This window comes from Salvelinus sp. IW2-2015, linkage group LG18 (assembly GCF_002910315.2).
Source record: "Salvelinus sp. IW2-2015 linkage group LG18, ASM291031v2, whole genome shotgun sequence".
Classification (NCBI taxonomy): domain Eukaryota; kingdom Metazoa; phylum Chordata; class Actinopteri; order Salmoniformes; family Salmonidae; genus Salvelinus; species Salvelinus sp. IW2-2015.
In genome coordinates, this window is record NC_036858.1 from 57,857,066 (window position 1) to 57,929,154 (window position 72,089).

Consider the following 72,089-nt stretch of genomic DNA (forward strand, 5'->3'; position numbering starts at 1 on the left):
CTCCAGGTTCCCTTGGAGAGTTCATCAATGAGCTTGACGCCCTGATAAGTTCCTTTCCTGAGGATGGCTCACCTCTCACAGTTCTGGGTGACTTTAACCTCCCCACGTCTACCTTTGACTCATTCCTCTCTGCCTCCTTCTTTCCACTCCTCTCTCTTTTGACTCACCCTCTCACCTTCCCCCCTACTCACAAGGCAGGCAATACGCTTGACCTCATCTTTACTAGATGCTGTTCTTTCCACTAATCTCATTCGCATCCCCTCCAAGTCCCGACCACTACCTTGTATCCTTTTCCTCTCCGCTCTCATCCAACACTTCCACACTGCCCCTACTCGGATGGTATCGCGCCCGTCCCAACCTTCGCTCTCTCTCCCGCTACTCTCTCTCTTCCATCCTATCATCTCTTCCCTCTGCTCAAACCTTCTCCAACCTATCTCCTGATTCTGCCTTCAACCCTCCTCTCCTCCTTTCTGCATCCTTTGACTCTCATGCCCCTATCCTCCAGGCCGGCTCGGTCCTCCCCTCCTGCTCCGTGGCTCGACGACTCATTGCGAGCTCACAGAACAGGGCTCCGGGCAGCCGAGCGGAAATGGAGGAAAACTCGCCTCCCTGCGGACCTGGCATCCTTTCACTCCTCCTCTCTACATTCTCCTCTTCTGTCTCTGCTGCTAAAGCCAATTTCTACCACTCTAAATTCCAAGCATCTGCTTCTAACCCTAGGAAGCTCTTTGCCACCTTCTCCTCCCTCCTGAATCCTCTCCCCCTCCTCCCCCCTCCTCATGACTTGTCAACCATTTTGAAAAGAAGGTCGACGACATCCGATCCTCGTTTGCTAAGTCAAACGACACCGCTGGTTTCTGCTCACACTGCCCTACCCTGTGCTTTGACCTCTTTCTCCCCTCTCTCTCCAGATGAAATCTCGCGTCTTGTGACGGCCGGCCGCCCAACAACCTGCCCGCTTGACCCTATCCCCTCCTCTCTTCTCCAGACCATTTCCGGAGACCTTCTCCTTACCTCACCTCGCTCATCAACTCATCCTTGACCGCTGGCTACGTCCCTTCCGTCTTCAAGAGAGCGCGAGTTGCACCCCTTCTGAAAAACCTACACTCGATCCTCCGATGTCAACAAATACAGACCAGTATCCCTTCTTTCTTTTCTCTCCAAAATCTTTGAACGTGCGTCCTTGGCCAGCTCTCCTGCTTCTCTCTCAGAATGACTTCTTGATCCAAATCAGTCAGGTTTCAAGACTAGTCATTCACTGAGACTGCTCTTCTCTTGTGTCACGGAGGCGCTCCGCACTGCTAAAGCTAACTCTCTCTCCTCTGCTCTCATCCTTCTAGACCTATCGGCTGCCTTTGATACTGTGAACCATCAGATCCTCCTCTCCACCTCTCGGAGCTGGGCATCTCCGGCGCGGCCCATGCTTGGATTGCGTCCTACTGACAGGTCGCTCCTACCAGGTGGCGTGGCGAGAATCTGTCTCCGCACACGTGCTCTCACCACTGGTGTCCCCCAGGGCTTTGTTCTAGGTCTCCTATTTCGCTATACACCAAGTCACTTGGCTCTGTCATATCCTCACATGGTCTCTCCTATCATTGCTATGCAGACGACACACAATTAATCTTCTCCTTTCCCCCTCTGATAACCAGGTGGTGAATCGCATCTCTGCATGTCTGGCAGACATATCAGTGTGGATGACGGATCACCACCTCAAGCTGAACCTCGGCAAGACGGAGCTGCTCTTCTCCCGGGGAAGGACTGCCCGTTCCATGATCTCGCCATCACGGTTGACAACTCCATTGTGTCCTCCTCCCAGAGTGCTAAGAACCTTGACGTGATCCTGGACACACCCTGTCGTTCTCAACTAACATCAAGGCGGTGACCCGTTCCTGTAGGTTCATGCTCTACAACATTCGCAGAGTCCGACCCTGCCTCACGCAGGAAGCGGCGCAGGTCCTAATCCAGGCACTTGTCATCTCCCGTCTGGATTACTGCAACTCGCTGTTGGCTGGGCTCCCTGCCTGTGCCATTAAACCCCTACAACTCATCCAGAACGCGCAGGCCCGTCTGGTGTTCAACTTTCCCAAGTTCTCTCACGACACCCGCTCCTTCCGCTCTCTCCACTGGCTTCCAGTTGAAGCTCGCATCCGTTACAAGACCATGGTGCTTGCCTACGGAGCTGTGAGGGAACGGCACCTCCGTCCTTTCAGGCTCTGATCAGGCCCTACACCCAAACAAGGGCACTGCGTTCATCCACCTCTGGCCTGCTCGCCTCCCTACTCTGAGGAAGTACAGTTCCGCTCAGCCAGTCAAAACTGTTCGCTGCTCTGGCACCCAATGGTGGAACAAACCTCCTCACGACGCCAGGTCAGCGGAGTCAATCACCACCTTCCGGAGACACCTGAAACCCCACCTCTTTAAGGAATACCTAGGATAGGATAAAGTAATCCTTCTAACCCCCCCCCCCCTTAAGAGTTAGATGCACTATTGTAAAGTGGTTGTTCCACTGGATATCATAAGGTGAATGCACCAATTTGTAAGTCGCTCTGGTCGCTCTGGATAAGAGCGTCTGCTAAATGACTTAAATGTAAATGTAAATGTTATCTTTATGGCTATTTTATCATATTAATACGTTATCTTGACTTTATGGCTAAAATTATATCAATTTTAAAATATGCATTTGAAAACCAGTAAGTAAAACCAAAGCTACACTGAACAAAAATATAAATGCAACATGTAAAGTGTTGGTCCCATGTTTCATGAGCTGAAAAAAAATAATTTCTGAAATGTTCCATACACACAAAAAAGCTTATTTCTCTCCAATTTCATGCACATACTTACATACCTGTTAGTGAGCATTTCTCCTTTGCCAAGATAATCCATCCACTTGACAGGTGTGGCATATCAAGAAACTGATTAAACAGCATGATCATTACACAGGTGCTTCTTGCGCACACTAAAATGTGCAGTTTTGGCACACAACACTATGCCACAGATGTCCCAAGTTGAGGGAGTGTGCCAAGTTTATGACTTGTTTGGGTGAGCGGTTTGCTGATGTCAAGGTTGTGAACAGAGTGCCCCATGGTGGCAGTGGGGTTATGTTATGAGCTGGTATAAGCTACATACAACCACAATTTTATTTTTCTGATGGCAATTTGAATGCAGAGATACCGTGACAAGATCCTAAGGCCCATTGTCATGCCATTAATTCGCTGCCCTCACCTCATGTTTCAGCATAATTCATGGCCCCATGTCTCAAGGATCTATACACAATTCCCGGAAGCTGAAAATGGCCCAGCTCTTCCATGGCCTGCATGCTCAACTGGTGACATGTCTGGTGAGTTTTTTTCCCGGCAGGCTCTGGATCGACGTGTACGACAGTGTATTCCAGTTCCCGCAAGCATCTAGCAACTACGCACAGCCATTGAAGAGTGGGACAACATTCCACAAGCTACAATCAATAGCCTGATCAACTCTTTGGGAAAGAAAATGGTCACACCAAATACTGGTTCTCTGATCCACAACCCTACCTTTTTCTTACGGTATCTGTATTCCCAGTCATGTGCAATCCATAGATATGGCACTAATTAATTTATTTCAATTGGCTGATTTCCTTATATGAATTGTTACTCAGTAAAATCTTTAAAATTGTTGCATATTGCGTTTATATTTTTGTTCAGTATCATTTGTATATCACCAGTAAAGTGTTTTTAGTACCACCAGATATGCCTATAGCATCAAAGAAAATAACAAATACAGGGACCAGTTGAGAACAAAATAACACAAATCAGAAAAAAACCAATTTGTAAAGACTTCAAAAGAAGCCAGAGCTCCACCAAAAGCAAATATGGGGAAAGAGTTTTTTTATTTAACTAGGCAAGTCAGTTAATAAGAATAAATTCTTATTTACAGTGACGGCCTAGGAACAGTGGGTTAACTGCCTTGTTCAGGGGAAGAACGACAGATTTTTACCTTGTCAGCTTGGGGACTCGATCTTGCAACCTTTCGGTTACAAGTCCAACGCTCTAACCACTAGGCTACCTGCCACAATGACAGCCTACCACGGCCAAACCCGGACGATGCTGGGCCAATTGTGCGCCACCCTATGGGACTCCCAATCACGGCTGGATGTGATACAGCCTGGATTCGAACTGAGATGCAGTGCCTTAGATCACTGCGCCACTCGGGAGCAATGGTGGCACACTGTGCTTCAGAGTACACATGCATTCTGAGGCCACGCACCATATGGCCTTTTAAATAGGCCCCAACCTTAAAACCACTGTGCTAAGAGGGCAAAATTAACTGTAAAGTACAGTTATGAAGAAACCATATCAGGTTTTCTTTAGGATGAAACAAAATAAAACGCTGCTCCACTGATAGGAATTATTTTTATTGTTTTACTGGTATTTTTGATATTGAAAATTTAAATCCAGGTGTACAGTATCATATAACTTTCTTTCCGAGTCCAATTCTTCAGCTCTGAGCGGGAAGTTGGGACTTTTGTAGCTCTGGTTCAGGGCATTAAGTGCGGCTTCATCAGCAAGCCATATGTAACCCCCTGTACCAGAGCTAGGACATGTGTTATGTACTGTTCGTCAATCCGTTAGCATGGCATCAGCAGATCTTCTTTTGCAAGAACTCAGAGGGAAAGGGATAGAAACAGGCAAAAATAACCTTAAAGCATTCTCAAATTAATCTACAAACAAAAAATATATACTCACTTCAATGAAAATTACTTCTAAGCTCTTATAAAAAAAAATCTTTATAAATAGCATAATTTGAAAGCTATGACTGCCAACCCCCTCCTTTTAACTTAAAATGACAATTTCCTGATAGCAGCCCCAAAATGGATGAAAAATTCAAGTGACAGGCCCAACCTCTTGGACACTCGCTACGTATTTTGAATAAAGCCCCTCTTCAGGAAATACTTGAAGGCTGGAAAATGTTGAGGTATCTGTTGGACTAAATCTGACTTCTACAATGTCAAATTAGAGTAAAATCAAACCAAAAAAGAAAATCAAACCAATGACTTAGTTTAATGCCATCAAAATAGCAGTGTAAAGGTTTGAGCACTTTATTTCAAGCATATAAAGCTGAATACCTTGAATCAGCGATATATGTGAAGTAACACACAACCCCCCAGTGTTGACACAGAGCTCTTGTGGAATAAGTGCTCATGTGGAAGGTCAATGATACCCGCTAACCCATTCATATTCTCATTATAGACATTATAGTATACCTGGATCACTGTAATCTGTATCTCAAAAAGGGGGCATGAGAAGGGGAAACATTCCCTACTGAATTGATTGTGCGGTGGACATCAGTTATTTGACATCCAATTACTACCGATGGAATGAGTTCAGTTTTTCAGCTTTTAGTGGAGGGAAATATTAGTTCTATGTAAAAGAAGCACACACACCCAGCGCGCAACACTGCCTGCCCTCTCCCCCCTTCTTGGCAATCTTTCTTCCTCTCCATCCCAGGTGCACAGCACATTGGCCTGCTGGAAGGCATGGACCATTAAGGTATCTTTCTCTCTCACTACGTTGACCTGTGACCTATGGAGTCTTTGAAGGCAGAGTGATGGAGAACAAAGGGGGCCCGTCAGAGAAGATATTACCCATTCTCTACGCCCTGGCCCCTCTGGACTGGCACCAGTCGAAAGAGGACAACAGAGGCAAGAAAAAGCTAAGGCGAGAAAGAGGGAGAGATACAGTGTCGGTAGCTAACCCAGTAAGTAAGCATCTCAAAGCTGCCATCAAAACAGGCATGGTCTACTATACAGTATAAGCTTCAACTGGAGATATAACAAATACTGAGCATGTACGATAGTTCCAATTCAAATGAGAAATATAACCCAAAAGGCCATCTCCCAAACTTACTCCTGAGGGCAGGGCATCAACCAAGGGGAAAAGCCTAAGCAACCGAGAACAAACATCACTCCTGCAATAGAAAACACTAAATAAAGAGGTTAGACTTATGAGACTGTGTATGATAGATAAATTTAACGTCTCTAAGCTTGGGCCAATGAAGAGATCTTATAGATAGACCGTCACTGTCTTATAACTGTAAGGGAGGATGAGTTCTACAAGAACTGTAGCATCTGACGGCGCAAAACTGACCCAAACTGATTCAAAAGTCCAGATATATACTGTAGCTACAACCAGGAATGAAATGTAATTAAATAAACAGCATCAATCATTCCTCAAATAATGTATATTATTTACACAACAGAATTTCCAGAATAAGTCATAACAGCAAGAGGGGAGGGCACTGGTCAGTGTGAGTGAGATATAACATCCAAATTCTAGAGTCTTTCTTTTGCCGTTGTCCTGAAGCACAGAATTTTTTGGGGGAGCCAGGTCATGGAAGAATATCAGGGGCCATAGGGAGAAATAGGGAAGAAGACTTGATGCCAAAGTGCTTTTACCTAAACATGTCCCAGCCGGTCTCAGTCAGAGGCCACGGCGGAGAGAGAGAAAGAGAGAGGATTGAGAGCACACAGTCAACCTTTGTTACATAATTTCATTTGCTGTAAACGAGTGCCTTCATTTTGCGCTTATCATTCCTTAGCAGTCTGAGATGGGAGGGACTGGGGGCCAGGGGGAGGGGCCAAGAGGAGGAGACATCCAATCACACAGCTGCTTGCAGCATCCAATCCTGGTGCAATGATGTCGTTGGTGCATAAGGAAGCGGGGAGGTGGGCAGGGCTGCACATAGCGTAGTAAAGGTGGGGTTTGAGAAGTAGGGCAGGGGGCCACGGGAGGGATGGGGTTTAACCCCTCGGCAGACTGCACATCTCACAGAGCTCTGTGCCTGGTTGGTTCATGAAGGTGCAGTGGAGGCAGGACCACATGGCTGATGAGGAAGCTGGGGTAGAGGGACCCCCACCCATGGCACCAAACTCCTGAGGGCCAGATGACTGCCCACCCTCCGTGCCTGAGGAGAGAAGAGAGAGCGGTCAGGGGTAAGGGAAAACAGAAAGGTGACTCTTACCAGTGATTACTTTTCAGACTTATTTTTGTATGTAGGAATGATACATGTAATGAGCTGATTCCAAATTGGTCTTTGTGGTCAATAAAGGTCTACTGAAATTAATGCAAGACAAGTTCAACTCATCCATCACTTTAGCTGTTGAGAAGAGATGGATTGGCTTTTATAGAAATTTAATAATTTCAACTAAGGCATGTCAGCGCACTCCTTGATGGCCAGTGGTACTTACTGCACAGCTGCTCGATGGTGGCCCACTGCTCAGACTTCTTCCAAGTCTGAGCCAGCTCCTCGTCTTTTGTCTTCACCGCGTCCAGCAGCAGACTAATGCTGTCCTATGAACAGATTATTATAACTCTGTTGTGCACATTCAGAAAGTATTCACACCCCTTTACTTTCGACATTCCGTGATGTTAACCTGAATTTAAAATGTATTACAATACCCCATAATGTCAGTGAAAATATGTTTTTAGAAATGTTTTCATATTAAAAACAAATGAAAACATGAAATGTCAAGAGTCAATAAGTATTCAACCCCTTTGTTATGACAAGCCTAAAGTTTAGGACTAAATATTAGCTTAACAAGTCACAAGTAGCATGGACTCACTGTGTGCAATAACAGTGTTGAACATGAATTACAGTTGACTTTAAAAAAATTCTCTCGAAAATATACTGTACCAGTCAAAAGTTTGAACAAGCTTCAAGGGTTTTTCTTTATTTTTACTATTTTCTACACCGTAGAAGAATAGTGAAGACATCCAAACTATGAAATAACACATATGGAATCATGTAATAATATATATATATTTTTAAAGGTTAAACAAATCTAAATATATTTTGAAATTCTTCAAAGTAGCCACCCTTTGCCTTGATGACAGCTTTGCACACTCTTGGCATTCTCTCAACCAGCTTCACCTGGAATGCTTTTTCCAACAGTCTTGAAGGAGTTCCCACATAAGCTGAGCACTTGTTGAATGCTTTTTCTTCCCACTGTGGTCCAACTCATCCTAAACAGGTTGAGGTCGGGTGATTGTGGAGGCCAGGTCATCTGATGGAGCACTCCATCACGCTCCTTCTTGGTCAATTATCCCTTACACAGCCTGGAGGTGTGTTGGGTCATTGTCCTGTTGAAAAACAAATGATAGTCCCACTAAGCACAAACCAGTTGGGATGGTGTATCACTGCAGAATGGCGTGGTAACCATGCTGGTCAAGTTTGCCTTGAATTCTAAATAAATCACAGACAGTGTCACCAGCAAAGCACCCCACACCATCACCTCCATGCTTCACGGTGGGAACCACACATGCAGAGATCATCCGTTCACCTACCCTGCGTCTCACAAAGACACAGCGTTAGAACCAAAAATCTCAAATTTGGACTCATCAGACCAAAGACATATTTCCACCGGTCTAATGTCCATTGCTCATGTTTCTTGGTCTCTTCTTATTGGGGTCCTTTAGAAGTTATTTCTTTGCAGCAATTTGACCATGAAGACCTGATTCACGCAGTCTCCTCTGAACAGTTGATGTTGAGATGTGTCTGTTACTTGAACTCTGAAGAATTTATTTGGGCTGCAATCTGAGGTGCAGTTAATCTAATGAATGTATCCTCTGCAGCAGAGGCAACTCCGGGTCTTCCTTTCCTGTGGCGGTCCTCATGAGAGCCAGCTTTATCATAGCGCTTGATCGTTTATAAGACTGCACTTGAAAAAAACTTTCAACGTTCTTGAACTTTTCCAGATTGACAGACCTTCAGGTCTCAAAGTAATGGACTGTCATTTCTCTTTTCTTATTTGAGCTGTTCTTGCCATAATATGGACTTGGTCTTTTACCAAATAGGGCTATCTTCTGTATACCACCCCTACCATGTCACAACATAACTGATTGGCTCAAACGCATTAAGGAAATAAATTCCACATATGACCTTTTAACAAGGCACACCTGCTAATTGAAATGCATTCCAGGTGACTACCTCATGAAGCTGGTTGAGAGAATGCCAAGAGTGTGCAAAGCTGTCATCAAGGCAAAGGGTGGCTACTTCGAAGAATCTCAAATATATTTCAATTTGTGTAACACTTTTTTGGTTACTGCATGATTCCATGTGAGTTACTTCCTAGTTTTAATGTCTTCGCTATTATTCTACAATTTAGAAAAAAGTAAAAATAAAGAAAAACCCTGGAATGAGCAGGTGTCCAAACTTTTGACTGGTACTGTATGTCAAGACTTGGAAATGGCTGTCAAGCAATGATCAACAACCAACTTGACAGAGCTTGAAGAATATTAAAAAGAACAGTGTGCAAATATTGTACAATCCAGGTGTGCAAAGCTCTTTAGAGACTTACCCAGAAAGACTCAAAGCTGTAATCGCTGCCAAAAGTGATTCAAACATGTATTGACTCAGGGGTGTGAATACTTATGTAAGTTAGATATTTCTGTATTTAATTTTCTATAAATTAGCAAACAATTATAAACACTTGTTTTTACTTTGGGGGGTATTGGGGGTATTGTGAGTAGATTGGATGAAATATATGTTTTTATCACCAACCTGAATTCAGGCTGTAACAACAAAATGTGGAATAAGTCAAGGGATATGAATACTTTGGAAGGCACTGTATTTTAAAGTGCGTAAAGGTACACTACACTACATGACCAAAAGTATGTGAATGCCTGCTCGTCGAACATTTCATTCCAAAATCATAGGCATTAAAATGAAGCTAGTCCCCCCTTTGCTGCTATAACATCCTCCACTCTTCTGGGAAGGCTTTCCACTAGATGTTGGAACATTGCTGCGGGGACTTGCTCTATGGACCTCACTTTGTGCACGAGGGCATTGTCATGCTGAAACAGGATAAGGCCATCCCCAAAATGTTGCCACAAAGTTGGAAGCACAGAATCGTCTAGAATGTCAGTGTATGCTGTAGTGTTAAGATTTCCCTTCACTGGATTTAAGGGGCCTAGCCCGAACCATAAAAAAAACAGCCTCACACTATTATTCCTCCTCCACCAAAATGTACCGTTGGCACTATGCATTGGGGCAGGTGGCATCCGCCAAACCCAGATTCATCCGTCAGACTGCCAGATGGAGAAGCGTGATTATATAAAGCGTGTAATGTATTTAACCACCATCAAAGACATTCTCAGGAAAAACATCCTGACGACTACGACACTAACCACTTCCACATTGGACAAACGTGGTGATAATCTGAACCTTTTGTAGCGTGACAACAAACCAAAACATTGTACTTGAAAGTGTTTGGTGTGCGCGCGAATCTGTATGAGAGTGTTTGTGTGTGGAAAAGAGTGAGTGGCATTACAGTACTTACTCTGAGAGGCATGACCTCGTTGGTGACCAGAAAGATGAGTAGGTGAAAATCCGACACAATGTCCAGGAATACAGTGGAGGTGCACTGGGACAGGTACGTAGCTAAACTGTGGAAGTCCTGTTACACACACAGAAAGGGGAAAACATGGAATATGATCGAGAGTAATCATTTCCTATAACCCCCCCATAGCTCAGGGACTCTAAACATGAGCATTCATTTTCATTGGCAGACAGTTATATGTGATCAGGTCAGGTTGAAACATAGCAGAAATTATGGCTGTTGCCAAAGAGGGTTATAGGGTCACGGGGGGAAATGACAGAGCCTTCTGAAAGCTCTGAGACAGAGAGAAGTATGTAGGTCACTATTTGGCTACTGAAGCAAACAAAATATAACATTTTATTTGTTATTGTGGGTGTGTTATTGAGCAAGTCTCTCCCAGGATGTGTCTGTTCTCTATGGGGAAACGTTGTGTGGAGGAGAATGGTGTGTGTGTGATAATGTTTACCTGCGTCTCTCCCAGGATGTCTCTGTTCTCAATGGGGAAGCGTTGTGTGGAGCAGAAGGTGTACTGGGGGTCCTTGGGGAACGTGGTGGTTATCTGGATGGAGAGCGAAGAAGAAGAGTTGACTGACTGGAAACGAGTTAGATCTTTGAGAGCACGCGCCTTCCCTCTGACATCAGTGAGATGTAGAGCCAAGAAAACAGATGTCAATATGAAAACAGAATACAAGAAGGAATTAAGTGCTCTCAGATGGTAATAAATATTTGGCAAGTCTATCTAGTTCTCTTTATTTTCTCTGGCTCATCATTGGCTAGCACCACCCCAGGGTGAGGTGGTAGATGTATGGCTGCATGGCATGGAGATGCCAACATTTTACGACATTATTGTGGAAAGAGGAACACATCATCCTGACATCATTGGGCAAAGTTTCGGTTTGACCATTTAGTTGTTCGTAAACATACACAGCAACCAAAATGTTCTGAAAACAACATGTGTATATGAACTTGCTAGTTGGAAGGCATGTAAATGGAATAATATTGATTGACAGAGGCTTATTTCAGTTGACTGACCCTGCTAGGTATGCTAAACTCTAAAACCTGCCCTACCGCTACTCATCTCAACATGTCATTGATGAATTACCTACAGTGCCTTCAGAAAGTATTAATAACCTTCGACTTATTTCACATTTTGTTGAGTTACTGCGGGGGGAAAAATAATGAAAGTGAAAACATGTTTTTAGAAATATTTCCACATTTATTGAAAATTAAATACAGAAATACCTAATTTACATAAGTATTCAAACCCTTGAGGTAATACATGTTTGAATCACGTTTGGCAGCGATTACAGCTGTGAGTGTTTCTGGGTAAGTCTCTAAGAGCGCTCCACACCTGGATTGTGCAACACTTGCCAAATGTTATTTTGGAAATTCTTCAAGCGTTCATATTGGTTGATCATTGCCAGACAACCTTTTTCAGTTTTTGCCATAGATTTAAGAAAATTTAAGTCAAAACTGTAACATGGCAACTCAGGAATGGTTACTGTCTTCAGGGTAAGCAACTCCAATGATTTGGCCTGATGTTTTAGGTTATTGCCCTGCTGAAAGGTGAATTAATCTCCCAGTGTCTGGTGAAAAGCAGACTGAACCAGGTTTCCTCTAGGATTTTGCCTGTGCTTCGCTCCATTACGTTTATTTTTTATTCTGAAAAACTTCCCAGTCCTTAACTTCAAGAATATCCATAAAACGATGCAGCCACCACTATGCTTGAAAATATGGAGAGAGGTATTCAGTAATGTGTTGTATTTGCCCCAAACGTAACACTGTATTCAGGACAAAAAGTGAATTGCTTTGCCACATTTTTTTCAGTATTACTTTAGAGCATTGTTTTGGAATATTTATACTCTTTACAGGCTTCCTTTTCACTGTCAATTAGTTTAGCATTGTAGATTAACTTCTCTAGGGTAGGTGAGACGCTAACGTCCCACCAGGCCAACATCCGGTGAAACTGCAGAGAGCTAACACTTTAAATACACCATTCGTTGTATTAAACATTCTTGTAAATGCATGTATCTTACATCATTTAAAAGATGAACGTCCTATTAATCCAGCCACTGTGTCAGATTTCCAAAAGGTTTACTGCAAAAGCAAACATGCGATTTTCTGAGGACGGCGCCCCACACACACAAGTATTACTAGCATTTTCCAACCAAGCATTAGCGTCACGAAAGTCAGAAATAACAATAAAATAAATCGCTTACCATTGAAGATCTTCCTCTGGTGGCAATGCCAAGTGTCCTAACTACACAGTGAATGTTKYTTTTGTTTGATAAAATCAATTTTTATAGCCTAACACGAAACATTTGTAAACCGGTTGCGTCGTGATTTCCCTCTCATTCAACTTTGGACGAAGCGTTTGTGGTAAATACACACACTAAACAAACATTTATCCAGTCATGGTTGGTTTCATTGCAATCCTCTGGTTGTTACTAACACAACCATACATGATGGCTCTTTTCCCGGGACGTATTGCCCGAAATAAACCGATTTGAAGACACCAATCAATGACCTCATTGCGCACCAATGGTAGGACCGGTCTATCGTTGATTGACTATTTTGGACCAATGACCACTGATCATCTTGAAATCTAGCTTTGAGGATAGCCAATGAGCTGAGGTAAACGGCAATATGTAATGGTTATACGTTTGAAGACCAGCCTTTGTCGTAAACTCTGGCGTAAAAGAGGTTCATTCGCCATTGCAAATCCTACTTGACGGAGCCACGAGTGTTACGCATAGCAATACATATTCYATAGCATTTTCAACAAGTTTATATATTTAAATTATGGCGAATAAATCAGGAAAAGCTAAAACAAAGTCTAGGTATACAGATTTAACCCAAATTATAGAGGAAATTGATAGAGACAGCCCCCCATCTCACAGCTAGCCTTCAGGGAGCTGCTCATCCAGGAGCTTGCTAGCTACAGCAAGTCCACTGCAGCACCTTCTGCTCCGTCAACCAGTGGTGTTCACCTGCCCAGATTCAACTCTGCAGGCATGAATGTGCCTCAGGGCAAAAAGGGCACAGTGGGGAGGAGACGTTGTGCCCTTTGTCACAGGAAATGCCCCATCACCTGCACAGTAAGCCTCTGCTTTACAGCAGAAAGAGGGCCATGGCACCAGCAGCACAATATTGCGTAGAGGACTGAGGGTCTTCACAATATTTATCTATCTATTTATTTATTTATAAAATATACAATATTGTAAATAGAAAATTGTAAATAGAAAATGTGTAAATAGTTACCCTTGTTATTTGTTTGTTTATTATTATTTATTTATTATTATTTTCATATATATATATTTTTTTTTGGTGTGTGTTAGAATAGCATTTATGTATTTTGTATATAGCTCTTTCCTTCAAAATGTATCACTGTACCAATTCGGCCACTTGGGTACATTTGTGTGGGACACCTGGGTGACTTCATGCTCAATGTCATGTAGCTCGCTCATTTTTGAAGTTATCTGTCCAAAACTTTGCTCAGCTATTGTTGCCATCTTATGTTCTTCATTCAAATCATCCACAGCATCCTATCCGTATGTTTGGATGTTCTTGGTAATTTGAAAGATGATGCAGCAACAATAAAAAAACTGAAAATGTATGTTTATTTCCTTGTATTATCTTCTACCAGATCTATTGTGTTATATTCTCCTACATTCAATTCACATTTCCACAAAATTCAGAGTGTTTCCTTTCAAATGATACCAAGAATATGCTATCCTTGCTCCTGGGCCTGAGCTACAGGCAGTTAGATTAGGGTATGTCGTTAGGCGGAAATTGAGAAGAAGCGGGGGTACCCCAAAGAAGTTAACTACAATGTTGATCCATCCTCAATTTTCTCCTATCACAGCCATTAACGCTTCCTCTCCTTCAACGGAGTCAGGAAAGACGCCTATATCACTGTAATGACCATTCAAAGCGTAATTAATAACTTGATCAAAGGGATATTCAATGTCTGATTTTTTACCCATATATCAATAGGTGCCCTATTAATATTTGTATTTTATTTATTTTTTTATTTCACCTTTATTTAACCAGGTAGGCTAGTTGAGAACAAGTTCTCATTTGCAACTGCGACCTGGCCAAGATAAAGCATAGCAGTGTGAACAGACAACACAGAGTTACACATGGAGTAAACAATAAACAAGTCAATAACATGGTAGAAAAAAAGAGAATCTATATACAATGTGTGCAAAAGGCATGAGGAGGTAGGCAAAAAATCGAATAATTACAATTTAGCAGATTAACACTGGAGTGATAAATCATCAGATGATCATGTGCAAGAAGAGATACTGGTGTGCAAAAGAGCAGAAAAGTAAATAAATAAAAGCAGTATGGGGGGGTGAGGTAGGTAAATTGGGTGGGCTATATACCGATGGACTATGTACAGCTGCAGCGATCGGTTAGCTGCTCAGATAGCAGATGTTTAAAGTTGTTGAGGGAGATGAGTCTCCAACTTCAGAGATTTTTGCAATTCGTTCCAGTCGCAGGCAGCAGAGAACTGGAAGGAAAGGCATCCAAATGAGGTTTTGGCTTTAGGGATGATCAGTGAGATACACCTGCTGGAGCGCGTGCTACGGGTGGGTGTAGCCATCGTGACCAGTGAACTGAGATAAGGCGGCACTCTTACCCCTTAGCAATAGGCCTTGTTAGAATGACCCTGGAGCCAGGTAGGGATTGACCGACGAAACATGTCCAGCCGACGGCCCAGCCGACTAGGCCATACCGGTCGCCGTGCGGCTGCCTCGTATAAGGTGCCTTTAGATAAACACACCTGGATGGCAACTCCCGCCCCGGTGATACCAACCCCGCTCAGTTTTGCTGAGTAGAGTATTTGGAAGCAATTTTGTAGTGACCATCGGCCGGACAGCTCGAGGACTCGCGGCATAGGCATACGTACAGTTTTACTAGGGTCAGTTTGCCGGCGTGATGCAGAGACGAGGCTCTTTGTCTCGCGAACATACGAAGCCGCACTCGTACGATTTGATTTGGACTTGGCAGATGTTTGACATTATGAGTCCGGAAAGGAGGAGTTTGCAGTCTACTGCCAGACACCTAGCGTCCTTATCAGATCGTCCCCCATACCTCTCTAGGGCGGAACTCCGTCCAGCGAGTGGTGATGCTACGTACGGCACGCGTCCCGGGGTTCGACAGGCTCAAGGCGCAACCGGGCCTTTGACCCACAAGCCCACTCGCATTGTGGTGTTACCTGAGCGTGTTAACAGCGAGTTGGCCAGGCCACACGGAAGAAGTGTTGTCATGGCATTGAAGCTCGTTCCTGGAGTTAGTAGCAACAGTGTCGAAGCGAAGGGCCGAAGTATATCCCCGCCCCCCTCCCCCCCCCCCCCCCCCATCCCCCCTCCCCCCCCCCCCCCCCCGCCCCCCCTCCCCGCCCCCCTCCGCTCCCCCCCCCTCCCCCTCTCCTCCCGCATCCCCCCCCCCGCCCCCACCACCCTTCCCCCCTCCCCTCCCCCGCCCGGCTCCTACTCCCTCCCGCCCCCAGCCGCTCCCTCACCCCTCCCCGACTCACGCCCCCCCCCCCCTGGCGACCCCCCCCCGGGCCTGCGCCGCCCCCCGCCTGCCCCACCCCCACCCCCCCCCCACCTCCCCCGCCCTCCCCCCCACCCACCCTACCTACAGACCGCACCCCAACCCGCCCACCTCCCCCTCGGCCCCGCCCGGCCCGTTCCCCGCCCGCCTCCACAACGTTCCCCCCCTCCTCCCCCCCACCTCCCACCCCACCCCCGACCGTCCGCCACCGGCCCCCACCGCCCGCCTAGAATGGTGTCGTCTGCGTGAGGTGGATCAGGGAATCCCCGCAGCAAGAAGCAACATCATTGATGTATACAGAGAAAAGAGTCGGCCCGAGAATTGAACCTGTGGTACCCCCATAGAGACTGCCAGAGGACCGGACAACATGACCTCCGATTTGACACACTGAACTCTGTCTGCAAAGTAGTTGGTGAACCAGGGCAAGGCAGTCATTAGAAAACCGAGGCTACTGAGTCTGCCGATAAGAATATGGTGATTGACAGAGTCAAAGGCCTTGGCCAGTCGATGAAGACGGCTGCACAGTACTGTCTTTTATCGATGCCGGTTATGATATCGTTTAGTACCTTGAGCGTGGCTGAGGTGCACCCATGACCGGCTCGGAAACCGGATTGCACAGCGGAGAAGGTACGGTGGGATTCGAGATGGTCAGTGATCTGTTTGTTGACTTGGCTTTTCGAAGACCTTAGAATAGGCAGGGCAGGATGGATATAGGTCTGTAAACGTTTGGTCCAAGGGTGTCTCCCCTTTGAAGAGGGGGATGACCGCGGCAGCTTTCCAATCTTTGGGGATTCAGATGATACGAAGGAGAGGTTGTGAACAGGCTGGTAATAGGGGGTGCGACAATGGCGGCGGACAGTTTCAGAAATAGGGGGTCCAGATTGTCAAGCCCAGCTGATTTGTATGGGTCCAGGTTTTCCAGCTCTTTCAGAACATCTGCTATCTGGATTTGGGTAAAGGTGAAGCTGGGGAGGCTTGGGCGAGTAGCAGGGGGGGGGGGCTGTTGGCCAAGGTTGGAGTCCGCCAGGAGGAAGGCATGGCCAGCCATTGAGAAATGCTTGTTGAAGTTTTCGATTATCACGGATTAATCGGTGGTGACCGTGTTACCTAAGCCTCAGTGCAGTGGGCAGCTGGGAGGAGGTGCTCTTGTTTTCATTGGACTTTACAGTTATCCCAGAACTTTTTGGAGTTAGAGCTAAGGATGCAAATTTCTGTTTGAGAAAGCTAGCCTTGCTTTCCTGACTGACCTGCGTGTATTTGTTCTGACTTCCCTGAACAGTTGCATATCGCGGGGCTCTTCGATGCTATTGCAGTTCGCCACAGGATGTTTTTTGTGGCTGGTCGAGGGCAGTCAGGTCTGGAGTGAACAAGGGCTATATCTGTTCTTAGTTCTGCATTTTTTGAACGGAGCATGCTTGTCTAATATGGTGAGGAAGTAACTTTTAAAGAATGACCAGGCATCCTAACTGACGGGATGAGGTCAATATCCTTCCAGGGTACCCGGGCCAGGTCGATTAGAAAGGCCTGCTCGCAGAAGTGTTTTAGGGAGCGTTTGACAGTGTTGAGGGGTGGTCGTTTGACCGCGGACCCGTAGCGGATACAGGCAATGAGGCAGTGATCGCTGAGATCTTGATTGAAGACAGCAGAGGTGTATTTGGAGGGCAAGTTGGTCAGGATAGTCTATTAGGGTGCCAATGTTTACGGATTTAGGGTTGTACCTGGTGGGTTCCTTGATGATTTGTGTGAGATTGAGGGCATCTAGCTTAGATTGTAGGACTGCCGGGGTGTTAAGCATATCCCAGTTTAGGTCACCTAACAGAACAACCTCTGAAGCTAGAATGGGGAGCGATCAATTCACAGATGGTGTCCAGGGCACAGCTGGGAGCTGAGGGGGGTCGGTAGCAGGCGGCAACAGTGAGAGACTTATTTCTGGAGAGATTAATTTTTAAAATTAGAAGTTGAACTGTTTTGGGCATAGACCTGGAAAGTATGAAGAACTTTGCAGGCTATCTCTGCAGTAGATTGCAACTCCTCCCCCTTTGGCAGTTCTATCTTGACGGAAAGTGTTATAGTTGGGTATGGAAATCTCAGATTTTTGGTGGCCTTCCTAAGCCAGGATTCAGACACGGCAAGGACATCAGGGTTGGCAGAGTGTGCTAAAGCGGTGTAAGACAAACTTAGGGAGGAGGCTTCTGATGTTGACATGCATGAGGCCAAGGCTTTTTTCGATCACAAGAAGTCAACAAATGAGGGTGCCTGGGGACATGCAGGGCCTGGGTTTACCTCCACTCCACCCGAGGAACAGAGTAGTAGTGGATGAGGGTGCGGCTAAGGCTATCAAAACTGGTCGCCTAGAGCGTTGGGGACAAGGAATAAAAGGGAGCAGATTTATGGCCGTGGTAGAATAGATTCTGGGCATAATGTGCAGACATGGGTATGGTGGGGCACGGTACAGGCGGAGGCAAGCCAGGCACTGGGTGATGATAAGGAGGTTGTATCTCTGGACATGCTGGTCTCAATGGGTGAGGTCACCGCATGTGTGGGAGGTGGGACAAAGGAGGTATCAGAGGTACGGAGAGTGGAACTACGGGGTCCATTGCAAACCAAAACAATGATAACTAGCCTGAACAACAGTATACAAGGCATATTGATATTTGAGAGAGACATACAGTAAGGCATAAAGTGATTGCAGGTCTTGATTGGGAGAGCTAGCTAAAACAACAGGTGAGATAACAGCAGCTATCAGCTAACACAGCAACAGCAGGTAAAAATGGCGACGACTAGGCAGAGAGGGTCGGATTAACTACACACAGAGCCTGAGTTAAAACACAGAGCCGACAGATAAAACACAAATAAACAGAATGGAGTACCGTGAATTAATGGACAGTCCGGCAGGCATCAGCTATGTAGCCAAGTGATCATAGTGTCCAGGGGGCAGCCGTAGATGGAGCAGGGAAGCCGCCACTAAGCTAGCACGCGGGCGTTTAAAGTTAGTAGCCGGGGGGGGTCTGCTCAGACGGAGGGGGTCTGCTCAGACGGAGGCCGGTTGAGGGCACAGCGGATGGGGTATTCGTCTGCAGACCAGAGTGGTCGTGTCGACGGAGAATCCAAGCCGGATGGCGATGGCGAAAGAGAGGTTGTGATTGTAGAATTGTGTTTGCTAACTGGTGCTAGCTTCGTGGCGCTAGCTGCAAGCTACTGTGAGGATCAGAAATAGTGGCTCAGGGATTACGGCAGGAATCCGGCGTTGTTGTCGAGAGACAGTCCAATGCTGGTAAATTGGTGAGTAATATCCAGGCTAATAACAGGTTTGGTGTCTGTGCAGAAGGTAAAAGCTGCTAGCAGCGGCTAAATAGCTTGTAGCTGATTAGCTAATGGGGGTTCTTGAATGTGTTCCAAAGTAAAAAATAATAGCGATTCCGTATCACATTGGGTGAGGTAGGTTACCGGAAGGTATAATCGAATTAAAAATCGAAAAGAGATAGATTTTTTTTTTTTATTATATACAAGAAATACGAAAAAAATACAAACGTACACGAGAGGACTAAACAAACACGTCTACACTGCTACGCCATCTTGGATCTTGTATATGAAGAAGAACTTATAATATACAGAAGAACTATTGCCTTATGGCGAGGATAGCCGAGTTGCAAGCTAGCCTTCAGACGCAATCGTTAGGCGAGGGCAATTTAAGTGTAGGAAAGGATGATACAGCATCTGTGCCACCAGTAAATACAGGTAAGTGTTAATCCGCCTGCACAATCCTCGCAGCCGAACAACTTCCTCAGGGCTTCTGGAAAGAAATGCTTTCAGCGTGCTCAACCAGTGTCGCTCATTCAGCCAATATACAACTTTTAGCCAGGTTTCCCCACTAAGCAACGAGACGGAGTCAGAGCACAAGCCTTCTCAGGTGTCTCTTCCACACGTTACGGGGTGTGAGCTGCCGAAGCCTCCCACCATTAGCTCTGACAAATTTGAAAACTCCATTGCCCGCAATATTAGACTTTAAAAGCGATCATACACTGTTTACCAGGGGGCAGGGATATCAACGCAAAAGCTAATCTGAAGAAGGTGCTGGCTGAGGCTAAAACTGGCGAGTGTAGATGGTATAGGGATATTGTTATCCACGTTGGCACCAACGGTGTAAGGATGAAACGGGTCACAAAGGGCAACATAGCTTCAGCGTGTAAATCAACTAGAAAGACGTGTTGGCATTGAGTAATTGTCTCTGGGCTCCAGTTAAGGGGAGTGATGAGCTCTACAGCAGACTCGCACAACATTAGGCTACCTGGGGCGGCAGGTGGTTAGAATGTTGGGCCAGAAACCGAAAGGGTGCTAGATCGAATCCCCGAGCTGACAAGGTAAAAATCTGTCGTTCTGCCCCTGAACAAGGCCGTTACCCACTGTTCCTAGGCCATCAATGTAAAAAAGAATTTGTTCTTAACTGACTTGCCTAGTTAAATAAAGGTTAAATAAAAATAAATAAATAAAAACTAAATCGCTGGTTGAAAACTTTCTGGGGCCAAGCCTGCTGAGGAGTGACCGACTCCATCCAAGCTGGAGGGGTGCTATCAACAGAGAGCCCCGTCTAACTCTTCTAGCTCCACAAGGAGATAGGGTGTAGGCCAGGCAGCAGGCGGTTAAGCCAGCCTGCCAGCTTAGTAGAGTCTGACACTAGCACAGTTAGTGCTATACTCTACTAGAGTGGGTTGAGTCACTGACGTGATCTTCCTGTCTGGTTTTGCTCGGGCTCGTACGGTGGACATATTCGTGGGCTACACTCAGCCTTGGCTCAGGGTAGTAAATTGGTAGTCTGTTGATATCACTCTGGTGGTGTGAGGGCTGTGCTTTGGCAAAGTGGGTGGGGTTATATCCTGCCAGGTTGGCCCTGTCCGAGGGTAATGTTGGACATGGCCACAGGGTCCCCTGACCCCCCGTCTCAGCCTCCATTATCTATGCTGCAATAGTCTATGTGCCGGGGGGCTAGGGTCACCCATCCGGTGAAGTTCTCCTGTCTTCTGGTTCCCGCTCTTCATCTCTCCCTGCACCTGTTGTCTCAACCTCTGAAAGCCAATGGACAACTCCTGAGGTGCTGACCTGCTGCACCCTCTACAACCACTAATTATTATTTGACCCTGCTGGTCATCTATGAATGTTTAAACATCTTGAAGAACGGTCGGGCCTTAACGGCCATGTACTCTTATAATCTCAAACCCAGCACAGCCAGAAGAGGACTGTCCACCCCTCAGAGCCCGGTTCCTCTAGGTTTCTTCCTAGGTTCCTGCCTTTATAGGGAGTTTTTCCCTAGCCACCGTGCTTCTACATCTGTATTGCTTGCTGTTTGGGGTTTTAGACTGGGTTTCTGTATAAGCACTTTGTGACGTCTGCTGATGTTTATAAATACATTTATAAATTCACTGCTCGTCTGAGGGACCTTACAGATAATTGTATGTGAGTGGTACAGAAATTAGGTAGTCTTTCAACAACAACAAAAATTACATTATTATTGCAGAGTAAGCCTATGCAATTTATGTGACTTGTTAGACAAATTTGTATACCTGAACTTATTTCAGGCTTGCCATAAGAAAAGGGTTTGAATACTTACTGAATGAACACATTTCCGCTTTTCATTTTTAATTAATTTGTAAAGATTTCTAAAAACATAATTCCACTAACATTACGGGGTATTGTGTGTAGGCCAGTGACAAAATCTCAACTTTAACTTCAGGCTGTAACAGCAAATTATGGAAAAGTGAAGGTGTGAATACTTTCTGAAGGCACTGTATATGCAAGACTTTGTTCAATCTAGGGGTGTGAACGTTTAAACGAAATTAGGATGTTTCAAATTAGGAAAAATTCCTAACCGAAAAACTTTTTTTTTTTTTTTTACGTAGATGCAGAAAGTAAACAGCTTGGTGGATCAATATCCGCAACAACTAAGAGCGTTGAAGCGGAAGGCTCAACTTTTCCACTGCTTTGGTGCCCTGGCTACCAAGCTGTGAACAGCTTGAAGTGAACCTGTGCACATACTGTGTGTGACTGTGTGAGAGCCAAGTGTTGCATCTCGCTAATCTCAATATCCCAGCCTATTCATTGATGATAGGCCATGCTTTATTGAAGTTATGAGACATTGCAAGCCAAGAAAGTGTGACATACAGCCTTCCATTGCGAGATACAGCACGGAAACTAATCATTCTCCACCGTTCCGATACTGAATCTTAAGAGTAAAATCTTAGCACTCAGAAATGGGAGTCGACGTGCAAGGAGTTTAGGAATCAATTATTTTGGAGTCGACTCTCCACCACTACATCATCATCATTAACAGTTGGGAAAATGGAGAATAGAAAGGCAAGCGAAAGCAGCGAAGTCCTGTATGGCAATCCTTTGAGAAGTTAAATGAGAAGGAAATTGAGAAAGTAGTACGGGTGCAATGGTTAACCATGTTGCTGGCAGGAACAATGAATTCACATGCAATTTTATGAATTTTTCTTCTTGTTTTAACGGAAACCTTGGCAAAAAATGTTTTAATCATACTCACGTCTATGATAAGGTACTCCACAGGAAGAGGCCGGGCTAGATATGTGATGTCGTTGCCAAATTTATCTTTGTCCTGTTGAGGAAGAGAAGAACAATCATCAATGGAGAGAGAAATAGGAATACTGTAGCAAAAGGTGCACGGTGTTTCCTCCGACACATTGGTGCGGCTGGCTTCCGGGTTAAGTGGGTATTGTGTCAAGAAGCAGTGCGGCTTGGTTGGGTTTCGGAGGATGCACGGCTCTCGACCTTCGCCTCTCCCAAGTCCGTACGGGAGTTGCAGCGATGAGACAAGACTCACTACCAATTGGATACCACGAAATTGGGAAGAAAATGGGGTAAACAAAAATAGAAAAATGTGTTTCCTTTGCATTTTCAACTGATAGTTTTATCACTAAACATGTTGCGTTATATAGCGAATGTGTCCACTCTGGTCTTGGTACATGCGCTCTAGCCAACAGCTGGCAGATACAGTGCGGGTATAGCCTACATGAGATTATTATGGACAAAGAAATATAAATTTAAAATTTGTCAAATGCCAGCCAAGCATCGATCATGTCACCAGAATAAGACCCTCAATATTTATTAGAAAGGAGCATCAAGCTCATCACCGTGCACTTTCACCACCCTGTGAAGTTCATGATAACTTATTTCATCTGTAGCCTAATAAACTGCATGCTTTCCCAAGTCGTAGTGGGAGGATCACACCATATCATCACGTGACTCCAAATTTACTTCGATATGATGGTTTATTATATCAATATGGCACATAAAGGCATATCCACAGCCAATTCGCGCATAATTAATTACAGACAAAAAGATCCCACGTCGAACTAACAAATTATCTGTCGGCATTTATAAAATTGTACTGAAACTTCCTGTTTCCATCACAGCTGTCGTGGTTTATTTTATTTATATGGTATGACTTTACTTGAATAAAACCTGTGGATGGAAACGTGGTTAGTAATAGAAATAAGTGCTGAAAACATGTTGGCTCACTATTTAAAATGAAGAACAAATTATAGGATGAAAAATACTGGAGTTCTGGCACAGGTACAACTGACTAGCGCTAGCTAACGCTACCTAGCAAAAATAAACAATCAATTCTTGGAGTCAAAGTATCGAAATAATATTGCGATGTAACAGTATAGCAATTTTTCCAGCAACACTATTGGCTAGCTCCATTTATTCATACCATAGCCACATCCATTTAACTGATCAACGGAATCATTTAACTTAATTGAAGCATAATAAACGTCATCAATCAAGCATGTCAACGTTTGTTCCGTTAGTTTCAGCCAAAAGAAAATGTTTGGTGCACTAAAATGACAAATGGTATGTTAGTGGGGAGAAAGAAACGGTAGTGACTTTGAGTGCAGTGTCTTTCAGAGTTTATTGAACTTTGAGAGGTTCAGACAGCCTAAGAATGCGTGTGTGTGTGTTCCTGTACCTTGTAGAAGACGTCCGGTACATACTGCTCTGTGCTGGACTCTTTAGCGTAGCCCAGCTCGGGGGCGTCTCGGCAGGGCAGTAGGCACTCGTCTCTCACCAGGGCCATGCACTGGTTAGACACCTGGTAACCCTCAAAGTGCACCTGGTTATCAGGACCACCTGGCGGGTAACACAGAGTCCGACTGGGGGTTGATACCACCGTTGGTCAAAGACCATAGGATTTGTTTTATATATTTCTGTCATTTATAACCTATGTGGTGATGCTGTACTGTTAAGTTTGAGAGGAGATGCAAGAATAATTTCGCAAAACGGACACAAATAAATTGTATAGGAGTGGTAAGACGGCACAAAACAATCTGGGACCAGGCTAGGGATTTCCTGATCTATGAATATCACAAGATCAGGTAATACCAATCATCACTCAATGTTATGTAAACAGATTGCTATTTTAGACAGTAGCGCAGGCCCAGGATAGCAAAATATACACAGTGCATTCAGAAAGTATTCAGATCCCTTCACTTTTTGTTACGTTACAGCCTTGTTCAAAAATTGATTAAAAAATGTCCCTCGTCAATTTATAAAACAATTTAAACAGAAAGAGCCCATAAGTATTCAGACCATTTACTAAGTACTTTGTTGAAGCACCTTTGGCAGAGATACAGCCTCGAATCTTCTTGGATATGGCGCTACAAGCTTGGCACACCTGTATTTGGGGAGTTTCTCCCATTCTTCTCTGCAGATCCTCTCAAGCTCTGTCAGGTTGGATGGGGAGCGTCGCTGCATAGCAACTTTCAGGTCTCTCCAGAGATGTTTGATCTGGGCTCTGGCTGGGCCACTCAAGGACATCGAGACTTGTCCTGAAGCCACGACTGCGTTGTCTTGGCTGTGTGCTTAGGATCGTTGTGCTGTTGGAAAGTGAACCTGTGGAGCAGGTTTATCATCAAGGATCTCTCTGTACTTTCCCTCGATCCTGACTAGTCTCCCAGTCCTTGCCGCTGAAAAACATCCCCACAGCATGATGCCACTATCATGCTTCACCGTATGCACGGTGCCAGGTTTCCTCCAGACGTGACGCTTGGCATTCATCAGACCAGAGAATCTTGTTTCTCATGGTCTGAGAGTCCTTTAGGTGCCCTTTGGCAAACTCCAAGCAGGCTGTCATGTGCCTTTACTGAGGAGTGGCTTCCATCTGGCCACTCGACCATAAAAGCCTGATTGGTGGAGCGCTGCAGAGATGGGAGAACCTTCCAGAAGGACAACCATCTCCACCGAGGAACTCTGGAGCTCTGTCAGAGTGACCATCGCGTTCTTGGTCACCTCCCTGACCAAGGCCCTTCTCCCCTGATTGCTCAGTTTGGCCGGGCGGCCAGCACTAGGAAGAGTCTTGGTGGTTCCAAACTTCTTCCATTTAAAAATGATGGAGGCCACCGTGTTCTTGGGGCCCTTCAATGCTGCAGACATGTTTTGGTACCCTTCCCCAGATCTGTGCCTAGACACAATCCTGTCTCGGATCTCTACGGACAATTCCTTCGACCTCAGCATGTTTTGTGCTCTGACATGCATTGTCAACTGTGGGACCTTATAAAGACAGGTGTGTGTTTTTCCAAACCATGTCCAATCAATTGAATTTATCACAGGTGGTCTCCAATCAAATTGTAGAAACATCTCAAGGATGATCAATGGACAGGATGCACCTGAGCTCAAGGGTCTGAATACTTATTTACATAAGGTACCCGTTTTTTTTTTTTTTAATACATTGGCAAAAAAAATCAAAAAACCTGTTTTTGCTTTGTCATTATGGGAGTATTGTGTGTAGATTGCTGAGTTTTTTTATTTTTATTATTCAACACATTTTGGAATAAGGCTGAAACGTAACAAAATGTGGAAAAAGTCAAGGGGTCTGAATACTTTCCAAATGCACTGTATGTATATATAAAATAAAATACAACTTTTGTCACATACACCAGATAGGTTCAGAGAAAATATGTTTTACAGGGTCAGCCATAAAGCAAATTAGGTGGCTTGCCCAAGGGCACATCGACAGATGTTTCATCTTGATAGCTCGGTCACTGGCCCAACGCTCTAACCGCTTAGAGGCTTAGAGTGAGCCACAGGTAGCCTAGTTAGGTGAGCCATGAGTAGCTAGCGTACCTGTGGCCACCACAGTGATAAACTTGGACCCAAAGTGTCCGTCGGGTGAGAGTCTGCAGGGGTTAGACTGTTGGTTCTGGAAGTGTCCAGCCGTGATGCACTCCTCTGCACTCAGGAAATACGAGTCCTACACAGACAAGATAAAACATTTTAATGATCAAAGAAATAAAGAAGTCAGATATTTCAGCTTTGTTCACCTAGAGTTGTCTGGATTCGTTCACAAAACTAATGCTGTGCGTTAGGCTATTCCTTGGTTTTTGGCAATTCTGGTCTACAGGTTAAGGTTATAGTGCTTGTCCAGACAGTGTATGGATGTGTTCTCACCTTGTTCCTGGTGTATTTAACCGTTCCTATCCTGGTGTCCTCAGAGAGCAGGTCAGTGAATATCCACCCCACCTACAGTAAAGACAACACAGGAAGACAGTCAGTAGAACACCATACCAGACCTGCCAAACTTTAAGAATCTTTATGAGTAGCACTTCACTGCGGCGGAACTCCCGGCCTCGGACCCCAAGGCGGCAGATGTTGGCAGAAGACTGCCTCATTAGGAATGGTAGGCTAGTCTTATGGGAACTTGGTAATTGGCTTCTCTTCAGTAGAAATACATTTTAAAATGTAGTCAGGGCTCTCCCTAGGATTGTCTGAGAAAATGGTGCTGAAGTAGACCTAAGGTTGTGTAGGGGGGTGTCCGAAGGGGGTCAGTGACCCCGTCAGGAAGTTGCCGCATTTTGCGTAAAAATAATAAATAGAACATTTCCTGAAACCTGGAGTCTTAAATTCCATAAAACTATGTAGCCAAATCAGCAGTCTAGAGATTGATCCTGAATGAAATTGAGGTGGAAATCCATTTTTTCGAGCTGAAAGACTATGGCTAGAGCTTACACAACGATTTAAGTCAATAAGTCATCGTATGATATATTTGGCCTTGAATTGACAAATCTGAAATGCCCAGTGTGAATCCGGTTTATTTTGCTATAATACGAACCACTAAGACTCTTCCTAGTGCTGGCCGCCCGGCCAAACTGAGCAATCGGGGGAGAAGGGCCTTGGTCAGGGAGGTGACCAAGAACCCGATGGTCACTCTGACAGAGCTCCAAAGTTCCTCTGTAGAGATAGGAGAACCTTCCAGAACGACAACCATCTCCGCAGCACTCCACCAATCAGGCCTTTATGGTCAAGTGGCCAGATGGAAGCCCCTCAGTAAAAGGCACATCAGCTCGCTTGGCCAAACATCTCTGGTCTGAATGCCAAGCGTCACATCTTTAGGAAACATGGCACCCTTCCTACAGTGAAGCATGGTAGTAGCAGCATCATGCTGTGGGGATGTTTTCCAGCGGCAGGGACTGGGTCAGGATTGAGGGAAAGATGAACTGAGCAAAGTACAGAGAGATCCTTGATGAAAACCTGCTCCAGAGCGCTCAGGACCTCAGACTGGGGTGAAGGTTCAGCTTCCAAAAGGACAACAACCCTAAACACACAGCCAAGACAATGCAGGAGTGGCTTCGGGACAAGTCTCTAAATGTCCTTGAGTGGCCCAGCCAGAGGCCGGATATCTCTGGAGAGACCTGAAAATAGCTGTGCAGCAACACTCCCCATCCAAACAGACAGAGCTTGAGAGGATTTGCAGACAAGAATGGGAGAAACTCCCCAAAAACAGGTATGTCAGGCTTGTAGCATCATACCCAAGAAGACTCTATGCTGTAATCGCTGCCAAAAGTGCTTCAACAAAGTACTGAGTAACGGGTCTGAATACTTAGGTAAATGTAATTTCAGTTTTTTTATTTTTCATAAAATTAAACTGTTTTTGCTTTGTCATTATGGGCTATTGTGTGTAGATTATAGAAGGACAAAAACAACTTAATACATTTTACAATAAAGCAGTAATGTAACAAAATGTCGAAAAAGTCAAGGTGTCAGAATACTTTCCGAAGGCACTGTATATACAAGTAGCCTTTGTAGTTTTTTCAGAGGTGGAACCTAAAGGTGCATTTCCTCTGTAGGACAGGAAATTACATTGAAATAGTGGCAGCAATAATTTAAGGGTAATTATTATAGTCGGTGTTTGTGTGGATAGTCCAGTGAAAATGTAAACTGGCTTCTTAATCTTGTTTGGTGACAGAATCTGAATAACTCAATTGCTGGATGCAATGTAGAAGTCTAGCCTACTGTATTTGGAATATGAAACAACTGAACTAGTTTTATATATCACAGACAGGACAGAGACAGGAGACAGACAGACAGACATAACTGCCAAAATAAAGGAAACACTTGAGTAAATGAGGGATACAAAGTACATTGAAAGTAGGTACTTCCAACACGGGTGCAGTTCTTAAGTTAATTAAGCAAGTAACATCCCATCATGCATAAAAATGTCCAGTTGCCCATTATTTTGGCTACCATGGCTAGAAGAGAACAGTGACTTTGAAAGAGGGGTCTCAAAGGAGCATAGGGGGTTTAAAACTTCTTCGGGATTGATATCCGGTTAACTTCTTTGGGGTAGGGAGCAGTATTTTCACATCCGGATGAAAAGCATGCCCAGAGTAAACTGTCTGCTATCCAGATTTGGATAGAAAACACTGAAGTTTCTAAAGCAGTTCGAATGATGTCTGTGAGTATAACAGAACTCATATGGCAGGCAAAAACCTGAGAGAAAATCCAACCAGGAAGTGGGAAATCTGAGGTTTGTATGTTTTCAACTCTGCTTATCCAAGATACAGTGGAAATGGGGTCATGTTGCACTTACTAAGGCTTCCACTAGATGTCAACAGTCTATAGAACCTTGTTTGATGCTTCTACTGTGACGTGGGGGCGAATGAGAGGAGAWTGAGTAAGGTCTCTCCCAGAGCGCCACGAGCTGACCATGCGCTGACCATGTGCGTTCATGTGAAGGTTAGCTGCGTTCCATCGCATTTCTGAAGGCAAAGTAATTCTCCGGTTGGAACATTATTGAAGATTTATGTTAAAAACTTCCTAAAGGTTGATTCTATACATCGTTTAACATGTTTCTACGGACTGTAACGGAACTTTTTGGACTTTTCGTCCGTACTTTCCGCTGGACTTGCACGCGCGTCGTGAGTTTAGATTGTGTACTGAACGCGCAAACAACAAGGCGGTATTTGGACATAAATGATGGACATTATCGAACAAAACAAACATTTATTGTGGAACTGGGATTCCTGGGAGTGCATTCTGATGAAGATCAAAGGTAAGTGAATATTTATAACGCTATTTCTGACTTGTGTTGACTCCACAACTTGGTGGGTATCTGTATGGCTTGTTTTGGTCGCTGAGCTCTGTACTCAGATTATCTCATGGTGTGCTTTCACCGTAAAGCTTTTTTGAAATCTGACACAGCGGTTGCATTAAGGAGAAGTTTCTCTCTAATCCTATGTATAACACTTGTATCTTTCATCAACGTTTATGATGATTATTTCTGTAAATTGATGTGGCTCTCTGCAAAATCACCAGATGTTTTGGAAGCAAAACATTACTGAACATAACGCGCAAATGTAAACAGATTTTTGGATATAAATATGAACTTTATCGAACATGCATGTATTGTGTAACATGAAGTCCTATGAGTGCCATCTGATGAAGATCATCAAAGGTTAGTGATTAATTTTATCTCTATTTCTGCTTTTTGTGACTTCTCTCTTTGGCTGGAAAATGGCTGTATGTTTTTGTGACTAGGCGCTGGCCTCAGATAATTGCATGGTATGCTTTCACCGTAAAGCCTTTTTGAAATCGGACACTGTGGTTGGATTAACAAGATGTTTATCTTTAAAATTATGTATAATACTTGTATGTTTGAGGAATTTTAATTATGAGATTTGTTTGAATTTGGCGCCTTGCACTTTCACTGGATGTTGGTCAGGTGGGACGGTAGCGTCCCACCTAGCCTAGCGAGGTTAACGAGAGAATCACTGACATGTCAGCTGGTCCTTTTGTGCAGGGCTGAAATGCAGTGAAAATGTTTTTTGGGGATTCAGTTCATTTGTATGGCAAAGAAGGACTTAGCAATTAATTGTAATTCATCTGATCACTCTTCATAACATTCTGGCGTATATGCAAATTGCCATCATACAAACTGAGGCAGCAGACTTTGTGAAAATTAATATTTGTGTCATTCATCAGTGTGCTGTGTGAATTCTCATATGAGTGGAGAAGTGCAACTGAAGCACAAAATTAGTCTGATGCAGAGCAAAACACAGCAAGATATATATATATTTTTCTCTGTGTGAAAAAATGCAGAATTCTGCGTGGACGTCTAAGTCTAAAGTTACACCATAAAAACAAGAGTGGATATATATTGCAGAGCACAATCTTAGTGTCTTGAACAGGGTTGAGGTCAATTCTATTCCAATACAGTAAATTTAACAATCGAAATGGAATTGATAGTGATATAGAGAGAAGGTTGACATCAGAATCTAGAATAGCTAAAATAAAGCCAATAGTATAAGCTAGTGGTTCCATCTTACCTTGCGCAGGCCCAGCTTCGCTGCGATCTCCTCCACGGCTGCAGCTTTAGGGTCCTCCACCAGCTCCAGACTGTTCTGGGTGGCAATCTAATGGACAGAGGAATTCACAACAGTTAAAACTAAACAAACCACTAAATATAACACATCTAGGATTAACATATTTCTGAAAAAGTACACAACCTTATATTTTCTTATGCTATTGGAAACTATGTATAGCTATAATGAACTGATTACTTAAAGATTCACTATTTACTTGTTATATATTACTGCACGGTCGGAACTAAAAGCACAAGCATTTCGCTACACTTGCATTAACATCTGCTAACCATGTGTATGTGACCAATAAAACTTGATTTTGACATTTTTGTATTGTTTCCGCCAGTAGTTTTGAAAGCGGTGCTTACGAGCCAAAATGGATCCCCGTTTTTTGTGTACTACGTCATCCATTTGTTTACTACGTCTTTAGTGTGATAGGTTACGAATTTAGCAATTCATGTGATATGTTACAAATCCGATTAGTGCAATATGCTATGAATTTGATGTGCTTAAGATGCCGGAGTGCATCTAAGTCTGTGATAGAATTACTGCTCCAGCAAAAGCAGCATTTTATCAATATCCAATACCCCATTGAAAGTGAACTTACTGCCATCCTGTGGCTAACCAACCTTACTACATCTACAACTCACTAACAAACCATTAGACTGACTCCCGAGAGTGCAGAGCACTCACCTGCGGGGGTTCGTAGATGGCAGCGACCTCTGCTCTGATGGCCAGAGGGATGTCTTTGTGCTCTGTGTACCTTCCGTACAGGTAGCCCATCCTCTGGCTGCCCGTCTTCCTCCAGAAGTCCAGGAAACGGTCTGCGATGGTGTGGTTCTCAAACATGATGTTGTCTATATGTCTGTATTTCTGGTAGCAGGGATGAGGCGGGTTATACAAATCACTATCTCCACTAGGAATGAGTAGTGACTGAGTAATCTCTTGTGTATTTCAATAGGATTCCTCTCGTCATCTTCTCTTAATCTGAACTGATGGGAATGTAAATGAAGCCAAGGAGACAAGGAGAGGAAGACGCTTTAAAATACTGAGATGGAGCCTTGGCAGCAAAGGGGAGTATTGATATGGACCCTTGGGAGCAAGGACATGAGTGTGTATAGGCCCTTTGGCGCAAGGAGGGAGTTATGGGGCGTACTTGTCTGTTGAGGGTAATGGCGCTGGGCTGGCACTTGGTGCAGATCCCCTCTGGCCAGGGAGGGTGGCCCTCACAGCCTGACTTGATCTTACAGCTGATATTCTCCAGGGCCACAAACTTCCCTCTGTAAAGGAAAATAGGTTATAAATAAAGACAAAGAGCTTGTGGATGTGGCCAATTCTCCTGCTAGGGAAGTGAAGAGTGCATAGACTGGTCCCAGATCTATTTGTGCAATCTTGCCAACTTCAATGGATGTTGTCATGCCAAACATGTTGCCAAGAAACCACAAACAGGTCTGGGATCAGGCTAGAGAACATCTGGTGCTACTCACTTGTCGGCACCTCCTGTCAGCTTACGGATGTAGGCGTGGAATGACATGTGCTTGACAGGCGGGTCTAGATGGCTCAAGTATTCTTCATCAAAAGGCTGACAGAGATAACAATTAAATGTATAGCAAAGAAGTACACCTGACATGTAAACCACAATTTTAAAGTAAACAGTAATAGTTGGACGAATGAAGGTGGAAAGAACACACACTTACCTCTAGTGGTACGCAGTGCACACACTTTCCCATCGATCCATGTCGACACCTGAAACAAGAACTGAATCAATACACTGACACAATTGAATGCCATAATACAATAACATAACTAGCTACAGTCTACAAAGCTGTGTCTCTCTTACACTGTGGATATCTGTTCCTGTAGATATTTGCTTCAATAGAACATACAGGAAGTCTATGAAATATCTTACAGCTTTGGATCTCTGTTCCCGTAGACCACAGGAAGTTAGTGGCACCTTAATTGTGGAGAATGGGCTCGTGGTAATGGCTGGAGCAGAATTAGTGGAATAGAATCATATACATGGTTTCCATGTGTTTSATGCCATTTCATTCCCTCCATTCCAGCCATTATTATGAGCCATTCTCCCCTCAGCAGTCTCCAGTGGTAGACCTTTAAGTCGACAGAGCTGTGGATCTCGGTTTCAGCAGATCACATGTCAAACTCATTCCAAGGAGGCCCAAGTGTCTGTGGGTTTTCGCTCCAACCTTAAACTTGATTGATGAATTAAGGTCACTGCTTAGTATGGAACTCCACTCACCTGGATGTCTAGGTCTTAATTGAAAGGAAAAATAAAAACCCATAGACATTAACCTCCGTGGAATGAGTTTGACACCCCTGCCGTAGATCTTTAAGTCTATTAATCTATTGCAGCTGTGGATATTTGTTCCTGTAAATATTTGCTTCAATACAACATGAAGTATATACATATCTTACAGCTGTAGATCTCTGTTGCTGTGTAGCTTTGCTTCAATACAACATACAGAAATTAAATCACTCTCTTACAGCTGTGGATCTCTTCAAATGAAATCCCTATTTCAAGAACATTGGGAAACGATGGCACTCCAATAGGACAAAAAGACGTCACAAAAAGACGTTTTGTCCTTTTTTTAAAGTGCCACGGTTTCCCAGGAATTATATAAAATCTCTTACAGCTGTGGATCTTTGTTCCTGTATATCTTGCCCTCCTGCTTGGCCAGATACTGGTCAATCTCATCCTCTGGGATGTGGGGTGCCGAGTGGGAGCGTGACATCATCGACGATGAAGATGAGGGTAGTGATGAAGTGTGAGGCGTGGCCACGTCCATGGTCTCTCCGGAGGGTCCTGGGGAGCCCGACGGGTACAGGAAGAGCATGTCTCCATGTCTAGAGAAACACACACAATGAGCATAATGATAATCCGAGATAATAACAAGTGAACAAAATGAAGTGACGATATACACTGAATGTACAAAACATTAAGAACACCTGTTCTTGACAAACTGACCAGGTGAATGCTATGATCCCTTCTTGTGGTCACTTGATAAATACACTTTAAATCAGTGTAGATGAAGGGGAGGAAACAGGATAAAGGATTTTTAAGCCTTGAGAAATGGATTGTATGTGTTTGCCAATCAGCGGGTGAACGGGCAAGACAAGATTTAAGTGCCTTTGAACTGGGTATGAAAGTAGGTGCCAGGCGCACCAGTTTGTGTCAGGAACTGCAATGCTGCTGGGTTTTAAAGCACAACAGTTTCCAGTGTGTATCAAGAATGGTCCACCACCCAAAGGACACCCAGCCAACTTGACAACTGTGGGAAGCATTGGAGTCAACATGGGCCAGTATCCCTGTGGAACACTTGACGAATTGAGGCTATTGTTTAGTATACCCAGTGTAAATAATGACTACATGTTTATCTAGCTAAATGGAGTAGCCTAACAATTAGTGACAGGGCTCTCCCCAAAGAATGTAAGAGGGGCGCAGCGCCACCTTGTGGACTGACTGCACCACAGTAATTTGTTTGTTTTTTAAAAGTATTTTGTTATCTCTAACCACATTTCTATCTACAGTTTTCATGTGAGTAAAGGCACACCGTATATAACAAAACTGTGACAGCTGTGATGAAACAGGAAGTTGCGGTACAATTTTATAAATGCACACAATAAATGTTGTTTGTTCATTATGATGGGATCATTTTGTGTTGGTAAAATTAATTATGCAAGAAACGGTGGTGGAAATATTGATATAATAACCATCGTATCAAAGTGAACTTGGAGTCACGCGATGATAGGGCTGTAGTCCTCCCACTACGACATGCAGTTTATTAGGCTACAGAGGAAATAAATTGTGATGAACTTCACAGGGTGGTGATAGTGCACGGTGATCTTGATGCTCCTTTCCAATAAATATTGGGGGTCTTCTTCTGGTGACATGATCGATGCTCGACTGCAATTTGACAAATATTCTCGCTTTTATCCATAATAATGTCATCTACCCGCACTGTATCTGCGACCTATCGGCTGGAGCTCACCTGCCAAGACCAGAGTAGGCACATTTGCGAATTAAAGCAACAGTTCGTGTGACAAAACTAAATCATTAGAGTTGAAAATGTGATGGTAACATCTTGAACTTTAGAAATTTATTCGGTACATGATGAAGTGCATTGTGTGCACTGTGTCATCACGCACTGATTTTTATCCGCAATAAGACCAATTAGTGGAAACACCTCTGTGTGCGCATAGATTATTTGCATTAAAATAGGCACCAAGTGGATGGAAACCTAGCTATTTAAGGCCATTTTTTGCTCTAGATTGCAGAAAACAGCAGTTAAGGTGTTAAAAAATAAATAAAACTATACTCAGCAGCACCACCAGATTGTTAAAACAATAACTTAACGTTTCTCCAAACTCACTTGATCTTGAGCAGGCTGAGGGTCTTATTCTGGGACTGGATCTCATCGGTCTTGTTGCGGTTCAGGAAGATAGAGAAGCCATTGGAGGTGAAACCAAACTCTTTGCCCACCTGACAGTAGAAAAAGGGTAATAATGATTAGTCTCGCCTGCCAGACCCATGGCACGGCTGTGGAAAGAGTCTAGGTAAAGAGATTGAGTAATGATGAGCTTTATTTTAGAGCAGCGGTTCCCAAACGTTTTATAGTCCCATACCCCTTCATAACATTCAACCTCCAGCTGCGTACCCCCTCTAGCACCAGGGTCAGCGCACTCTCAAATGTTGTTTTTTGACATCATTGTAAGCCTGCCACACACACACACACACTGTACAATAAAATGTTTAAACATAAGAATGAGTGTGAGTTTGTCACTTCCCACGAGCCGGGTTGTGACAAAGAGCTCTTATAGGACCAGGGCACAAATAATAATCAATAATTTTGCTCTTTATTCAACCATCTTACATATAAAACCTTATTTGTTCATCGGAAATTGTGAATAACGCACCGCAGATAAATGAGAAGGGTGTGCTTGAAATGATGCACATAACACTGCAATGTTGGGTTGGAGAATGTCTCCGTCTTAAATCATTTTCCACACACAGTCCGTGCCTGTATTTAGATGTATTCGTGTTAGTGAGGGCCGAGAATCCACTCTCACATAGGTAGGTGGTTGCAAAGGGCATCAGTGCCTTAACAGTGCAATTTACCAAGGCAGGATACTCTGAGCGCAGCCATATCCAGAAATCTGGCAGTGGCTTCTGATTAAATTACATTTGCACAGAACCTCTTATTGCAATTTCGATGGGGCTCTCTTGTTCAGATATTGGTAAGTGGACTGGAGGCAGGGCAGGAAAGGGATAACAAATCCAGTTGTTTGTGTTGTCCAGTTAGGGAAAGTACCTGCGTAAACGCACACCCAGCTCACTCAGGTGCTTCGCTATATCAGATTTGACATTGTCCGTAAGCTCGAGTTCATTTGCACACAAAAAAATCATACAAATGATGGAAAGACCTGTGTTGTTCTTAATGCAGAGAAGAACTCCAACTTCTTAATCATAGCCTCAATTTTGTCCCGCACATTGAATATAGTTGGAGATCCCCGGGATTCCTAGAATCAGACCATTCAGGAGAGAAAAAACATCACCCAGATAAACCAGTAGTGTGCAAAACTCATCATGCAAGCGGTCAGACAAGTAAAAATTATGGTCAGTAAAGAATACGTTAAGATCTTCTCAATTATTGGGTTGGCGCCCCCCCTTGGTTTGTGCTGTGGTGGAGATCTTTGTGGGCTATACTCGGGCTTGTCTCAGGATTGTAAGTTGGTGGTTGAAGATATCCCTCTAGTGGTGCGGGGGCTGTGCTTTGGCAAAGTGGGTCGGGTTATATCCTTCCTGTTTGGCCCTGTCCGGGGGTATCTTCGGATGGGGCCACAGTGTCTCCTGACCCCTCCTGTCTCAGCCTCCAGTATTTATGCTGCAGTAGTTTATGTGTCGGGGGGTTAGGGTCTTGGTTACCTGGAGTACTTCTCCTGTCTTATCCAGTGTCCTGTGTGAATTTTAAGTTCTAATTCTCTCCTTCTCTCTTTCTTTCTCTCTCTCGGAGGAACTGAGCCCTAGGACCATACGTCAGGACTACCGGGCATGATGACTCCTTGCTGTCCCCAGTCCACCTGGCCGTGCTGCTGCTCCAGTTTCAACTGTTCTGCCTGCGGCTATGGAACCCTGACCTGTCACTGTGATTAATTATTTGACCATGCTTGTCATTTATGAACATTTTGAACATCTTGGCCATGTTCTGTTATAATCTCCACCCGGCACAGCCAGAAGAGGACTGGCCACCCCTCATAGCCTGGTTCCTCTCTAGGTTTCTTCCTAGGTTTTGGCCTTTCTAGGGAGTTTTTCCTAGCCACCGTGCTTCTACACCTGCATTGCTTGCTGTTTGGGGTTTGGGTTTTTTGTACAGCACTTCGAGATATTAGCTGATGTACGAAGGGCTATATAAAATAAACTTGATTGATTGATTGAATTAAAATAAAATAACCAGCGCACTTCTTCTGTATGTTGTAAAAGCGTTAAATGGTCGCTGCCCATATCATGGTCGCTGCCCATATCATTGCATAGCGCAGAAAATACACTAGAGTTTAGGGGCCTTGCTTTAACTGACTTGCCTAATTAAAAAGGTTTTAAAAAATCTTAGTAGAAACATTAACTGGACTTATGAACGGATGAACGCGGACTGACTTGCTCAATCACCTTTGACGTCATGCCTATACTTGCGCCATACTCTAAAATAAAATAGTTCCTTTGAGTCTTAAGATGAGCTTCTAAAATGTCAAAACATCACATACTGTTTCTAGTTCATCACTCCGTAATAAACTTTTTTCCCCTTAAAAAATGTATCAACTCATTTTCTGTCTTTAAACATTCCTTAAAACAGTCTGGTTTCTTCAACACTAACTACAGTGGCAAGAAAAAGTATGTGAACCCTTTGGAATTACCTGGATTTCTGCATAAATTAGTCATGAAATTATATCTGATTTTCATCTAAGTTACAACAATAGACAGTGTGCTTAAACTAATAACAAATTGTATTTTTCTTGTCTATATTGAATACATAATTTAAATATTCACAGTGTAGGTTGGGAAAAGTGAGTGAACCCCTAGGCTAATGACTTCTCCAAAAGCTAATTGGAGTCAGGAGTCAACTAACCTGGAGACCAATCAATGAGACGAGATTGAATGTTGGTTAGAGCTGCCTTGCCCGATAAAAAACACGTACAAAATTTGAGTTTGCTATTCATAAGAAGCATTGCCTGATGTGAACCATGCCTCAAACAAAAGAGCTCTCAGAAGAATTGTTGACTTGCATGAAGCTGGAAAGGGTTACAAAAGTATCTCTAAAAGCCTTGATGTTCATCAGTCCACAAATTGTCTATAAAGTGGAGAAAGTTTAGCACTGTTGCTACTCTCCTTAGGAGTGGCCATCCTGCAAAGATGACTGCAAGAGCACAGCGCAGAAGAATCTGAGAGTGTCAGCTAAAAACTTATAGAAATTTCTGGAACATGCCAACACCTCTGTTGACGAGTCTACGATACGTAAAACACTAAACAAGAATGGGGTTCATGGGAGGACACCACGGAAGAAGCCACTGTTGTCCAAAAAAAACCATTGCTGCACGTCTGAAGTATGCAAAAGTGCACCTGGATGTTCCACAGCGCTACTGGCAAAATATTCTGTGGACAGATGAAACTACAGTTGAGTTGTTTGGAAGGAACACACAACACAATGAGCGGAGAGAAAAAAAAAGCACAGCACTCCAACATCAAAACCTCATCCCAACTGTAAAGTATGGTGGAGGGAGCATCGTGGTTTGGGACTGCTTTGCTGCCTCAGGGCCTGGACAGCTTGCTATCGTCGACGGGAAAATGAATTCCCAAGTTTATCAAAACAATTTGCAGGAGAATGTTAGGCTATCTATCCGCAAATTGAAGCTCAACGGAAGTTGGGTGATGCAACAGGACAACGACCCAAAATGCATTAGTAAATCAACAGAATGGCTTCAGCAGAAGAAAATACACCTTCTGGAGTTGCCCAGTCAGAGTCCTGACCTCAACCCGATTGAGATGCTGTGGCATGACCTCAAGAGAGGCGTTCACACCAGACATCAAGAATATTGCTGAACTGAAACAGTTTTGTAAAGAGGAACGGTCCAAAAATTCCTCCTGACCGTTGTGCAGGTCTGATCCGCAACTCCAGAAAACATTTGGTTGAAGTCATTGCTGCCTAAGAAGGGTCAACCAGTTGTTAAATCCAAGGGTACACATACTTTTTCCACCCTGCACTGTGAATGTTTGCACGGTGTTCAATAAAGCCATGAAAATGTAGAATTGTTTGTGTGTTATTAGTTTAAGCAGACCGTGTATGTCCATTTGTTGTGACCTAGATGAAGATCAGATCACATTTTAATACCAATTTATGCAGAAATCCAGGTATTTCTTGCATCGCAGTGCTAGCTGCGCCACCAGAGTCTCTGGGTTCGCGCCCAGGCTCTGTCGCAGCCGGCCGCGACCGGGAGGTCCGTGGGGCGACGCACAATTGGCKTAGCGTCYTCRGGGTTAGGGAGGGTTTGGCCGGTAGGGATATCCTTGTCTCATCYCGCTCKAGCGACTCCTGTGGRGGGCRGGMCGCAGTGCGCGCTAACCAAGGGGGCCAGGTACATGGTGTTTCCTCCGACACATTGGTGCGGCTGGCTTCCGGGTTGGAGGCGCGCTGTGTTAAGAAGCAGTGCGGCTTGGTTGGGTTGTGCTTCGGAGGACGCATGGCTTTCGACCTTCGTCTCTCCCGAGCCCGTACGGGAGTTGTAGCGATGAGACAAGATAGTAATTACTAGCGATTGGATACCACAAAAAAATTGGGGAGAAAAGGGGATAAAAATCCAGGTATTTCTAAAGGGTTCACATACTTTTTCTTGCCACTGTATATTCCACCCTAAGGAGAGCTGGGTGGACTGTCAGTCACCTTCATAGCTGCAGTGGGGTTACTCTGCCACATAATGCAGGCTGTGTGTTAATTACTGCTAACTCTCTGTATCTGTCCGGTGGTTTGATAACTTGAGTCTGTGGTGCTGTACCAGGAAGTGGGTCGGCATCTGTAACAGGTAAGTGCAACTGTCACACACTCTGGGTGTTCCTCTCCACCCTTTGGAGAAGTCTCTAAAGCACTGTGGAGGGCTTTCGGGTGGCGTTGATTCCGAAGCAGCACTCCCTTGCCTGTCTGGACTAAGTATGACCTGGGTGTGTGACACTGTTGAAGCACTGAAGCGGTCTTTGTCCAGCCTCATTCGTCATCTAGCTTTACGGCGAGGTTGACTACGGGCTGGAGTTCTGGAAGGGTTCTGACGTTATACCTGTTGTAGTAGACATATTCATGTAGCTCTGCTTTGTTTTCTGGTCGATACGTCTCACCCGCTGGAGGTCTGGCCATGCCGGTTGTAGGTTAAGCATGGCCTGTGCTGGTCTCGCACCTGTGGCTTACAGTGGTATTGCTCTGTAGGTCATGAGAGCTAGGAATGGGACAACCGGTTTCAGGATCCCTTTGGCTGTCTGCACTGCTTCACCATTTGCTTGGGCGTAGTGGGGGCTGGTGGTAATGTTTCTGAAATCATTGTCCTTCGAGAATTGCGTGAAAGTTCTACCTGAGAATTGGGGAGCATTGTCTGTAATTAGAATATTTGCTCACCCCACCTGGCGAAGATGCGCTTCAGTTTAGCTCTAGTTGTTTCACCTGACATGTCTTTGAAGTAAGCTATTCCTAATCATCAAGAGAAATAGTCCACAACTACCAAGTAGATTTGCTTGTTGAGTTCACATACAGTGCCTTCGTAAAGTATTCAGACCCCTAGACTTTTCCCACATTTTGTTAAGTTACAGCCTTATTCTAAAACCGATTAAATAGAAACAAATCCTCAATCTACACACAATACCCAATATTGACAATGCGAAAAAAGTTTTTTAGAATTTAAAAATGTACAAAAACTGAAATACCTTATGTAAATAAGTATTCAGACCCTTTGCTATGAGACAAAATTGAGCTCAAGTGCATCCTGTTTCCATTGATCATCCTTGAGATGTTTCTACAACTTGATTTAAGTCCACCTGTGGTAAATTCAATTGATTGGACATGATTTGGAAAAGCACGCACCTGTGCTATACAAAGGTAACATAGTTGACAGTGCATGTCAGAGCAAAAACCAAGCCATGCAGTCAAAGGAATTGTCCGAGACAGGATTGTGTCGAGGCACAGATCTGGGGAAGTGTACCAAAAAATGCCTGCAATATTGAAGGTCCCCAAGAACACAGTGGCTTCCATCATTCTTAAATGGAAAAAGTTTGGAACCACCAAGACTCTTCCTAGAGCTGGCCGCCCGGCCAAACTGAGCAATCAGGGGAAAAGGGCCTTGGTCAGGGAGGCGACCAAGAATCCGAAGGTCAGTGCTCCAGAGTTCCTCTGTGGAGATGGGAGAACCTTCCAGAATGACAATTTTGCAGCACTCCACCAATCAGGCCATTATGGTAGTGGCCAGATGGAAGCCACTCCTCAGTAAAAGGCACATGACAGCCCGCTTGGAGTTTGCCAAGTCACTTAAGGAACTCTCAGACCATGAGAAATATGATTCTCTGGTCCGATGAAACCAAGATTTTACTCTTTGGACTGAATGCCAAGCGTCACGTCTGGAAGAAACCTGGCACCATCCCTACGGTGAAGCATGGTAGTGGCAGCATCATGCTGTGGGGATGTTTTTCAGCGGCAGGGACTGGGAGACTGCTTCAGAGCGCTCAGGATCTGACTGGGGAGAAGGTTAACCTTCCAACAGGACAAGGGCCCTTAGCACAGAGCCAAGACAATGCAGGAGTGGCTTTGCGACAAGTCTCTGAATGTCCTTGAGTGGCCCAGCCAGAGCCCGACTTGAACCCTATCGAACATCTCTGGAGAGACCAGAAAATAGCTCTGCAGCAATGCTCCTCATCTAACAGAGCTTGAGAGGATCTGAGAGAAGAATGTGAGAAACTCCCCAAATGAAGGTGTGCCAATCTTGTAGCATCATACCCAAGAAGACTCAAGGCTGTAATCGCTGCCAAAGGTGTTCAAAGAAAGTACTGGAGTAAAGGTTATGAATACTTAAGTAAAAGGTGATACGTTTATTTTTTATACATTTTCAAAAATGTAAAAACCTGTTTTTGCTGTCATTATGGGGTATTGTGTGTAGATTGAGAAGGGGGAAAAAATGTTTAATCCATTTTATAGTAAGGTTGTAACGGAACAAAATGTGTAAAAAGTTAAGGGTCCCGTGTGGCTCAGTTGGTAGAGCATGGAGCTTGCAACGCCAGGGTTGTGGGTTCATTCCCCACGGGGGGACCAGGATGAATATGTATGAACTTCCCAATTTGTAAGTCGCTCTGGATAAGAGCGTCAGCTAAATGACTTAAATGTTAAATGTAAATGTAAGGGGTCTGAATAATTTCCGAATGGACTATATGTCAGCTGCTATTCTTTCACCACGGGCAACTGGGGAATGGCGTAGTCATAAGAAATTCCCTCCTCTGAGTAGGTTTAGACTCCTGGCAGTCTTTGCATGTTCTTACAATTTCCTGGATGTTTTTACTTATTCCAGGCCATCCATACCCACACGAAACTTCACAATGCCTTGATGGCCGCCGTGCATGCACTTCAACATCTCAGTTTACATTGGTCTTTTAGCAGACGCTCTCATCTAGAGCGACTTACAGGAGAAATTAGAGTTAAAACCTCTTAAGGATCCAACCCTTTTTTTCAATTTCCACCTAAAATGACATACCCAAATCTAACTGCCTGTAGCTTAGGACCTGAAGCAAGGATATGCATATTCTTGGTACCATTTGAAAGGAAACACTTAAGTTCGTGGAAATGTTAAATGTAGGAAAATATAACACATTAGCTCTGGTACCATCATCTTTGAAATGCAACAGAATGGCAATAATGCATTATTCCAGCCCAGGCGCAATTTAGATTTTGGCCACTAGATGGCAGCAGTGTATGTGCAAAGTTATAGACTGATCCAATGAACCATTGCATTTCTTTTCAAAATGGTGCATCAAGACTGCCCAAATGTGCCTAATTGGTTTATTAATAACTTTAAGTTCATAACTGTGCACTCTCCTCAAACATTAGCATGGTATTCTTTCACAGTAATAGCTACTGTAAATTGGGCAGTGCAGTTAAATTAACAAGAATTTAAGCTTTCTGCCAATATCAGATATGTCTATGTCCTGGGAAATGTTGTTACTTACAACCTCATGCTAATCGCATTAGCCTACGTTTGCTCAACCCACCGATAATGTAGCGGTTAAGTGCCTTGCTCAAGGGCACGTCAACATTCTTCACCTGGTCTTCGAACCGGTGAGCTTTCAGTTACTGGCACAACGCTCATAACCGCTAGGTTACCCCGCCCCCAGTTCTCATGTCTTGAGGCGTTACTATTTTATTACCATACAACACTTGTCCTTGTGAGGTTTTTTATTTTCTATTCAACTATGCAAGTCAGTTAAGAACAAATTCCTATTTACAATGACGGCCTACCCCGGTCAACCCCTAACGATGCTGGGCCAATTGTGCACCGCCCTATGGTGTTTAACCATCTGCAGCTTTGCATCCGGTTGGGTCTGCTTCTTGACGACATCAAGCTCGGTGGGTGAGATAGGCCATGCTGTACAAACTGCATCCTCATAGGCCTCGATTTCACTGGTCAGATCTGCGATCTCTCGTGTAACAGCTGCCTGGGGATGTCTGGAAAGGGAGTCTGCTATAACAAGCGGTTTCCCGGCAAATACTCGGCTGTAGGGTTATAAAACGCATCATGCGCATCAACAGTCTCTGACACCACAAAGGCACAAAGTCAAGGTATTTACAGTTTATTAGTGTTTGTGATCACTCTGCAGTGCGAATGTAGGAGCCATACATATATCTGGTAAACTTCTCACATGCCCAGACTGCTGCGAGACACTCCTTTTATATCTGTGCATAGCGCTTCTCTGAATCTGTGAGAGTCCTGGAGCAATAAGCTACTGGCTTTAAGTGTCCATCTTGTTTTTGTAGTAGGACCCCGTCTAACCCATAACTACTGGCATCAGCACTGACTATGGTAGGCTCTGTAATATCACAGATGCCAGTACAGGTGACTGACGAGTTGCTTTACCTTCCTAAAGGCCTGCTCCTGCACTGTACTCCACATCAATGTTGAATCACCCGAGCAGAGTCGTTGAGTAGTTTGTTGACATCGGCTAGACCCATTAGGTAACTGCTTAGTTAGTGAATCATACCAAGGATCCTCCTCAGATCAGACATTACTTGACAGCATGGATCTTGGTTTCATCAGGAGAAATGTCATTCTTGTTGATGCAGTGTCCTAGGTAGTCAAACCGTTTCTGACGCAGTAGACATTTGTCGGGTTGAGCTTTCTCCAGTGTGCATTGGGTTCTGGAGTCTCACCTCATCCTCTGGCGTCTGAGTAAATAAGCATATTATCCATGTAAATAGCCACACCTTCTTGGTTCATCAGGAGCTCTTAACTCGCGCTGGAAGATTTCTGGGGCACTATTGATTCCAAATGGAAGGTTGTTGAAACGGTACCTTCCAAAAGACGTTATAAATGTGGTAAGCTTGGCACTCTGTCTAGTGGAATCTGCCAGAAGCCACTTGATGCATCCAAAAGAGAAAAAAACCTTGGCACCAGTAAGCTTAGGCAGGCTATCGTCTATGGTGGGTAGAATATATTTCTCCCTTTTCCCAACTTCTTTGGGGTAGGGAGCAGTATTTTCACGTCCGGATGAAAAGCATGCCCAGAGTAAACGGCCTGATACAAAGCCATAAAAGCTAGAATATGCATATTATTAGTAGATTTGGATAGAAAACACTCTGAAGTTTCTAAAACTGTTTGAATTTATGTTGTGAGTATAACAGAACACATCAGGCAGGCAAAAACCTGAGAAAAAATCCAACAGGAAGTGAGAAATCTGAGGTTGGTCGATTTTCAACTCAACTCTATTGAGGATACAGTGGGATATTGGTAATGTTGCACTTCCTAATGCTTCCACTAGATGTCAACAGTCGTTAGAACCTTGTCTGATGCCTCTATGTTTAGTGGGCCTGAAGGAGAGAGGAATGAGTCAGGTCTGCCATGAAGTGACCATGCGCGTTCACGTGAGAGCGAGGTCTGTTCCATCGCAATCTCTGAAGACACATGAATACTCCGGTTGGAACATTACTTAAATTATGTTAAAACATCCTGAAGATTGATTCAATACTTAGTTTGTCATGTTTTTACGGACTGTAATATAACTTTTTGTTCGTACTTTCCGCTGGACTGCCGCGCGTCGTGAGTTTGGAAAGTGTACTGAACGTTAGAACCACAAGGAGGAATTTGGACATAAATGATGGATATTATCGAACAAAACAAACATTTATTGTGGAACTGGATTCCTGGGAGTGCATTCTGATGAAGATCATCAAAGGTAAGTGAATGTTTATATTGTTACTTCTGTTGACTGCATAATATGGCGGCTATATTTGTGTCTTGATTGGCTCTGAGCGCCGACTCAGATTATTGCATGGTTTGCTTTTTTCATAAAGCTTTTTTGAAATCTGACACAGCGGTTGCATAAGGAGAAGTGCATCTAAAATTCCAGCATTACATTTGTATCTTTTAGCAATGTTTATTATGAGTATTCCTGTAAATTGATGTGGCTCTCTGCAAAATCAAAGGATGTTTTGTGACTTCTGAACGTAAGGCGCCAATGTAAATCAGATTTTTGGATATAAATATGAACTTTACCAAACAAAACATACATGTATTGTGTAACATGAAGTCCTAATGGGAGTGTCATCTGATCTATATTTCAGCTTTTTGTGAATCCTCTCTTTGGCTGGAAAAATTGATGTGTTATTCTGTGAATAGGCACTCACCTAACATAATCTTTTGGTTTGCTTTCGTCGTAAAGCTTTTTTGAAATCGGACACTGTGGCTGGATTTACAACAAGTGTATCTTTAAAATGGTGTAAAATACATGTATGTTTGAGGAATTTTAATTATGGGATTTCTGTTGTTTTGAATTTGGCGCCCTGCACTTTCACTGGCTGTTGAAGAGGTGGGACGCTAACGTCTCACGTACCCTAGAGAGGTTAACCGTCTCAGGTCAACACCTTCCCTCAGCTGGTCTTTGTTCTTCTTGGGTACCAGGACCATAAGAGCACACCACTCGGTGGGCTCCCTGATCACACCACTCACCAGACGTGTTTCAGTGCCCATGCTGGGGAGCCCACAGAGTGGTGTGCTCTTATGGTCCTCGTACCCAAGAAGAACAAAGACCAGCTGAGGGTATGTGCTGACCTGAGCCCCTTTACTTGCTCTGACTATCTCACAAGCTCTACCACTTTGTCGAGTGTCAAGTCAGGTGTTAGATAAGGAGTTGTCAGAGAAGCTTCAACTAATATCCCTACGACCAACCTGTCACAGCTATATTCTTGATGCTTGGCATTGTCGAAAGCACGACTGGGTCGTGTCCATAGATACAGAACAAAAAGACCTAACCACTGGGTCGCTTCTCTGGCAAACAAACTGATAGAACGAACGACCAGCCGTCTTGGGTATCAACCCTAAATTTGGGTTAGGACTGTATCTTGTGGAAGGCTGAAATTAATAAATTCATCAAAATAAAATGTTTAATGAAAACATGTAAATCATTATTTGAATATGTTGATAACCCATTGTATAAAAGTGATCGAAGCCAGTGTTTGGAGGATATATTGGCGCGGTCAATATATCCGCCAAACACCGGCTTCTCGGGCATTAGACATGAAATGAGTCTAAGCTATAAGAAGTTTGTTAATGGATATTTATATTTTGTGTTTTAAGTTATCATTTCAGTTTTACTTGGTGTTACCACTGTTACACACAGTATTGAGGATAAAAACCTGGACTATCACCTTTTGACATCATGTGCGCCCATGTTGAAAAATGAAAGAGCAAATAAATAAGTCTCGGAGCAATGAAAAATATTCAAGGTATATATGATAAGAATCGCTAGCAATGACAAAATACTTTCTTTTTTTCTTCCTAGGGGCACAGGTGCTCCCAAATTAAAATTCCAGATAGCGCACTAAAATATTTAGGAGCTTGTGCGGCCAAAGTGGTAGCACGGTAAAGCCCTGTGAGTGTATTTTTACGAAAAGTCTCGTAAGTAGACTGCTCAAGGTAAAAATCATGTCAGCCATACACAGGTCACAAAAATGCAGCTTATTCAAAGCTGAGAAGACAGTGCAGTGCCTTTGTTCTTATGGGCAAGACAACAGTAGTGGTCTAGCCTATATCAGCATAAATATAACAATGACATACAAAGGGATATAATGTATGAATGCGTCTGGGAAAATCCCTCCCTCCCCGTCTGATCAGACACAGTGCCTCTCTGGGCTCTTCATGCAACTCTCCCTATCACTGACTGATTGACAGCACATCAGAGGCAGGGAATACAAATTAGACTACTCTCTCCATTGACCTGCAACACATTTCTGTTTTAACTGAAAGACATTCATTTTTAATAGGGTTCTGCCGCAGGCAAGGCAACCCTTCTCCACTATGACCAAACAGCCGGTGACTTCTTTTTCAGCCACTGATATTGGAATTGAGTTTAATGGGCAATCTGAAATTGGTACATCAATTTGTTGACTTAAATGATATGTACCCATTGATTCTTGAAGAATATAACGTATAAATGCTTAATGAGCTTAGTTCAACTATCTTACTTACTCCATCAAAACACAAAATATAAGCTTATTTTACTCCATTGTTTGTAAACTATATAATTGTAAACAAACACTGTGTAGCTTCAAAACATGGTTACCTATAATATTGATGTCATGGATGGATATTCTTTGTATCCATAGCTCGGTCTCTGTGGACCTTGACGTTATTGATGGCATTAGACACTGGAGCCAGTTCAAGGACAGAGCCCCGTATTTACTCAAAAATGTTCCCACTCTTGACTCTGCAGTTACCGTCGGGTCTCATGGAGCTAAGAATTTCCTCATGAGAGAAGGGAGAGAGGTGGTGCAGTGTGTCTATGAAAGCTCGGTCTATGAGTTTGAAAGTGGTTCCATTTCTCAAGCCCCATCACTCAGTTCTTTACCAAAACAGTGGTGGGGTGCCCACTTAGAGGCAGTCAGCAGTTCAGACAACAACTAAGGTATTTCCTTGATTTCCTACTAGAGGTCGACCGATTAATCGGAATTGCCGATTAATTAGGGCCGATTTCAAGTTTTCATAACAATCGGGAAATCGGTTGGACTAGTAACCGAAAGGTTGCAAGTTCGAATCCCCGAGCTGACAAGGTACAATTCTGTTGTTCTGCCCCTGAACAAGGCAGTTAACCCACTGTTCCAAGGCAGTCATTGAAAATAAGAATTTGTTCTTAAAACCTTTTCTCAATAGGGGGGCGCCATTTCGACTTTGTAAAAAAACGTTCCCAAATTAAACTGCCTCGTACCCAATTCTTGCTCGTACAATATGCATATTATTATTACTATTGGATAGAAAACACTCTCTAGTTTCTAAAACCGTTTGAATTATATCTGTGAGTAAAACAGAACTCATTTTGCAGCAAACTTCCTGTCAGGAAGTGAGAAATCTGAAATCGGGCACTCTGTTCCAGGGTCAGTTTATTAATTTGCATGTAATCTATGGGTCGACATGCACTGCATACGCCTTCCCCTAGATGTCAYTAAYCAGTGAGAATTGGAATGGGGTGTCTYGGTAGATCTGAGGCCGTACAAAAGCTCTTGGAACCGGGTGTGCAGTCTTTTCAACGTTCGTCATGACGCAAGCCAGACCTCAGGATTGCATTCTGAAAAGCMCTCGTTATAGGCGTTAGATATATCCGGCTCTGATTTTATTCGATATAGGTGTTAAAAACATCATAATGTAGTTATTTTAAACCGAGTTATATCAGTTTATATCAGTATATTGCGATTTTCTGTATTTTATTTGTGCTGCGTTATGGTGAGTTGGACACGTCTTCGCCACATGGCTAATGTTTGCTGCTAATTCCAAAGTTGAAGACGACAATCTACAACCGAGCAACGGTTATTCTGGACAAAGGACAACTTGCACAAGATTCTGATGGAAGCTCATCAAATAGTAAGAACTATTTATGATATTAATTCGTTGTTCTGTTGAAAAATGTTAAACTATTATTCCGCCATTAATTTCGGTGCGGTCTCGCTTTAACGCACGCTGTATGTCGTAATAACGTTAATTTAAAAAATCTAACAGCGGTTGCATTAAGAACTAATGTATCTTTCATTTGCTGTCCAACCTGTATTTTTTAGTCAAGTTTATGATTAGTTATTGATTAGATTAGGTGCCTCTCCCAAGATTTCTCCCGACATTTTGTTTGCATTTTGGCTACTATTCACATTGTATAACCACGATTTGTGCCGCTAAATATGCGTTGAAACACATAACATAGAATGCCCACCCAGCTCACGTCCTGACCAACTAAACAAGACTGAACAAAGGAAATAAGGTCAGGAACGTGACACTCAGCGACTGTGAGACAGTATTGGGTAGGAAATAGAGGTCGACCGATTATGATTTTTCATCACCATACCGATTATTGGAGGACCAAAAAAGCCGATTCCGGGGCCTCCCGGGTGGCGCAGTGGTCTACGTTTCAAACGTTGAAAATAATAAATGTTTTGTTTTCGAAATTATAGTTTCTGGATTCGACCATATTAATGACCAAAGGCTCGTATTTCTGTGTGTTATTATGTTATAATTAAGTCTGATTTGATAGAGCAGTCTGACTGAGCGGTGGTAGGCAGCAGCAGGCTCGTAAGCATTCATTCAAACAGCACTTTCTAGCGTTTTTCCAGCAGCTCTTGACAATGCTTCAAGCATTGAGCTGTTTATGACTTCAAGCCTATCAACTCCCGAGATTAGGCTGCTGTAACTGATGTGAAATGGCTAGCTAGTTAGCGGGGTGTGCACTAATAGCATTTTCAATCGGTGACGTCACTCGCTCTGAGACTTGGAGTGGTTGTTCCCCTTGCTCTGCAAGGGCCGCGGCTTTTGTGGAGCGATGGGCAACGATGCTTCGAGGGTGGTTGTTGTCGATGTGTTCCTGGTTCGAGCCCAGGTAGGGGCGAGGAGAGGGACAGAAGCTGTACTGTTACACTGGCAATACTAAAGTGCCTATAAGAACATCCAATAGTCAAAGGTATATGAAATACAAATGGTATAGAGAGAAATAGTCCTATAATAACTACAACCTAAAACTTCTTACCTGGGAATATTGAAGACTCATGTTAAAAGGAACCACCAGCTTTCATATGTTCGCATGTTCTGAGCAAGGAACTTAAACGTTAGCTTTTTTTACATGGCACATATTGGAATTTTACTTTCTTCTCCAACACTTTGTTTTTGCATTATTTAAACCAAATTGAACATGTTTCATTATTTGAGGCTAAATTGATTTTATTGATGTATTATATTAAGTTAAAATAAGTGTTCATTCAGTATTGTTGTAATTGTCATTATTACAAATACCAATTATTATTATTTATTTTTTAAATCGGCCGATTAATCGGAATCGGCTTTTTTAAAAACATTTCTTATCACATTTTCTCCCCAATTTTTCATGGTATCCAATCGCTAGTAATTACTATCTTGTCTCATCGCTACAACTCCCGTACGGGCTCGGGAGAGACGAAAGTCGAAAGCCATGCGTCCTCCGAAGCACAACCCAACCAAGCCGCACTGCTTCTTAACACAGCGCGCCTCCAACCCGGAAGCCAGCCGCACCAATGTGTCGGAGGAAACACCATGTACCTGGCCCCCTTGGTTAGCGCGCACTGCGCCCGGCCCGCCACAGGAGTCGCTGGAGCGCGATGAGACAAGGATATCCCTACCGGCCAAACCCTCCCTAACCCGGACGACGCTATGACAATTGTGCGTCGCCCCACGGACATTCCGGTCGCGACAGAGCCTGGGCGCGAACCCAGAGACTCTGGTGGCGCAGCTAGCACTGCGATGCAGTGCCCTAGACCACTGCGCCACCCGGGAGGCCCCGGAATCGGCTTTTTTGGTCCTCCAATAATCGGTATCGGTGATGAAAAATCATAATCGGTCGACCTCTATTTCCTACCCAATACTGTCTCACAGTCGCTGAGTGTCACGTTCCTGACCTTATTTCCTTTGTTCAGTCTTGTTTAGTTGGTCAGGACGTGAGCTGGGTGGGCATTCTATGTTATGTGTTTCTATGTTGGGTTTATTGTTTGGCCTAATATGGTTCTCAATCAGGGGCAGGTGTTTGTCATTGTCTCTGATTGGGAACCATATTAAGGTTGACTGTTTTCACTGTTTGTTTGTGGGTGATTGTTCCTGTTCGTTGCGTTCATTGTCTCTATGTTCAGGTCTGTAGCGTCGTTAGTTTCATTTTCTGTTTATTGTTTTGTTCGTGTTGTTAAGTATTCCAATAAATATGGAAACGTACCACGCTGCAATTTGGTCCTCCTCTCTTCCACCTAACGACGAGCGTTACACTGAGGTCCCGTTGTGGTCAAGACTGGCAGGCAAGCAAGCATGCGGATGTGATACAGCTATTTATAAACCACTGTTCAAAGTAATTGCAATAATACACAGCTCTCCCGCTCCCTCTAACACCCAGCTCCCTCTCCACATAGGTTCTACAGCTGCACCATCGAGAGCATCCTGACCAGTTGAGTCACTGCCTGGTATGGCAACTGCTCGGCATCTGACCGTAAGGCGCTAGAGGGTAATGCGAACGGCCCAGTTTCCTGCCATCCAAGACCTATATAATAGGCAGTGTCAGAGGAAAGCCAATAAAATTGTCAGAGACTCCAGTCACCCAAGTTATAGACTTTTCTCTACTACCGCACAGCAAGCGGTACCGGAGTGCCAAGTCTAGGACCAAAAGGCTCCTCAACAGCTTCTACCCCCAAGCCATAAGACCGCTGAACAATTCATAAAATCATCACCGGACATTTTATGTTGACCCCCCTCCCTTTTGTACACTGCTGCTACTCGCTGTTTGTTTGTTACCTACGCATAGTCACTTCACCCCCACCTACATGTACAGATTACCTCAACTAGCCTGTACACCAACCAACTCGATATTGTTATTCTTATTGTGTTACTTTTTATTTTAGTCTACTTGGTAAATATTCTCTTCTTCTTGAACTGCACTGTCGGTTAAGGGTAAGTAAGCATTTCACGGTAAAGTCCACACTTCTTGTATTCGACGCATGTGACAAATAAAGATTGATTTGATTTGACATAACAACCACAGGTCTCTGCTGAGCCATGCATTGGATCCTTCTACAGTGGATGGCTCACTCTCATTAGCTGCAAAGTGCACAGGTGAGGGGGGACACTGCAGAAATAGTCTCCCTTTCCTGCAGAGCAGCCTACCTCATAAATGAACACTGAGCTTGAGCACAGGCTGGGCACAGGGAGAGAGAGTGAGAAAGACAGAGAAAGATGTCAATCTTCTGATGCTACCTGGCCAAAAGCAGTTAGACAGAATGTGCTATTAATATGACTACAGAATGACAGAAAGAACCACAAGTTTTCCATGTGTTTGTGGAGAATAGTTTGTTTTTGTACAGAGCCCAACCATATAGCCTACAATACCACTAAGAGCCTATGTTCGTCTTCATGTCATGTTTCCATACCTTATTGAGGAAAGCGGCTGCTGTCTCTTTCTTGGTGGCGGGGATCTTCTTCATCCCGTTCGGGGACTGAACCCGGATGATCTGTAAATTAGGAAAAATATTACATTTCTGCACATCATAATCTATCATTTCCATTATCTCCTAAATGTAGATTGCTTAACCAAACACATTGGAAAACCATATTGATCATGACTCATCACCAATGAAAAGATAACGCAAATTCTCAAAAAGTTCTACAGCTGCACCATTGAGAGCATCTTGACTGGCTGCATCCCCGCTAGGTACAGCAACTGCAAGGCACCCGACTGCAAGGCACTACAGAGGGTGGTGAGTACGGACCTCTATACCAGGCTGTCAGTGGAAGGGGGAAAGCAATTGTCAAAAACTCCAGCCACCCATGGCATAAACTGTTCATTCTCTCTGCTACCGCAATGCAAGCGGTACCAGCGCACCAAGTCTGGAACCAACAGGACCCTGAACAGCTGCTACCCACAAGCCATAAGACTGCTAAACAGCTCATCAAATGGCTACCCGGACTACCTGCATTGACCCTTTTTTGCACTAACTATGCACACACACTGGACTCTATCCACACATACTTATTACACTGACACCCCAACACACACTACATATGCCCACACACACACACGCTTACTCACGCCACAAGCACACTTTCACATACGCTGCTGTTGCTACTGTCTATCTATCCTGTCACCTAGTCACTTTACCCCTACGTTTATGTACACATAGCTACATTACCATGTACCCCTGCACATCGACTCAGTACTGGTACTCCTTGTATTCAGCCATGTTATTTTTAACTCATTATTGTCATTCACTTTGTATTTGTGTCACTATTTCTATGTTGTTGTTTTTACCTTTAACTCTATTGTTGGCAAACAACCTGTAAGTGAGCATTTCACTGGCAGTCTACACTTGTTTACAAAGCACGTGACAAATAAAATGTGATTTGACTCATCAGCTAATATTTTTAACACCCCAAACTGTCTCGCTGACATTTGTTGCAACCCACTGAAAACAGGACACTGCTGTAACTATTTAGCTAGATTTTTCTGCTAGAGCTGTCAGTGCCAGGGTCATGACAGTGCAGAAATGTGGGTGAGGGTGGAGGGTCGTTGGCACCCGTCGTTCATTGATGTAGTGACACAGTGGTTATAATTAACAAGCAATAATTTGGTTGTGATGGTGAATTACCTCGTTTAGTTAGCTAAGAATTGTAAAGGACATGATATGAGCAGCTTCTGTCATGGGCTGACTGGTTTTTAAATAATTACTGTAGGTACGTTAGCTCGCTGGATTGTTTAATCTCGAATGAACAGGGAAAACAACCCTAAACAGTATAACTTAGCAAGCTAACTAACGTTAATTATGTAGCTAGCAAGCCAGCCAACTCGTGACTAAGTAATTAGCTATCTAAAACTATTTTTAGGCACAAGTTGAAGACAAGGTCGCTATGAACACTGACTAGATAATGTCACTTTTAACAAAGTTAGCTAGCTACAGAAGCTATCACTTCTTTCTTGCAAAAAAACAATGGGGGCCAGGGAATGTTGATAAAACTTGTTAGCTGCTTAGGTAGGTAACGTTAGCTAACAACGTCAACAGCAATGTGCCTTTGTCAAAGTGAACGTCCACGCATTTTTCAAAACCAATAGTTACAAAGATAGTTAGCTCCCTAGCTAACACACGATTTAACAATTTTTCTAATAAATAGCTATGACAGGTTAACGTAAACTGAGCCACCGTAATGTAACATGTTGGCAAATTTGAAATAAAAGATGTCTGACTAACTAGCTAGGTAAGCTTGATAACAGAGGGAGTTAGCGGTTATCTAGGCCCTGTCAGTCTAGTGAGATGCTAACTATGTTAGCTAGCAAATGGCTAATTCTGCTGCCTCATCACTCCGCTGGTCAGACTTTGGTAACGTTAGCTAGCTGGCAATCAATCCTAAATATTTTAGCTTTAACTATAATGCGCTGTCATACTTACAATATTTTCTGCCATGATGTTCGGGTTTGTGGTCCCGATTTATTTCACTGTGTAGCAAAAGAGAACGATACCAACGATAAAATATTTACTGACTGGACAGAATCAACGGAACTCCATTCCACGACTCAAACACCGGGTGTTACACGCTAACAAGTCCGTGCCATAGTGCCCCTCCGCAACTGCCCGAGTGAAAGAGGCATCGATATAAAATCCTTCCGAGACTTTTGTTCTGCAGCATTTCCACAGGTTTTTGCTCCCTCGCAAAGAATTCTCAACTCCACGATACTCAAAGGAGTTGAGTTGCAAGGCGATGAATTTTGGCAGAGTGTAACGTTACCCTACCTCCGACTATAACGGGTCGGTATCAGTCGATACTTGTAAAAATGTCCATTCTTTCATACATTGTAGGGTGAATTCATATCAGAGTGGACATCTTATAAACTAAGACAGTTTAATCCTGAGGCGTTTATTTATTGGTCTGACAAGAGAAAATCTAAACTATTGTTACGACATTTTTTCTTCAGTTTTGATGTTAAGGTTATAAAACTCATACATAATGCACAGTGCCAAATTGTAAATGTGCCTACTATGTACTGGTGCATGAAAATACATTTTAAAAAGTTGCCAATATTATGTTTACATTTTGTAATTTAGTAATTTTTTTACTAAATAGGACAGCGTGGGTTAGCTAAAGTGGGGCAGTTTTATAGGCTTTTCCAATGGAGGAAAGATATCCAGTTTACAATAGGGACCACCCTGTACTTAGGTTAGGCAGGGCTCTGGTTCTTGTAGTGCTACAGTATATCCTGCAAAAAAAAATATGTAGTCCTGTTATTAGTCCTGTTATTTAATTAAGTGAATTCAGAAAAAGTGGGACACTTTTTGCATTTCCTTTTCTGTAACCTCTTTCCAACATATTAGCCTGACATGATACATTCCTGAAATTATCAGATGTTTCACAAATCACAAAATTGAATAGATTTGTAATTGTAATTGACTATAATAATGGTGCCCCAGTTTGTCTAACTTGCAGTCCCAGTCTACCAAATAACAACTGAAAATATTTTACTCAATGTACACAAATGGTTGTGTCATGCCTCCTGTGAATATGATATCAACATTTGTTTTTTGTGTGTGATTAGGAAACATCTTGAGGATTCCCGAAATGTATCATGTGTTGGTTGGGCTAATATGTTGGATAGATGTCGAAAGAGGTTACAGAAGACAGAAATGGGAAATGTGTCCCACTTATTCCAAATTCTCCCTACTGTGTAAATGTTATTTTCTTGGGGTGCTGCAATCCATAGTTTGTGATAAACACGTAAATCGATGTGACTTCAGTCAAATTGCACAATTTTATTTTTAACGACCGATTGCAGCTCCCAAAGAAAAGAACGGTGTTACACAGAACACTGCCTGGACACATTACAAGGTACTGTATATTCATGAAAAAATGGACATCGACTGATACCGACTCAATATAGTCAGAGGTACTGTAAATTAGCCCTCCAACTGCTTTTAAATGCTAGTAAAAAATGCATGCTCTTCAACTGATTGTTTCCTGCACCCGCCCGCCTCCTTCACTCATGCTGCCAAACATACCTTCGTAAAACTGACTATCCTACCGATCCTTGACTTTGGCGATGTAATTTACAAAATAGCCTCCAACACTACTCAGCAAACTGGATGTAGTCTATCACAGTGCCATCAGTTTTGTTACCAAAGCCCCATATACTACCCACCACTGAGACCTGTATGCTCTCGTTGGCTGGCCCTCACTACATATTCGTCGCCAAACCCACTGGCTCCAGGTCATCTATAAGTCTTTGCTCTGTAAAGCCCCGCCTTATCTCGGCTCACTGGTCACCCTAGCAACACCCAACCGTAGCAAGCGCTCCAGCAGGTATATTTCACATGACAAACCACAAATCTTAGGAACTCTTCACAAAGGGCCTTTTACTTAAGAAAGGAGTATCCCTTAGCCAGATTGCATTCGCTATAAATTATCGCTCAGTCTCGTTCCTGGTACTTCATAGTACCAAAACATTACCTCATCCAAGGCATAACTCAATTGTCAAATCTATATTCTCCCATCTCAAGTAAACCCCCTCTTCTCCCCACTCCTGGACAAGCTCACTGAGGGGAGTGACTTGCGCACAGACATTGTGGAGCCAAGAGATAATTGGTTCCCCCTTAATCACGCCATCCCTTCACATGGTTTAACAGATACATTTACATATGATGACAATGTTCCATTCTGACCTCTCCCCTCTCTGGGCCCCAAGTGACTGAGCCCTAGCTGAGAAGGGAAAAGTGCAACTGCCAACAGTATATCCAAAGGGATACATTCTAATGACAAGTATCTCACATAAGCATATGATGTAAATAAAACATCTTATTTATCTATGTTACCCAACTAATTCTGATTCATCCTCCACATTGGTACATCCATTTTTGGACTTATAAATTATATATATACAGTACAGTACCAGTCAACAGTTTGGACACACCTACTCATTCCAGGGGTTTTCTTTATTTTGACTATTTTCCACATTGTAGAATAATAGTGAAGACATCAAAACTATGAAATAACACATATGGAATCCTGTAGTAACCAAAAAAGTGTTAAACAAATTAAAATATATTTTATATTTAAGATTCTTCAAAGTAGCCACCCTTTTCTTGAAGTGCAGTCGCAAAAACCATCAAGCGCTATGATGAAACTGGCACTCATGAGGACCGCCACAGGACAGGAAGACCCAGAGTTACCTCTGCTGCAGAGGATAAGTTCATTAGAGTTAACTGCACCTCATATTGCGGCCCAAATAAATGCTTCACAGAATTCAAGTAACAGACACATCTCAACATCAACTGTTCAGAGGAGACTGCGTGAATCAGGCCTTCATGTTCGAATTGCTGCAAAGAAACCACTACTAAAGGACACCAATAATAAGAAGAGACTTGCTTGGGCCAATAAACATGAGCAATGGACATTAGACCAGATGAAATCTATCCTTTGGTCTGATGAGTCCAAATTTGATATGTTTGGTTGCAACAGCCGTGTCTTTGAGAGGCGCAGAGTAGGTAAACGGATGATCTCTGCATGTGTGGTTCCCAATGTGAAGCATGGAGGAGGATGTGTGATAGCGTGGGGGTGCTTTGCTGGTGACACTGTCTGTGATTTATTTAGAATTCAAGGCACACTTAACCAGCATGGAGACCACAGCATTCTGCATCGATATACCATCCCATCTGGTTTGCTACCATCCCATCTGGTTTGCGCTTAGTGGGACTATCATTTGTTTTTCAACAGGACAATGACCCAAAACACACCTGAGGCTGTGTAAGGGCTATTTGACCAAGAAGGAGAGTGATGGAGTGCTTCATCAATTGACCTGGCCTCCACAATCACTCGACCTCAATCCAACTGAGATGGTTTGGGATGAGTTGGACCGCAGAGTGAAGGAAAAGCAGCCAACAAGTACTCAGCATATGTGGGAACTCATTCAAGACTGTTGGAAAAGCATTCCTCATGAAGCTGGTTGAGAGAATGCCAAGATTGTGCAAAGCTGTCATAAAGGCAAAGGGTGGCTACTTTAAAAAATCTAAAATCTAAAATATATTTCTTCAATACTTTTTTGGTTACTACATGATTCCATATATGATATTTCATAGTTTTGATGTCTTCACTATTATACTACAATGTAGGAAAAATTATAATAATAAAAACCCTTGAATGAGTAGGTGTGTCCAAACTTTTGACTGGTACTGTGTATATATATAAGTTATATTCTTCAAGAATCAATGTGTATATATATATATATATACACATTGATTCTTGAAGAAAGTGTTGGTGACACTTTGATATGCAGCTGTTTAAAGGGCAAATCCACAGATGAAACAATAACAAAACAGTCGCCCCGCCTCTGTTTTGGTAAAAAGCTGAGGGATGAGCCTGGAGAAATGTAACCACTCTCAGATTAATAGACAGAGCTATGGATGCTAAGGACTGACCATCCATGATATTTAAATTATTGTTTTAACCATGTTATGAGGCTATACATTTACACTGTTTACAAACATTGTAGAAAAAACAAGCTTATATTTTGGGTTCTCATGGAGTGTGAGAGTTGAACTAAGCTCGAAGAATATATCTTATAAATGCCTCATGAGCTTAGTTGAACTGTATATACTGTATATATATACCCAAAATATAAGCTTGTTTTTCTACAATGTTTGTAAACAGTGTAAATGTAGCATTAGTACTGGAGTGATATATGTGCAGATGATGATGTGCAAGTAGAGATACTGGGGTGCAAAAGAGCAAGAGGGTAAGTAATAATATGGGGATGAGGTAGTCAGGTGTGCTATTAACATCACTTTGTCGGGCAAAGACTCAACATCAAAACTATATGTATATATATATATATATATATATATATATATATATATATATATATATATATATATATATATACACATTGATTATTGAAGAATATAACTTATAAATGCCTCATGAGCTTTGTTCAACTGTCACACTCCATGAGAACCCAAAATATAAGCTTGTTTTTCTACAATGTTTGTAAACAGTGTAAATGATGATGATGTGCAAGTAGAGATACTGGGGTGCAAAAGAGCAAGAGGGTAAGTAATAATTTTGGGATGAGGTGGTCAGGTGTGCTATTAACATCACTTTGTCGGGCAGACTCAACATCAAAACTCAAAAGAACAGACAACAACTCTTCTGTTTTACCACTTACGCCACCCTGTCTGCGTCGCACCAAACGACGAACATCACAAACACCGGAAATCTTCCCCTTCAGTTGATCAACTTTCATATTTACCGCTACCATCATAATCACTCCTTTCAATGGCACCCTCTTCTTGAGAGCAAACGATTCACATCTCTTGTCCCCATTTGTTTGACTCGGATCGCCTGTTCCCTCTGACCAGCAGAAACACAAACATTTATCACAAGACCACTTCTGGTTACCTTCACCGATTCCACAGCACTCAGCTCTGTTTTCACCCACCCTGAAACCACAAATGGATCAGCCAAAGGGCAAAGATTCCACTTTTCCCCAAAATGTCAATCCTACCGTCACAGAATAATCTATATTCTGACCCTCGGTGCAAGCCTCGTGCTCTGAGAACTTCACCACACCTACCACCTCTGATAATTCGCCCTCACTCACTTCTATATCTCTTCCTGTCTTCAATCTGGCATACAGCTCACTAAGCTTACACTTTCTACCATTTTAATTTAACAAACTATCTCCCTTTTTCCCGCCATTCTTAACCGATTCAAGCTCATTCACTTCCTCCCTCTCTCTCTCTCTTAGACCTCCTCTGCATCTCTTTTTCCCTCCATTCCTCCTCTGTATTACAAGTATACGTCTCCTTATGATAATCTTGTACTTCCCCTAACATATATCTTGTTCTTGCCCTCTCAATGGATTGCATTCCCCTCAGCTCCTGGGGAACCCCCGATAGCAAAGTTCAATTGTCTCCTGGTTGAATATTTGTTGTCAAACTTTGGAGCCCTTTCAAAAGAACCGCTCGTCCACCTTTCTCCTGCATCTGATCCACACCGACCTTGGCAAAACTCGTCTCCTCGCCACTAACTCCATTGAGTACAGAGTACCACAGTATGAGTCATAATACCTATAAAACCTAGCGGTCAAACAAGGAAATGGTTCCAATCGTTTTTCCGCCATTCATTTTTCCCATAGGGTATTTTAGAAACACTTGAAATAAGGGCTGTGTTTCATGCAGGCTTTCCCTGGCAGGATGTTTTGATAACCGTGTAATTCTCTCTCAGACAATGTGACTTTTAGCAATATATTCACCATTATTTGCCCTCCAAAAATGAAATGCTAATTAGCTGTTAATGTAGCTATGTGTCTTGTGCAAGTTTTAAATTGACACAATACCTGTTAGGAAAGGTGTCAGCTAGAACGAAAGTGGAGGAGCTTGCAGGGATTTGTAGTTTTGCATGATGTCTACTTTGATGCTAATTAGCATTTTTTTATGTGAGAATAAATAGAGCCGAATATATTGATAAAAGTCACTTTGTCCGAGAGAGATTTACATGGTTATCAAAAGGTTGGAGTCCACCTGTGGTAAAGTCAATTGATTGGACATTATTTGGAAAGGCACACACCTGTCTACATAAGGTCCCACATTTGACAGTGCATGTCAGAGCAAAATCCAAGCCATGAGGTGAAAGGAATTGTCCATAGAGCTCCGAGACAGGATTGTGTTGAGGCACAGATCTGGGGAAGGGTACCAAAAATATTCTGCAGCATTGAAGGTCCCCAAGAACACTGTGGCCTCCATCATTCTTTTTTCTTTTTTTACCCCCAATTTTGTGATACCCTATTGGTAGTTACAGTCTTGTCCCATCTCTGCAACTCCCATACGGACTTGGGAAAGGCGAAGGTAAGGGGACCTGCGTCCTCCGGAAAACAACCCGCCAATCTGCACTGCTTCTTGACACAGTGCTCACTTAACCTGGAAGCCATCCGCACCAATGTGTCGGATGGGAAACACCGTACACCCGGCGACTGTGTCAGTGTGCATGCGCCCGGCCCGCCACAGGAGTCGCTAGAGCGCATTGGGACAAGGACTTCCTGGCCGGCCAAACCCTCCCCTAACCCAGACGACGCTGGGCCCATTGACATGGGAGAACCTTCTAGAAGTACAACCATCTCTACAGCATTCAACTAATCAGGCCTTTATGGTAGAGTGGCCAGACGGAAGCCACTCCTCTGTAAAATGCACATGACAGCCTGAAACATGATTCTCTGGTCTGATGAAACCAATATTGAACTCTTTGGCCTGAATGCCAAGCGTCACATCTGGAGGATACCTGGCACCATCCCAACAGTGTAACATAGTGGTGGCAGCATCATACTGTGGGGATGTTTTTCAGTGGCAGGGACTGGGAGACTAGTCAGGATCGAGGCAAAGATTAACTGAGCAAAGTAATCCTTGATGAAAACCTGCTCCAGAGCGCTTAGGACCTCAGACTGCCACAAAGGTTCACCTTCCAACAGGACAACGACCCTAAGCACACAGCCAAGGAATGGCTTCGGGACCAGTCTCTGAATGTCCTTGAGTGGCCCAGCCAGAGCCCAGACTTGAACCCAATCTAACATCTCTGGAGAGACCTGAAAATAGCTGTGCGGAGACACTCCCCATCCAACCTGACAGAGCTTGAGAGGATCTGCAGAGAAGAATGGGAGAAACTCCCCAAATACAGATGAGCCAAGCTTGTAGCGTCATACCCAAGAAGAATTTATGCTGTAATCGCTCCCGAAGGTGCTTCAACAAAGTACTGAATAAAGGGTCTAAATACTTATGTAAATGTGATATTTCCATTTTTGCTTTGTCATTTTGGGGTATTGTGTGTAGGAAAAAACAATTGAAAACATTTTCAAATAAGGCTGTAATATAACAAAATGTGGAAAAAGTTGAGGGGTCTGAATACTTTCTGAAGACACTGTATTTTCTGGAACAGTAGTCTGGAAAACCAATTCTATGTGGACGTGTGTCATGAACTGCTCTAAACCTGTGCCAGTGGCGGGAAATGCCAATACACTTAAAAAAATAAAAAATAAAAATTGATACTGCTATGCCAGCTAGGAATGTATCCTCTTTATTGGAGATATTGTAATATCATATATATGCTATATTTTTATAGACCTTAAAAAATAAACCAGGCTAAATATTTATTTTCCTTTTGTTTTTAGCTTTATTTTGATTTGATCCTGTACAAAGGACAGAGCTCTGATGACATGAGTAGCCTATGTTGGCAGCTGAAGCATCCATCTTCCTCATCCCTTATTTCTTACCATTCATTCACTGCTACTAATTTTACATTCACAAGAAACTGAGACAACATGGACATCCATCCTGCAAGACTACAAACCCCTCAAGTAACTTTTCACTGTCAGGGTTAGGATTCCAACACAAACTAGCTGTTGTAGGCTATCCATGGCCTTCAACTCATTTACCAGAAAAGGAGAAGAATGAAAAATGGTAAGATAAAATAAGTTAAGGGCATTTTAAAAGGTTATTCTTCAGCCGGTACAACATATTGCAAATCAGTGACAAAATTTAGCATAGAACTAAGAATGTACACTCTGTAGGCCAGTATCAGTGCAGACTGGTCCAAGGAATGTGGAGGTCAATGTTCTATCTAGAGATTAAGTGAAATGATCAACTACAATGATGATGAAACACTAGGCTGTATGGTGAGAACACTACGATGATGGATGAGATGATAGAGAGATAATGATGAGGAAAGATGGTCTTTACATGATTACACAACACAAACTACAAATGGACAAGTGCAAAATAAAACAGACATAATGAAAAGATGACATAATGATAAAATAAGTGTGCAACACCCACAATATACACAAGACACAATGCCAACATGCGATGGACAAAGTAAAAGACAGAGAACATGCAAAAATTAAATAAATACATCTATACATTATATAGGCTATTAAAATGACTGGCCACAATGTATACATAAGTGTACATTGATCTCAAGAAATACGATACAAATATGAGACTACAGTGAAACACAAGCAAACAAAATGATGGTAAGCATGACAATTGTGGAATGAGATGAAATTATGGATGGAATGAATGAATTATAGAGAAAATTCATGAAATAGAGATGACATGCCCAAATAAATAAAGTGACAAAGAGACGTCAACATGAGCATTGGGGAAGGTAACCTAAACAAGATTACACAAGACATCACTACTACTGCCCAATCACAGTGACCTAGTATGGTAGATTATCAGGTGAGAATCACATCTGAAATCAAGTTTGACATCTGAGGTTTATGGGGGAATCTGCATCTGTTGTAGTAATGTTGCACACTCATTAATCTCCATTCAATGTCTATCATGCTGCTTGTGGTAAAAGTGAAGGCAGCAAGAGCTAAAACTGCCAATGACAAGGTGTTTTTCATCCCAAGCCATAAAACAAGTTTATATCCCTGAGAATACTTAGTTAAAATATACGTTACATAATAAAGATAGTCTCAAATTCTTCTTTGTTATACAAAATGTGGAAAATAAGGATGCCAGAGTTAAACGGGACGATAGAATGATAGAATCCTTGTTCTGTTAAAAGGTGTGTGTACCAGTGAAGGATTGGTGATCCTGAGGGAGAGGAAAGGGGGAGGAGGATGATGTTGTTTCATCCACATTGTACCAGTGACAGACTACAGTTTATGCTCAGCCATGACAAGCAACCGTCTCATCTCTACAGGACATGTGATATTCGGCATCGATGACAGATTTCATCTATAATGATAAAAGAAGTGCCGAGGCACGTGAAATGAGAACCCACCCATTTCACGGGTATGTCACTTGTTTGTTTACTCAACTTTTGAGGCTGCATTGCTTTTCGTAAATTGTTTGTTGTGTTCCATGAAGAAGAGGAGCAAAAAAGAGGATAGCAGAAGAGAAGCGCTTGGAGATAGGGGAGGAGAGAAAAGGAAAATGGCTGCTGGTTAATGCTAGATAGAATATCGCTGCAAACCTGATAAAGATAGACAGAGGTACCAGAACAGAGTCCTAATCATGAGCAGACATGTTGTATGTGAACTTTGGCAGCTGCAGAAACAAAAGAAGAAACCAGTTAAAGATGGAGACGGTTATTTTCTGTACCGCTTTCCTTTTTTTTGGGGGGGGGGGGGGTTCTTCACTTTGGTATATGTTTTGATAGTTCCAGTCAAACACAGTGAGAGGGCTGGGGGCAGATGGATAGTTTGAACAGAGACGGTAGAGAAAGCAACACATCCCACCTTCATTTTTTGCTGATTGGGGGTGGGGACACTCTGGTCTAGTTATTGCCCCCACCCTGGAGGTGGTGCCCCAGAGTGAGACATCTCTCTAGCTCAGGGACAATAACTAGACCAGAGCCAGCTGTTTCCTTTCTTGTGTGTGCATTCCAGTTATTATGGAGGAACTGTGAGCTCACGCGGGAAAGCACGCTCACGAAAGAGAGGGAACACCCACTTCCACAGACGGGAACATTGAATATTTTTTACAATAGTAAACTGCTTGAGTGAACTATCTTCATGTATCCACAATCTCTGGTTGTAAGTAGATGGATGTGGAAGTAGAGGATTGTGGGATGGATGGTGGAGGTCTGAAAGATTTAGATGATACCATACTTGGCCAGCTCGCTAAGCTCCAGGTGGTTGAAGGCCTCCCAGGGGCAGATGACTGTGATGTCTGCAGAGGAAACATATTATGTTTAGTAACAGTCAGTAGACCAAGCAAACCCAGTATGGTTTTCTACAGTTTTTAGGGAAGGCACAGATAGAGTAGACGAACAGTTGTAATGAACTTACCAGTGCCTAAACCCTCCATTCCAGGGATATCATCACCAAAGCTGTAAAGGAGACAGAGTTAATTTATTTATAATCAGAGCTCATGAAAATGTTATTGTGCACTTGTCGAATGCCTGTTTGAAACTAAGAAAACCCAATGAATGTGGCCTCACCCCTGGATTCCCTTCTTGGGGGGCTTGCTCTTGAACTGGCGAGTCTGTCTCTGCTTGAATTTAGGGGGTCCCTTGCGTGGTGTGGCAGGGCCCCCGGTGACACGGGTGGCAGACTTGATCTCCAACTTGGGGACCTCGAGATTCATGGTTAGTAGTTAGCTGTTTTTTTTGTGCAGGTGGTTATGTGTTCAATCCCTCTCTGAAGTGTTGTCGTCTTGATGAAATCTCCTCAACTGGGGAAATGAGGGAAACAGATTTCATCCAATTTTGATCCTCCCATCAAAACTACAGTACATGATCTAGTGCTCACATTTTCATGACAATACAGGCTTGTTCTTCAGTAATGAACATTTGGAGCTTAGAATGGAAGAAATTAGAAGAAAGAAAAGAAGAAAGGAGATAGCTACTGGCAAGACGATCCTCAACAACATAGAGCATATTGAACACCAACGCTATCTGCTTTGATACCTACATTATTACACGTTTTATAAGGAACTTAATTCACTGAACAGCCCCTCACAACCTTGTCTGAGGGCTCAACCTAATGCCTAATCCCCTTACTGATCTGATATTAGTGGGATTACGTTTTAAATGCATATTGCCCTTGTAATTGAATGTCTATCTCGGATAGGCTACCTTGTTGAGTGACGCAAAATGATGACCCAATTTCATCATGTAATCCCCAGCTCAAATTAATAAGCACCCCCCTCCCCACCATCTCCACCCTCCTCGTTTCAAGCCAGCGGCCAGCCATCCACACTTGGGCTAATCTCTTTAGTACAAGGACAACATAAAGAATATGCTGAGCAGGCAGACTGTCTAAAGTGTTGCTCAATCTTATCCTCTCTTACAATGACATTCCAAAAACTGACAACATGGCTCATGACCTACAATGTTTCATATTGGAACCAATTTAACTATGTTGAAGCAATATCAAAATGAATGTCCAATGGCTCCTTGATAATTGAAATCTAAAACAATGAAATAAAACATCAGCCTAATTTGCTTTCCACAATTGGGTAACTAGCATTATACAGACCTCTCTGAAAATGAATACACAAAAGAATGTCATATTGTTGTTCTGTCTAAAACACATTTCCAACATCAAGAACTTTCTGTCTAATTGTAAAATACATCCTTGAACCAGATGAGCACCAATTATCCGGAAAACACATTGGGCCATATTCATAGCTTACAAACTACAGATATACTGTAGGATCTTAATTTAACCAGTTTCTCACAGCAGGAAAATAATAATTATTGTGTGGATTATAATTAATGGAACATTTTGTAGGGGTTACCTTTTTAGTTAGCGCAAATCAAGTCTGAAATGTTAAAGTGGAAATTACAAATATAAGAAGTAGAATTAGCTGCTGAGCAGGAACTGCAACAACAGGGTGTTCATATTAAGACCCTACATCTAGTGTCAGTACTTAACGCAAATCGGTTTGTTTCTCCGACCCACCACTCAAAACAGTCTCAGCACAGGACAAGGTCTTCAATAATTCAAATAGAATATTCTGCAATTTTTTTACTCTTTCCCACTTCTCTTTTCTACAAAAAAATGTCGAACAGTACAGTAACAAAATCCATCAAATGTCTATCATCATGGAGTAGGTTTCTGAATGGATGGGTGTACTCAGCGGCTACCCTTGCAAGTTAGACAATTGATTCTGAAATATTATTTAACCTTTATTTAACTAGGCAAGTCAGTTAAGTCAGTTATTTACAATGATGGCCTACCAGGAGGCAAAAGGCCTCCTGCAGGGATGGGGGCTGGGATTAAAAATAAAAATATAGGACAAAACACACATCACGACAAGAGAGACACCACAACACGACATAAAGCGAGACCTAAGACAACAAAGTGTGAATAATAATAATAATAATGTGAATAACTGGAAATTATTGCTACTCACCGGGTTCTTGGGTGAAGGCTAGCCAGGCGAGTGGACGTGAGCTCTGAGCACAGCTCTCTCTAGTAGATGTGTGTGTGGGTCTATGCTAGGTTTGCTATGAAGGCCAGGTGGGGCTGACGGGACCTCTTATATTCACCTCTGCAGATTAGGACTGTCCCGCCTCCCATCCCTGACCTGCTGTCATCGCTGCTGTGGCCTGAGGTGGGGGTCAGGGGGTAGGGGACACTCGTGAAGGATTGGGGAGCAGAAGAGAGGGGGTGAGGGAAGATGGATGGAGGGAGTTGGAGCACAAAGACAGCAATAACTTGAATGCATTTAGTATTGATTGTATTCTAGCATGTTTTCTAGCAATTGTTGTTTGTCCACAGCCTTCCAAATCATTAAAACTAAATGCAGAGACATAATAAGGGATACCACATTGCACAGAGATGTGAATGAATCAATTGGATGAATGGTGTAATCGTAGCACCCAAAACCAAATCAGTTACTCGGTTTTAATGATAAGACTGCCACGAAAGATGATGAACTATGTCGCTAATACAATATTGACTTGGATGGTAATGAAGATTCTCCATATACTGGGAACCTTCCAGTCCTAGCCCTACTGAGCAGCCCTCCCACCAGTTATGCAACATTCTCTCCATCCATCTGCCGGGCCTGGTTCTCTGGGATGCCCTGGCCCAGGGTGTCAACAAACCCCCAATCCCTTAACAGTATCTCAGATTGACCTATCTATTACTCGATGCACAAAATAGGCTAATCCTTTACGGCGAGTGTCTTCATGGTGCACTACTCACCATTGCGTTCAGAGCTGAAATGACTCACTAGTACCTCACTCCAGACACCCCATCTGCTCTCGGATGTAGCCCCCCCCCCCCCACCCCACTCAGAAAAACAATTACTCTGACCGTAGTTGTGGATTATAGTGTCTGGATTCTGTTTTTCTGGTTAGTTAATTACATTGGGTAAACCCACCCGTGCGGCAGGGATTATTTCGCCTCAGTAGTTATTGACCAATCTGTGATCAATCTTGCTCATTATCTACAAGCATTACATTTTAAATTAGACAGATTGCATGTAGCACTCTGCATCCATACCATCTACTTGCATCAACACTGTAGCCTACATAGTGTATATTTACCTATGTTTGATGGTCATTTGACCAGACAACTACTGCAGCATATTATCACTTTAATAGGATATAGTTTAGTTTATTAGGATCCCCATTAGCTATTGCACATGCAGCAGCTACTCTTCCTGGGGTCCACATGAAACGTACAAATACATGACAAAGTACAGAACAGTAATAGACTAGAACAGTAGAAGATATGACATTAAATAAAAAATCAATAAAAAACAATAATATCAATATAGTGACATTGACAATGTCCCCAACGTTAGTTTTGGGTCTGTGGCAGGTAGGGGGCATGGGGCTGAAGGGACGAGGGCTTGTTTCGTGTGGTTTAGTCGGGATGAAGGGTGTGTGTGTGTGTGTGTGGAGGGTGGGGTAGACTGTGGTGGGGGTCATTGCTGCCCTGAGGGTGTGTCTGTCTGGTCTGGCTGTGCCTGATCACCTCTAAGGTCAACTCATAAGGACACACAAGGTGCTTCAGTATCTTTCTGTATGGAGTTAATGAAGGGCGAAGGATCACTCAGGACGGGAGAGACAGCAGAGGCCATGATCATTGTAAAAAAGACTATTGTCAGGGATCAGTCCATATACTACAGTCTGATCAGTAGCCTATGATATTAATTCTGGGACAATAATTATTCCTCCAGACCAGACACGAGGCATATTAACAGTTCTTCCCCTCAGATCGCTTCATATTGTCCAGAGCCCTTCTAATTCTGCTACATTCACTGTTAGAACACCTTCTATGCTCCTCTATTAATATGGAGCACATGTCAGTGTGTGATATTCGTAAGAGGCAAAAATGTGTAGGCCTATTGTTCAGAACTGCGATGTTGTTTCATGTCGCCCATAGAGCATTCCATGCATGGTACTACATTCCTATTTTGAAGTGAATACCACTATTGGAAAATAGATACAATAGACTAGATTAATTTTACATCAGGTGGCTAACCATTATGTTACCTATACAAGGCATAGGCTAAGTCAGTGGTTCCCAACCAGGTGTACTAGGACCCCTGGGGGTTCTTGGCCAATCCACAGGGGGCACTTGAGAAGACTCATGGGACCATTGGCTTACTGGTAAAATGCATGAGGGGGTACTTCAGGGGTACTCCAAGCAGAGCGAAATTCAGTTGGGGGTACAGTAAGCAAAAAGGTTGGGAACCACTGCGCTAAGTGACATGGAAAAAGAGTACACATCATGACTTGAGTGTAAATGCATTGTAAACTCCCAGGCATCTCCTAAAACACTGCACGTTACTAGAATCCTGTGTTGATGTCATTCATTGGAGCTGTAGTCAGTCAATCACTAGTTGCCAAGCAGTGTGGAGTGCCCCTGGTTTCCTAGGTGACAATGAACCTGATGTTACCAGCTATGTCCTACTAGGAATGCAGACAGCGCTAGCCTGGCAGCGAGGGTGCAGAGAGGGGACATGCTTTTGTTTGACCTGGGTTACTCTGGGGGGATTAAAAAAGAGCTAGGTGCTTTAGGGTGATCGTGACTGGTTCTGACTTAATGGAAAAATGTAAGTTACTGGCTGCACTGTAGCTTAATGCCCAAGTGCCTATTTCACCAATGCTACATGTCACAATGCCCTTTTCCTGTGCATTCGTTCTCACATGGAAACAAAACTTGTAGTGACACTACAGATAGTTCCTAGTGTGAGGTAAGGTTTCACCCATTGCAGTTGAAAACATTGAGGGAACCTCTGTCCCAGGTGTAGCAGGTATAGGATATAGAGGTGGCAAATGTGCTATTCAACAGATTAACCGAGTATTATTGAAAAAGGGCAACCTCCAGTGGGCAATAGAGTTAAAATGGTCAAAGAAAATGACAAAGGCTTCATTCATTCACACATATGTACAATACAATATTTATTTCACACATGTTGTCCATCATCAACATACTTATAATTTAGATAATACAATAACACATCAACCAATATAAAAATGTATTCAGTCCATATACCTCAAACATGTCAAAATGCTAATTCATCAAATATAATTGTGCGTATTGAATTAGATTTTTTTTTTTTTTTTATCAAATCAAAGTTTGTCACGTGCACCGACTACAACAGGTGTAGTTACAAGCCCTAACCAACAGTGCACTTTTTAAGTATAAAATAGGTATTAGGTAAACAATAGATAAGTAAATAAAAATAATAATTAACAGTAAAATGACAGTAGCGAGGCTACCGTTGAAGTCGGAAGTTACATTTTTCAACCACTCCACAAATTTCTTGTTAACAAACTATAGTTTTGGTAAGTCGGTTAGGACATCTATTTTGTGCATGACACAAGTCATTTTTACAACAATTGTTTACAGACGGATTATTTCACTTATAATTCACTGTATCACAATTCCAGTGGGTCAGAAGTTTACTGTGCCTTTAAACAGCTTGGAGAATTTCAGAAAATTATGTCATGGCTTTAGCAGCTTCTGATATGCTAATTGACATCATTTGAGTCAATTGGAGGTGTACCTGTGGATGTATTTCAAGGCCTACCTTCAAACTCAGTGCCTCTTTGCTTGACATCATGGGAAAATCCAAAGAAATCAGCCAAGAACTCAGAAAAATAATTGTAAACCTCCACAAGTTTGTTTCATCCTTGGGTGCAATTTCCAAACGCCTGAAGGTACCACGTTCATCTGTACAAACAATAGTATGCAAGTATAAACACCATGGGACCACGCAGCCGCCATACCGCTTAGGAAGGAAACACGTTGTCTCATAGAGATGAACGTACTTTGGTGCGAAAAGTGTAAATCAATCCCAGAACAACAGCAAAGGACCTTGAGAAGAAGCTGGAGGAAACAGGTACAAAGGTATCTATATCCACAGTAAAACGAGTCCCATATCGACATAACCTGAAAGGCCGCTCAACAAGGAAGAAGCCACTGCTCTAAAACCGCCATAAAAAAGCCAGACTACGGTTTGCAACTGCACATGGGGACAAAGATCGTACTTTTTGGAGAAATTTCCTCTGGTCTGATGAAACAAAAATAGAACTGTTTGGCCATAATGACCATTGTTATGTTTGGAGGAAAAGGGGGGAGGCTTGCAAGCCAAAGAACACCATCCCAACAGTGAAGCACGGGGGTGGAAGCATCATGTTGGGGGGGTGCTTTGCTGCAGGAGGGACTGGTGCACTTCACAAAATAGATGGCATCATGAGGAAGCTAAATTATGTGGATATATTGAAGCAACATCAAGACATCAGTCAGGAAGTTAAATCTTGGTCGCAAATGGGTCTTCTAAATGTACAATGACCCCAAGCATACTTCCAAAGTTGTGGCAAAACGGCTTAAAGGACAACAAAGTCAAGGTATTGGAGTGGRCATCACAAAGCCCTGACCTCAATCCCATAGAACATTTGTGGGCAGAACTGAAAAAGCATGTGCGAGCAAGGAGGCCTACAAACCTGACTCAGTTACACCAGCTCTATCAGGAGGAATGGGCCAAAATTCACCCAACTTATTGTGTCAGGCTTGTGGAAGGCTACCCGAATCATTTGTCCCAAGTTAAACAATTTAAAGGCAATGCTACCAAATACAAATTGAGTGTATGTAAAATTTTCACCCACTGGTAATGTGATGAAAGAAATAAAACATTATCTCTACTAGAGGTCGACCGATTAATCGGAATGGCCGATTAATTAGGGCCGATTTCAAGTTTTCATAACAATCGGAATTATTTTTTATAATTTTTTATACCTTAATTTATCCTTTATTTAACTAGGCAAGTCAGTTAAGAACACATTCTTATTTTCAATGACGGCCTAGGAACGGTGGGTTAACTGCCTTGTTCAGGGGCAGAATGACAGATTTTTACCTTGTCAACTCGGGGATTTAATCTTGCAACCTTACAGTTAACTAGTCCAACGCTCTAACCACCTGATTACATTGCACTCCACGAGGAGACTGCCTGTTACGCGAATGCAGTAAGAAGCCAAGGTAAGTTGCTAGCTAGCATTAAACTTATCTTATAAAAAACAGTCAATCAATCATAATCACTAGTTAACTACACATGGTTGATGATATTACTAGTTTATCTAGCGTGTCCTGCGTTGCATATAATCGATGCGGTGCGTATTCGTGAAAAAGGACTGTCTTGCTCCAATGTGTACCTAACCATAAACATCAATGCCTTTCTTAAAATCAATACACAAGTATATATTTTTAAACCTGCATATTTAGTTAATATTGCCTGTTAACC

At 43.1% G+C, this 72,089-nt stretch overlaps 3 protein-coding genes across 3 annotated transcripts in view; all 3 read right to left on the minus strand.

The window, feature by feature from the left end:
- Window positions 1-4,374: 4,374 nt before the first annotated feature.
- nploc4 (NPL4 homolog, ubiquitin recognition factor) lies at window positions 4,375-54,467 on the minus strand. Its single transcript, XM_024007493.2, has 17 exons — window positions 54,285-54,467; window positions 52,275-52,355; window positions 34,956-35,065; window positions 33,217-33,429; window positions 32,265-32,313; window positions 32,055-32,149; window positions 31,724-31,847; window positions 31,261-31,440; window positions 30,532-30,618; window positions 26,378-26,449; window positions 26,054-26,180; window positions 23,901-24,061; window positions 22,455-22,526; window positions 10,818-10,910; window positions 10,313-10,429; window positions 7,223-7,325; window positions 4,375-6,939 (listed from the first exon to the last, which is right to left on the minus strand). Exons 1-17 carry the CDS (start codon window positions 54,297-54,299, stop codon window positions 6,776-6,778), a joined length of 1,863 nt encoding a protein of 620 aa, XP_023863261.1. The 5' UTR covers window positions 54,300-54,467; the 3' UTR covers window positions 4,375-6,775.
- Window positions 54,468-64,002: 9,535 nt separating this feature from the next.
- On the minus strand, window positions 64,003-66,980 carry pde6gb (phosphodiesterase 6G, cGMP-specific, rod, gamma, paralog b). Its single transcript, XM_024007813.2, has 4 exons — window positions 66,741-66,980; window positions 64,822-65,054; window positions 64,670-64,710; window positions 64,003-64,550 (listed from the first exon to the last, which is right to left on the minus strand). Exons 2-4 carry the CDS (start codon window positions 64,965-64,967, stop codon window positions 64,474-64,476), a joined length of 264 nt encoding a protein of 87 aa, XP_023863581.1. The 5' UTR covers window positions 64,968-65,054; window positions 66,741-66,980; the 3' UTR covers window positions 64,003-64,473.
- Window positions 66,981-69,718: 2,738 nt separating this feature from the next.
- Window positions 69,719-72,089, minus strand: part of oxld1 (oxidoreductase-like domain containing 1) — a 10,773-nt gene continuing 8,402 nt past the window's right edge. The window contains exon 2 of the mRNA XM_024007812.2: window positions 69,719-72,089. This exon is cut by the window's right edge and continues 2,284 nt beyond it. The gene's annotated coding sequence lies outside the window, so the exon portion shown is untranslated.

Bases quoted from the DNA above. Each gene is read 5' to 3' on its own strand.
- nploc4 (XM_024007493.2), bottom strand. The intron at 10,430-10,817 runs GTAAACATTATC...TGTGTGTAACAG, and splicing joins ACATCCTGGGAGAGACGCAG to GACTTCCACAGTTTAGCTAC. The intron at 7,326-10,312 runs GTAAGTACTGTA...ATCTGTTCATAG, and splicing joins ACGAGGTCATGCCTCTCAGA to GACAGCATTAGTCTGCTGCT.
- pde6gb (XM_024007813.2), bottom strand. From the start codon at position 64,967: ATGAATCTCGAGGTCCCCAAGTTGGAGATCAAGTCTGCCACCCGTGTC. The intron at 64,711-64,821 runs GTGAGGCCACAT...TCTCCTTTACAG, and splicing joins CCCAAGAAGGGAATCCAGGG to CTTTGGTGATGATATCCCTG. The intron at 64,551-64,669 runs GTAAGTTCATTA...TTTCCTCTGCAG, and splicing joins AATGGAGGGTTTAGGCACTG to ACATCACAGTCATCTGCCCC.